The sequence below is a fragment of the Gossypium raimondii genome, chromosome 11, assembly GCF_025698545.1.
Source record: "Gossypium raimondii isolate GPD5lz chromosome 11, ASM2569854v1, whole genome shotgun sequence".
NCBI lineage: Eukaryota > Viridiplantae > Streptophyta > Magnoliopsida > Malvales > Malvaceae > Gossypium > Gossypium raimondii.
In genome coordinates, this window is record NC_068575.1 from 31,944,865 (window position 1) to 32,016,953 (window position 72,089).

The window sequence follows — 72,089 nt, forward strand, 5'->3', positions numbered from 1 at the left end:
CGATTTCGATCCAAGATTTCTTTTATGAAATTGAAGTATTTCAGTTTATTCTCTTTTGCAAGTGATAAGACTCGTTATCCCAATTGAGAGATTTGATATTCCATTCTTAATCGACACAAATCAAGGTTATTCTAATTCTCTTTTCTCTTTCGGTTTATTCATGTTTATTTCAATTGAGTTTCTAATTATGAATATCATCAGTAGTTTCTCTTAGGGAAGATTAATAAGTGGATGGGGATGTGATTAATGAAAGATCAAGGGTTCGTCAATCAAATTAGTTGGTATAAATTATGTGTTCTTAAACCCTAGGCTTGACAATCCTAGGAAGTATTCAAAATTTAAACAAGGTCGGGAGATAAGTTTGCCAAGTAAATTTTAATTTACCCTGGTTGAGAAAGTGAGGTCGAGAGATAAGCGAGTATCAACCAATTAATTAATTAGTTAGAGGTTGAGAGGTAATAATTGGTTAGTTAATAGCTAATCCATCCTAAAACCCAAATCCGAAGTTAATTACAATCCCTGAAATGAGTTAATCTTCCTGATTGGTTTAATTGGTTTAGTCGTTTGTGTTTTAATTGTTGTTATTTATTTTAGTATTTAGTTTTCGATATTAAATCTTTTATGATTCATCGTAATATAGAAGTTAACCACTATTATTTAGACTTATTATTGTAAGTAGACTTTTAATAGATTTAATTCATCCTCGCTTGGGTACGATCCTCGAAACACTTCCATGTGTTCCATTGTAACATACTACTATATTACAATTTGACCTGTATACTTGCGAACACAGCTACTTTAATTTCTTATATTATTGGTGTAGTATTTTTGAGTCAAACATTCACACATTTGGCAGCAGTCAGAAGGTAAGATGACTAAGCGATCTTTTAATGCAAAAGGAACAAGGTCGGTGAAACTCCTAAAACTTGTACACACTAACCTATGTGACCCCATGAGCGTTAGTGCAAGAGGTGGTTACAGGTATTACCTAACTTTAATTGATGACTATTCCAGATATGGGTATGTGTACCTAATGCACTGCAAAAGTGAAACATTTGATAAATTTAAAGAGTTTCGTGCGAAAGTTGAGAAACAACTAGGTTTACACATAAAGACACTTCGTTCTGATCGAAGTGGCCCAAAAAAATGGGCCTGAATATTTTCCAAGACCAACCTAGATAAAAATGCTAAACCCGAGCCCGGCCCGGCTTGGCCCACCTGTAGTAAAAATATTTATATTATTTTTATATAAAACCAAATTTAAAAATATAATATATCAAATACACTAAAAAATTAAAATAAATATTTCCAAACAAATTAGAAATACCTTAAAAAAGTCTTTATACTTAAATAGCACTACGATAGTTGCAAACTAGCAAACAAATGCCTCTAAAATAGTAGCAAAAATAGTAATAAAACAAGATTTATATAATATCCAAACAAGAAAAAAAAATAGTAGCAATATAATAGCAAAATAGCAGCAAAACAACAATAAACAAGACCAGGGAAAAAATTTTAGGCAAATTTAGGTCAAGCCCGAACCAAAAAAATATCTTACCCGTTTTTTTGTCAAAACTCATTTTTCAAGCCTATAGTTTTCCCAAGTCCTACCACTTTTGGGGCAAGCCTTCAGTCCTGGGCAAGTGGCCCGACCCATGATAAGGTCTAATTACAAGGTTCTTAAGTTCTTATATGTTCACACTATAAAAAATTGACATGTGGCATGAAAAGAAGGAAAGCATTTGTGGTGGAGAAAATTACAACATAAACCCCTCCTCACTTTTATATAATTTTTAATGCTGTTTTAAAAATTAATTTATAACAAGCTCTTATTATTTACTTATATTCAATAATTCAACTTACAAATTTTGTTATCTTTTTAATTTTTTTATAATAAGTTCTCCAACATATTTTAAAAATTCTATAATATATTAAATATTTGATAATATGTACTCCTAACATGTTTTGTATATTTAATTTTTTCTCCAAAATGATAAAGCATTTGTGATGGGGAGAAAAGGAGAATGTTTCTATTTCAATGCAGAGGAAGGAGGTGTAAAGCTTGTATATTTATCAACTTGCCAAAGTCAATACATTATTTATTGTAGTTTTAAGTTGTAAAGTTTAAAAGGAATAAGGGACCATGTAGAAAGGATTTGGAGGAAGGAAATTAGTTCTATATTATTAAAATTAATTTAAATAAGTTTAAATTATAATAGAATTTATAATTACACTTTAAAATAATATTATTTATTATTAATAAGGTTAATGTTTTGAAAGATGTGTCGATTTTGCAAAAAAAATTATTTGAAATTGAATTGTAAATGAAAATAATAATTTTATTTTATATTCTAAGTGTTCAATCTTGAATACTAGTCTTTCAAATGACTATTTGAATGTATATTCTAAGTATTTATATCACCATTCTTTTGAAATACATGAATAAGAGAAATTTTGGAGGAAATATATTTTGATCTCTTTTGCAGTTTCAATAATAATCATAGCAAACTTTAATAATGATTCTTTTATAAAAACACAAATAGGTATTTTGGATCATTTTATAATCCTCCGTCAACTACTATTTACCACATATGTTCAAATTATTTCAATTCATATAGATGAACAATTTCCCGAGAATTTCAATATGCTTCTAGCATCCTAAATCCTTCAAGGATTTTAATATAAACTTTACTATATAGTGGTTTTATAACACCCCAAACCCGGTCAGGACGTTATGGTCGAATCTGGCGATGTCACATGATAGTGTGTTTGAAAATCGATGCTCGTGTTGAAAACCATAACTTTGCTTAAAACATTTTCCTTTTAGATCTCGTCGTTATCTTTTCTTAATCCTAAAATAGTGATTTTTATTCAGTTGTTAGTTTGCAAAATCTTATACGTTGCGAAAGCTTTTTAAAATAGTTTGTGCCGTTATGGGTATTTTGCTAAAAAACATGCATTTTTTTAAAAACTCGTGTTTATATTTTTTTAAAATATAAAATAGTATAAAATCCAAATTTTAAACAAAAACTCATAGCGGCCATTATTACAGAAAAATGCCCCAAATAAAGCTTTAAAAAAATAAACCTAATTAAATATGAAACAGTAAAAAGGAGTCATGTGGCCACAGCTGAGTCTTCCGCCGCTCCGATCCACCTAAGTCTGGGGATTTCTTGAACAGATGAATCAGAAGGGTGAGTTTAAGAAAACTAAGTGTGTAATCCCCACATAAACAATCAGACAGTATGCAATCATAGTCTAGGCCTAAGCCCATTTCAGTAACAGTTTCAGCTTCAGTTAGGGCCTTAGCCCATTACAGTACAGAGGCAGTCATGCATTTGGGCCTTGGCGAATTATAGTATCAATACTTAATACAGTAACAGATATGCAATATCAAATCCTACCCAGCCAGCCTCTACACTCCAACTCCTTCCAACCCTACACTCCACGTGGGAATAAAATCAACCCACCCATCCCTACACTCCAAAAAGTACTGAATACGACACTAGACAGTAGTTTCCAGCTGAGCTGCCAGTAATTTAGGCTCGAGGCCTTTCAGTACACTTCTTCCGAATAATATAACCCCACCCCAATGCAATGCAATATAGATACATGACATGCTAAAACATAATATCATGCATAAAATTAGGGCATACAATATAAAACCAGTGGGACATCATCATGCTTAATAACATGCATAATCATATTAACCATACAATCATTTCAGTCAATTAGGGGTCTAAGTAAGCTTACTGACCCTACAGTAGGTCCACAGTCGACTCAAGTGATCCATGCAACCTTAGCAATCAAACAGTGAAAATGGGCCCACGGCCCATGTTGCATGCCTATGTGGGCCCACACGGCCCAAAATGGCCTTGGCCGGGTGGATCTCACGGCCTGGCCCAATATTCCCATACGTCCATGTGCTTTACTCGTGTAGGGCCCATGCGCCCGTGTGGCCCACACGACCCAATTCAGCCCGGCCCATGAATCGTACATGGCCAGCCTCGTCTATCACACGCCCATGTTCGATCACACGACCTACCACATGGGCAGCCGCACGCCTATATGGCGTCGACAATCACATTTTTTTGGCTTTTCGCTGATTTCTATTTTCAAAGTTGTGCTTACACACCTGGCCTGTTTTTTGTCGCCTAACCCCTCGCAACACTCCAAGTACCTAATATTTGATCAAAATATCATTCAATTATTCACTACAGAGTTAATTTAATCTTAAACCAAAACAAGTTATCCAACCTCCAGTGGGACAATCCATTCCGTCAATCCAATGACAGAAAAATAATTCCATCCCCTAATGCGTCTACGAAAGTCCCCAGTCCCTTGGTCGACTCCTAATCAATACAATACACAACCCATTAAAAACTAACTTCAAGTAACTGAGCGGTGAAGAAACGAACACTTACCGAAAGAGTGTTAAAGAACGTGTAGTTGATGATGACAAACTAAACGAAGAAAGAGAAGGCAACCACACTTCCGGTAGCAAGGATGAACCAAACAAAAATCAATGAGAGAAAACAACAATATTTTGGCAGAAAAGTGGTAAATCGACGTTAGAAGGAAACACATAGAGAACCCAAAATTTGGCAAGGAAAAGAGCAAGGGAGGAAAAGAGAAAGTAGACGACAGCAACAGTTTGGGGAAGAGCACTTTTACCGTAAGGAAGAACAATGTCGGAAGAGAGAAGAGAGAAAAAGAAAAAAGAAACTAGTAGGAACCCTCAGCAATATTCGACCCTCCAGAATGGAAAACAGTCGACAGAAACAAAATGAAAAGAGAAACCAATCTCCAGCAGAAATTTAAGGAAGCAAAAGAAATTCAATTCGGCACTAACTCTCTTTCATATCCCTAAAATTTATCCTTAAAATGCTCACTACTAACCCACCATAAACCTCTCAACAATCAAAACTAACCCTCAGTCAACCTCTTTAGTATTTTGGTTGGACCAAAATACCTACATGGCACAAGTAATAAAATAAATCCCCTTGATCGTGCAGAGATTCGAGCACAAGACCTCCAGCATATTTACACCCCATTTAACCACTAGACCAACAACCCATTCTGACATATTTTACCAACATCTATTTATAAGCCTATCGATCAAAGATAGGGTTTTATTCATTTAGAAACAAAAAAAAAAGTTGCCCAAGCTAAGGCTTGAACTTGGGACCTCCCAAACACTCTCAGAGCACATAACCACTAAAGCTGACAGATATTTGTGTTACAAACATACGAAAATAAATATATAAGGGATTTTTGGAGGGGCTACAACTCTATCCCCTAAAGGAAAATTTTAGCTTCGAAATTTTACCTGATCATAACAGATGAGGATATTGCTGACGCATTGCATCCTCAGACTCTCAAGTGGCCTCCTCAGTGCTATGGCTATGCCGAAGAACCTTAACCAGTGGGATGGATTTTTTTCTTAGAACCTTTATATCTCGCTCTAATATCTGAATTGGTTCCTCTTCAAAGGTCAGATCTGACCTAACCTCAAGTTTCTCAATAGGAACAATATGCGTGGGATCAGAGTGATAACGCCTCAACATAGAGACGTGGAACATGTCATGAATCTGATCTAACTCTGGCAGTAACTCCAACTGGTAGGCAAACGGTCCCACATGTTTCAGTATGCGGTAAGGCCCAATAAACCGAGGGCTCAACTTACCGTTTTGACCAAACCTCAATACCTTCTTCCATGGCGAGACCTTGAGAAAAATGAATTCTCCCACAGAATACTCAATCCCTCAACGCTTTAGATCAGCGTAGGACTTTTGCCTATCAGATGCCACTTTCAATCGGTCCTGAATCAGTCTAACTTTATCCTCGGTATCAGAAACTAGTTCAGGGCCCAGAACACGCCGCTTGCCCAACTCAGTCCAACATGAAGGTGTGCGACACCAACGACCATATAATGCCTCGTAGGGTGCCATCTGAATGCTAGAGTGATGGCTGTTGTTATACGCAAATTCTGCTAGCGGTAGGTAATCCTCCCAACTGTCTCGGAAGTCAATCACACAACTTTTCAACATATCCTCCAGTATCTGAATCACCCTCTCTGACTTATTGTCAGTCTGAGGATGGAATGCAGTACTGAAGTCTAATCTTGTACCCAGAGCTTCATGTAGCTTCTTTCAAAACCGAGACGTGAAGCGAGGATCCCTATCAGATATTATTGAAATCGGTACCCCATGTAGTTTTACTATTTTAGACACATACAATTTAGTCAGCTTCTGCAAAGAGTAATCAGTACAAACTAGTATGAAGTGGGCGGATTTGGTCAATCGATCCACGATAACCCACACCGAATCCTTCTTAGTGCGCATGAAGGGTAACCCACTAACGAAATCCATACTTACACTATCCCACTTCGAAAGCGGAATCTTGACTGGCCGCAGCAATTCTAAAGGTAATTGATGTTCAGCCTTAACCTACTGGCATGTCAGACACTTAGCCACAAATTCAGTAACCTCTCGTTTAAGACCTGACCATTAGTATAACTCACGAAGGTCACGGTACATCTTATTTCTGCCCGGATGCATAGCATAAGGGCTACTATGCGCCTCAACTCAGTATCATTCGGTACACAGATTCTCCTAGGAAACAGAGTACCCATTCACTATTCTGTCCAAAATCTACAGTATTCCCACTCTCAATTTGTCGGAAGCGAAGACCCAAAGACTCGTCCTCCAACTGTTTACCCTTAATTTGCTCTATCCATGTCGGTTTAACTTGGAGTTTGGCCAACATACTACCATCATCAAATAAATTGAGACGAGCAAACATCGCCCTCAGATCAATCACAGCCCTACGGCTCAATGCGTTGGCCACCACATTAGCCTTACCAGGGTGGTATTCAATTGTACAGTCGTAATCCTTAAGCAGCTCAATCCATCTACGCTGCTTAAGATTTAGCTCCTCCTGAGTGAGGAGATACTTAATGCTTTTATGATCAGTATAGATGATACACTTCTCACCATACAAATAATGGGTCCAAATTTTCAGTGCGAACACTACTGGGGCCAACTCCAAGTCATGCGTTGGATACTTCACCTCATGAGTCTTAAGCTGACGAGACGCGTAAGCTACCACCTTACCCTCTTGCATCAATACACATACCAAACTGACATCTGATGCACTACTGTACATAGTAAACTCCTTTCCAGACTCTGACTGTATTAGAAAAGGGGCCTCCATTAGTACAATCTTAAGCTTCTCAAAGCTCTCTTGCTGTGCGTCAATCTAGTTAAACGGCACACCCTTATGTAGCAGCTTAGTCAAGGGTGCAGCAATCAGAGAAAACCCTCCACAAATCGTCGATAATACCCTACCAGTCCCAGAAAACTGCGGATCTCAAATACAGTCTTAGATTGCTTCCAATCCAAGACAGCCTCAATCTTTTAAGGATCCACTCTAATCCCCTCAGTAGAAACCATATGTCCCAAAAACATTACTTCACGTAACCAGAACTCACATTTACTAAACTTGGCGTACAATTGTTTCTCTTGCAGAATCTGTAGAACCATTCTGAGGTGTTTATCGTGTTTGTAACACCCCTTACTCGAGACCATTTTCGGAGTCGAGCATGAGGCATTACTTGACTTAACTTAAAAGTTTGGAGCATAAAAATTTACTTTTAAAAGTTATTTCACTGTTCATAATAAGGCTGTCCACCTGCGCAGTAGTCACTAAATCAATTGTAACTCGAGCTACGAAACTCAAAATTTAGATCTGTAAATTTTCCCTGAAACTAAACTCATATATATTTTTACCATAAATTTTTTATAATTTTTGGTCTAGCCAATTAGTATAGTTTATTAGTTAAATTCTCCCCTATTTCACTGATCGATTGTCCTGACCTCTCGTCACTAAAATTCAATTATCTCATTGTACATACTTCATATAGTGTTCTCACTTATTTCTACAGAAAATAGACTCAATAAGGAATCTAGACACATAAATTAAAACTCATAAATATTTTTGTACAATGTTTAATGATTTTCCAAATTTAGAACAGGAGATTCCGAAATCCACTTTCACCTTGTCTAACTAAAATGAAATATCTCAGAATACATGATTTCTTTGTCTACAACGTTATTTTTCTATGCAAATAAACTCAAGAAGCTTTAATTCTATATCTCATCCACCCTCTAATTCATTTTCTACTATCCTTGGTGATTTTTCAAAATCACGTCACTATTGCTGTGTCAAAACAGATTCACTACCAATTTTTACTTTTTCATGATTTCTATGCATAATTTATCACCTGGACATTTTTAACAACAAACACCTTCATACTTAGCCATTTTAATAACTATTCATCATCAAATATTTACATATCATCTTTTGGTCATATCTTAAGAATATACAATCGAAATGACCAAGTCCCTATACATGCCATAGCTCAAAACATTTATGGTCTTAAAATACCGAGTTGTGGTGGTTGATAGTGTGAACGCTCTTCGACGTCTTCAAGATCCCGACTATGCTTGATAATACTATATGAAATAAAAATAAATAAAAGAAGTAAGCGTAAAGCTTAGTAAGTTTACAAGTAAATAAATAATAACATTTATCATAAACAATTATATTTATAAATTTTTATTAAGCATTAAGATCTTTACTTACTCTCTTACTCGTTTACTTACTTACTTGCTTAACTTACTCATTTGTTGCTGAAATTTCTTTTCTCAACTGATAACTGAGATACTCTTAATCTTATTAACTCTCCTGAACTTGTCTATTAGGCTTTTACCTGAACTTTCATGTAACATCGTCTATTTATTAGCCTGTTGAGTCACTTGGAATACTAAGGATACTCGGGTCTCCTGTCTGAATATAACATGCCAAAGCTATGTCCCAGACATAGTCTTACATGAGATGTTTCTTGTACTGCCAATGTCATATCTCAGATATGGTCTTACATGGTAGTTCTTATATAGGTGCCGACGCTATGTCCCAGACATGGTCTTACATGGGACCTCTCATCTCGGTGCCAACACCATGTCTCAGACATGGTCTTACATGGGATCGCTTTACTCAAATGTCATGACATTTGTATCCAATACATTCCTTATGTTTCAACGAGACTTTTTAACACTGATTCTCTATCATCTCATACTTGAGTCAACATTAAATAATTTCATGAAATAAATACATAATTGCTGGAAAATAGCAGCATTAATAATAATTATTGAAATGTTGTATTTATTTACGGTAAACTTACCTCAGTACAAAATGTGATCAAATCTAACACTTTAGTCCTCAATCTTTTTCTTTCCCTAGTCTAGCTCCGGATTTCGTTCTTCGTGATCTATAATTCCAAATTTAGCTTATTTAATACTCACATTCATCAAAACAGTCCTCGACTCTAAATTTGACAAAATTATGATTTTGCCCCTAAACTTTTACATAATTACACTTTTTCCCCAAAGCTGGGAAATTAAACTTCATCTCTTAGTCCTATGTTTTATAACATGCTGAAAATTTTTCCCTTAAAGACAACATCAAATTCTTACTCTAACACTTACTTATGAACATTAGGTATTTTTGCCAATTATGTCACTATACTCGTTTTCACTTAAAATCGACTAGCAAAAGTTGTTTAACATAATTTCTAGCTTCATATTCTACTATAAAACATAAAAATAAACATATTTCACCTATGGTTATTTTTCCAAATATGAACCCTAGGTTAAATTATTGCTAGAATAAGCTAAATTAAGCTACTGAGATTCCAAAAATGTAAAGAACATTAAAAACGGGGCTAAAACAGACTTACAATCGAGCTTGGAAGCTTGAAATACCGTAGCCATGGTTTCCCCTTGTGAAATTCGACCATGGGGTTGAAGATGGACAAAAATTGGCTTTTAATTTTGTTTTTCATTTATTTTAATAACTACATGACCAAAATGCCCTTAATGAAAAACTTTGGAAACATGCCTAACCATGTTCATTTTTGTCTACCAAATTAACCAATGGTGTAATTTCCATATAAGGACCTCCAACTTAAAATTTCATAACAATTGGACACCACTAACATGTAGAACTCAACTTTTGCACTTTTTACAATTTAGTCCTTTTGACTAAATTGAGTGCCCAAACATCGAAATTTTCGATTGAAATTTTCACGAAATCATTTCGTGAAATCTTAGACCATAAAAATATAATAAAATAATTTTTTTTCCTCATCAGATTTGTTGTCCCGAAACCACTGTTCTGACTAGACCCAAATCAGGATGTTATATTTCTCCCCCCTGTAGTGATTTTCGTCCCCGAAAATCTTACCTGTGAAGAGATTTGGGTATTGTTTTCACATAGCCTCTTCGGGCTTCCATGTAGCCTCATCAACCCCATGTCTATTCCATAACACCTTCACAGGTGCAATACTCTTGTTCCTTAGTTGCTTAATCTCTCAATCAATAATCTTTACCGATTCTTCAACATAAGTCATGTCTGGCTGAATCTTAACCTCTGTCGGTCATATCACATGTGATGGATCGGAATGGTAACGACGTAACATAAACACATGTAATACATTATGAATCTTCTCTAACTCAGTTGGCAAAGCTAACCGATATGCTGAGGGCCCGATTTTTTTCAGTCACCTTGAACGGTCCAATGAAACGTGGACTTAGTTTGCCTTTCTTGCCAAATATAAAAATTTTCTTCTACGGGGATACTTTCAAAAACACTTTGTCACCAACTTGATACTCGATCTCTTTTCTTTTTAAATCTACATAAGACTTTTGTCTGTCTGAAGCTACTTTTAAACAATCTCTGATAACTTTTACTTTCTCTTCTGTTTCTTTGACTAAATCAACCCCGTAAATCTGATTTTCCTTAAGCTCTATCCAATACAAAGGTGTACGACATTTACGTCCATACAAAGCTTCATAAGGTGCCATCTTCAAACTCGACTGATAACTATTATTATAAGCAAACTCTACCAACGACAAATATTTCTCCCAACTACCTTGAAATTCTAAAACACAACATCTGAGCATATCTTCAAGTAGCTGAATAACTCTTTCCGACTGACCATCAGTCTAAGGATGGAAAGCCGTGCTAAAACTCAATTTTGTACCCAAATCTTCCTGCAATTTTCTCCAAAATCACGAAGTAAATCTCGGATCTCTGTTTGAGATAATCGATAACGGTACCCCATGTAGTCTAACTATATCTGAAACATACAATTCAGCCAACTTGTCAAGTGAATAATCCATACGAACCGAAATAAAATGAGCTGACTTCGTTAGCTCATCAATTACAACCCGTATTGCATCTTTATTTTTCGGTGTCAACGGTAATCCTGCTACAAAATCCATGGTAACTCAATCTCATTTCCACCCAAAATCAGGATGTTATAGTGTTCATCCTCAATTTTTGAATACATCAGTATATCATCAATAACCACTAGGAACCGATCCAGATAGTGTTGGAACACTCGGTTCATCAGATCCATAAAAACTGTCGGTGTATTCTTCAGTCCAAATGGCATTACTAGGAACTCATAGTGACTATAGCGAGCCCTAAATGTTGTCTTATGCACGTCAGCCTCTTTAACTCTCAACTAGTGATACCCTGACTGTAGATCAATCTTAGTGAAAATTGAAGCCCCTCAGAGCTTGTCAAACAGATCATCTATCCTCGGTAGAGGGCACTTATTCTTGATAGTCAGCTTGTTCAGTTGATGGCAATCAATACACATACGCATGGACCCATCCTTCTTTTTAACGAACAGAACTGGTGCTCCCCATGGAAACACACTAGGGCGGATGAACCCACAATTTAGTAGCTCTTGGATCTGAGCCTTAGGCTCCACAAGCTCTTTTGGTGTCATTCTATAATGAGCGATGGACATAGGAGCTGTACTAGAAAGGAGTTCAATCTTGAACTCTACTTCACGATTCGAAGGTAACCCAGGTAGCTCTTCAGGTTAAACGTTTGAAAACTCCTTCACTGTCCTAATATCCTTAACCGAAGAATCCCTAGAATTTGAAACACTAATATAGGCCAGATACACCTCACATCCCTTACGAACCAACTTCTCAGCCCTCAATGCAAAAATCACATTCGATAAGTAGTTTTGACGTTTCCTAATTACGACGACCTCGCTATCCTCCTCAGTTCTCAGTATAACCCTTTTTGTGGCACAATCTAAGCTCACCTGGTGTTTGACTAACCAGTCAATTCCTAGTATTAGATCAAATTCTCCAAATGGCAGATCCATCAGATCAGCCAAAAAGATAGCTCCTTGAACCTCTAGTGGAACATCTCTAAACAGTTTGTTAACCCTTATTGACTACCCCAACGGACTTAATACAGTGACCTAACTCGTAGTGCTCTCAACCAGTATACCCAAGTTTTCAGATATGGTATAAGCTATATAGGAGTGAATAGATCCTATATCTATCAGTCCAGTATAAGGTACATCATAAATAAAAGCGTACCTGTAATGACATCCGGAGCACCACCATCCTTTTGACGACGTGCAGTATAAACTAGAACCAGCTACCTCGTCGCAATATGTCCAGCACCTCTGCCTGGAGCTTTTTGACCACGGCCCAAACCATTACCACCCCTGGCCTGACCACGGCCTCTCGGTAACTGCTGAACTACTCTTGGTGGTGTAGTACCCATGCTAGATGCTTGCAGCTGATCGGACTTCCATGGGCAATCTCTAATACGGTGCTCTAATGAACCGTACCTTAAACAAGTAGCAACAAAAGAAGCCCCAAATCTAATTGGCCCATCAACTTTGGCCTTTTTCTTAGGCCACTAAACGGAACTCGAGGGCTCTAAATCCCTCTTATTCCTACCTCTCTCTCTGTCACGATTCTGGCGCTCAGTGCACTTCACTTCCTTGGTGATCTTTGCCTTATCAACCAGTGTAGTAAAATCTCGCTCCCTCTGTGAAGCTACCAGAACCCTCAGATTATCCCTGAGGCCATCCTCAAAGCGAACGCATCGCTCGTACTCCGTCGCCACCATACCATGCGCATAGCAGCTCAGTTGTAAAAAATCAGCCTCATACACGACCATTGATCTGTCCCCCTGTGTCAAATTGAAGAATTCTCTCCTACGGTATCCAGATAGCTGGCCCCCACATATTTTCCCTAGAAAGCGGTTTTAAAGAACTTCCAGGTCAGTCGATCAGGCTGAGTGCCATCCTTAACCATGAGCCACCATTGATATGCCTCATCTCGTAGCAGCGATACAACGCCCTTTAATTTTTGCTGGGGTGTGCAGTTTAAGTCGTCCATAATTCTCTTTGTGGCCTCTATCTAGTACTCAGGCACATTAGGGGCAACTCCAATAATACCCCTAAAAAGTTCAGCTCCGTTAGACCGGAGTCGTTCTGTAACCGACCCGCGGCCTCCAGCTCCAGTATTGGGCCTAGTGACCCTCTCTAGAATCCTTAACATGGCTTGGAATAGTACGTTGTCCCCAGTCACTCGATCATGAGACTCAGTCTCAGTCATAGGTGAAGCCGGTGTCTCACTTATATCCAAATTAGGCAAGTTGCCAAAAGATGAAGACATAGCTTGGGCACCTCTACGGCCTTTGACACGGCCTCTTGTACCTTGTCCGAAAGTACCTCTTGTGGTCATTTTCGATTCACGTTAATCTGTATTTACAGTTTTATGCATCAGTTTACAGTTCTAGTGTTTATTAACAGATATTTTATGAAAACAGTATCAAAAGTGTAACATTTATTTTCGTACGACGCAGTGTCTATCAGTGTTTATCGATTTTACTACAGTATCAATATACACTAACCTGAGGGTTTTCAGTACAGTCTATCTATAGTAGTCTCAGTATATACTATCTATAGCATTTTTAGTTTTTAAACAGATATTAGTTTAGAAGACTTATAGGATCAGTGTCGGAGACTCAATGTGCCACACATTTAGTAAAAGCATTTCACGTCATTTAAAAATAAATTCTTAGATAATCGAATCTTAAAAACCCAAATCCACAGTCGAGTTTCGTAACCAGGCTCTGATACCACTAAATGTAATACCCGAAACCCGGCCTGGACGTTATGGCCGAATCTGGCGATGTCACATGATAGTGTGTTTAGAAACCGATGCTCGTGTTGAAAAACTGTAACTTTGCTTAAAATATTTTCCATTTAGATCTCGTCGTTATCTTTTATTAATCCTAAAATAGTTATTTTTATTCAGTGGTTAGTTTGTAAAATATTATACGTTGCGAAAGCTTTTTCAAACAGTTTGTGTCCTTGTAGGTATTTTGCTAAAACACATGCATTTTTTTTAAAAAATTCGTGCTTTATCTACCTCTAGCAGATATAAAACATAAAGCAATATAAAATCCAAATTTTAAGCAAAAACTCATAGCGGCCATTATTATAGAAAAATACCCCAAATAAAGCTTTAAAAAATAAACCTAAATAAATATGAAACAGTAAAAAGGAGTCATGTGGCCACAGCTGACTCATCCGCCGCTCCGATCTGCCTAAGTTTGGGGATTACCTGAACAAATGAATTAGAAGGGTGAGTTTACAAAAACTCAGTGTGTAATGCCCATAAAAACAAGCAGACAATATGCAACCATAGTCTAGGCCTAAGCCCATTTCAGTAACAGTTTCAGTTAGGGCCTTAGCCCATTACAATACAGAAGTAGTCATGCATTTGGGCCTTTTCCAATTACAGTATCAATACTTAGTACAGTAACAGATATACAGTATCAAATCCTTCCCAGCCAACCTCTACACTCCAACTCCATCCAACCCTATACTCTATGTGGGGATATAATCAACCCACCCATCCCTACATCCAAAAAGTACCGAATGCGGCACTAGACAGTAGTTTGCAGCTGAGCTGCCAGTAATTTAGGCTCGAGGACTTTCAGTACGCTTTCTCCGAACAAGATAACCCCACCCCAGTGCAATGCAATATACATATATGACTTGCTAAAACATAATATCATACATAAAATCAGGGCATACAGTATCAAACCAGTGGGACATCATCATGCTTAATAACATGCATAATTGTATCAGTCATACAGTAATTTCAGTCAATTAGGGGTCTAGGTAAGCTTACTGACCCTACGGTAGGTCCACAGTCGACTCGGGCGACACATGCAACCTTAGCACTCAAACAGTGAAAATGGACTGACGGCCCATGTTGCATGCCCATGTTGGCCCATACGCTCGTGTAGCCCACACGGCCCAAAATGGCCTTGGTTGTATGGATCTCACGGTTGCCTGGCCCAATATTCCCACAAGCTCATATGGTTCGCCCGTGTGGGGCCAATGCGCCCGTGTGGCCCACACGACCCAATTCAGCTCGACCCATGAATCGCACATGGCCAGCCTCATCGATTACACGCTCATGTTTTATCACACGGCCTACCACATCGGTGGCCACACACTCATGTGGCATCGATAATAACATTTTTTGGCTTTACATCGATTTCCGTTTTCAGAGTTGTGTTTACACACCTGGCCTGTTTTTGGTCGCCTAACCCCACCCAACACTCCAGGTACCTAATATTTGATCAAAATACCATTCAATTATTCACTACGCGGTCAATTTAATCTTAAACCAAAACAAGTTATCCAACCTCCAGTGGGACAATCCATACCGTCAATCCAATGACAAAAAAATAATTCCACCCCCTAATGCGTCAACGACTGTCCCCAGTCACTTGGTCGACTCCTGATCAAAATAATACACAAACCTTTAAAAACTAACTTTAAGTAACTGAGCGGTGAAGAAATGAACACTTACCGAAAGAGTGTTAAAGAACATGTAGCAGATGAAGACAAACGAAACAAAGAAAGAGAAGACAAATGAACCAAGCGAAAATCAATGAGACAAAACAACAATATTTTGGCAGAAAAGTGGTAAATCAACGATAGAAGGAAAAGCATAGAGAACCCAAAATTCGACAAGGAAAAGAGCAAGGGAGGAAAAGAGAAAGTAGACGGCGGCAACAATTTAGGGAAGAACAAAGTCAAAAGAGAGACGAGAGAAAAAGAAAAAAGAAACTAGTAGGAACCCTCAGCAATATTTGGCCCTCCAGAATGGAAAATAGTCAACAGAAACAAAATGAAAATAAAAACCAATCCCAAGCCGAAATTTGAAAAAGCAAAAGAAATTAAATTCGGCACTAACTTTCTTTTCATATCCCTAAAATTTCTCCTTAAAATCCTCCCTACTAACCCACCATAAACCTCTCAACAAACAAAACCAACCCTCAGTCAACCTCTTCAGTATTTCGGCTAGATCAAGATACCTACACGACACAAGCAATAAAATAAATCCCCTTGATCACGTAGAGATTCGAACACAAGACCTCCAGCATAATCACACCCCACTTAACCACTAGACCAGCAAGCCCATTTTGACATATTTTACCAACATCTATTTATAAGTCTACTGATCAAAGATAGGGTTTTATTCATTTAAAAAACAAAAAAAATTTGCCCAAGCTAAGGCTTGAACTTGGAACCTCCCAAACACTCTCATAGCACATAACCACTAAAGCTGATAGATATTTGTGTCAGAAAATATTAAAATAAATATATAAGGGATTTTTTTGGGGCGTTATAGGTTCATAAAAGGTTGTAACCACAACCATTAGACGCAAGTTAAGTCTTTTATGAATTGTCAAAATAATATATCTAAAGGTTATTACATCCACCATAAAAGAATATTATATCTTTTCATAATTAATGCCAGGCTTGGCGAAAAACTTCATATTTTTATTCTGCTTTTGCAAAACTACTTCATTTGCATCCACACTGGCTTTATAGCTTTAGATATTTGGACTATTGGTTTAAAAAATCCACCAATTTAATTGTACTTGAGTTGCGTCTTTCTATTTTGATCAATTTATTTCATATCTATATTTCTCAATAGATTTATTCAAGATCCTCATTTTTTTTCATTATTTCAATAATACTACTGCATGCAAAAGCATTGTCGACCACTTTTATTATTTGATTCCAAATTTTCTCGAATTGACATAACTTATCGAGATATCTTATTTTCATTATTTTAATCTTCAATTTCAGGTACTTGAATATCTTCTAGAGTTTCACTTATTAGATATGTCTTGGGTCTCTTTTAGAGCACCCACCTCCATTATATGACCATCTAGAAGAAATTTCATATTTGGAACCGATCAATCTATTATTTATTCTAACTGATTGTCTTACTGGGACTTTGATTTAAATTAAAATACTAAATTGGTTATTCACATTAAGTTTGTAAATACATCTAACAGCTAACTTGTAATGAGTTATCCTTGTTATACTTCAGGTTCAAATTACTCTCCCCCTAACTCATTACAAGTTATTATTTCTCTCCCCCTAATGTTAGGAAAACTATCGAATCAAATTATAATCACAATTCATGTCATAATTGAATCCCCAATACATTCAAAATATCTAATAATATAAAGAAACTTGTAATTAATATATATTCCCAACTTTCTTTGAGGATTCATTCATCTTTGTGCGCTGTGGTGGAGCAATTGAAACATATATCCACATACAAAAATTCAAAGATAAGAAATATTTAGCTCTTGCTAAAAAAACCAATTGTAATGAGGAGTATTTATAACTTGGTTTAATGCGTACGACACGTAAATCAATACAATCTAATGTTGAAAGAGGAAGTTTAGTTCTCATAAGTAATGGTTTAGACATTAATCAGAGGTGTTCAATCAATAGTTTCTCTAAATCATTATGCATATAAAGAATAAACTTTTACAAAAAATTTTCAAACTCAATCAATAAAAGACTGAGATATTATAACACCCCTAAATTTCAAAATTTTCATATCTTAGTCCCTATTGCTCAAAATCAACAATTTATTCCGCAATTCAGTCCTTTTTCCATTTCTAACTTAAAAATCTATCTATTTAATCCCTAATATTTAAACTATTCAACAATGTCAACATCTTAAATCTTGAACAATAATAACAATCACATCATGGGTCGGGTAGCCCTAGGTACCGAGATTCCAAAAATGTAAAAGTTACAAGTATATGACTCAATTGCACTAACTAATTTGAGCTTGAACACCAAAATTTCCTAGTCCGTGCTTCTCCTTGCTATTTCTTTCTTTCTTTTTCTTTTTGTTTGTATGTAACAGAGAATGAAACATTCTCTTTCTTTTCTTTTGATTTTATTATAACTATTATTATTGTTATTAACTATCATAACATATATATAAAATAAGTTAACATATATATAAATATATATATGTATAATCTTCATTAATGTCGTCCACTTTAATGAAACAATGACACAATTTCTTCTTTAGTGCATTTCATTTATTTCAATTTATAATTCAACTTTTAACACTTACGCGATTTAGTCCCTATACCTTAATAATTTCTAATTTCACAAAATTCACTATTCAAAAAATTAATTAGCTACTAAGCTAGTCTCGTAAGTATTTAATAAAAATATTTACAGGTATGGAGTTTGGGGAATACATTTTCTGACACCCCAGACTACCGGGTCCTTACAATTCTCCCCCACTAAATAAATTTTGTCCCCGAAATGTACTTGAAAAAAGTTGGGGATATTCAGATCTCGTCCTCTCTTCGGGTTCCCAAGTTGCTTACTCAACACTATGGCTACGCCATAGAAATTTTACTAACGAAACACATTTATTACACAATTCTTTCATCTTGCGAGCTAAAATTTCAATCAGTTCTTCATAAGACAAGTCAGGTTGAATTTCAATTTCTTCCGTTAAAATAACGTTAGACAGATCCAATCAATACCTTCTAAGCATTGACACATGGAAAAGGTCGTGCATTTTTTGTAATTTCACAGGCAAAGCTAACCGATACGCAACTAGTCCTACTCTTTTAATAATCTCATACCGTCCAATAAAACAATGAATCACCTTCCCTTTTCGGCTAAATCGTAGGACTTTTTCCATGGTGAAACCTTTCGAAATACTTTATCTCCAATTGAAAACTCAATATCTCTACATTTCAAGTCTGCGTATGATTTTTATCTATCAATTTTTTTTTCAATCTATCTCGGATCATCTTAACAATATATTTCGTTTCTTGAATAAATTTCGGCCCAACAACTTTTCTTTCTCACAATTCTATCCAATAAACAGGTGTTCGACACCTAAGACCATATAATGCTTCGCACGGGGCCATTTGAATACTCAATTGGAAAATATAATTGTATATGACTTCGGCTAAAGGTAAATAACATTACATACTTGATTTAAAATCTATTACACAAGTGCGAAACATATCTTCCAAAACCTGAATAACACGTTCAAATTGTCCGTCTTTCTGCGGGTGAAAGCTTGTGCTGAAATTGAGTCTCGTACCAAGAGATTCATGCAACTGTTTCCAAATTCTCGAAGTGAAACATGTATCTCGATCAGAGATAATCGACATTGGAACACCGTGCAATTTCACAATTTCCTAAATGTAAACTTCAACAAATTTTTGAATTGACCAATCAGTCCTGACTGCAATAAAATGAGCCGATTTCATAAGTCGATTAACAATCACTTATACAACATTCTTCTTGCTTAAAGATAATGGTAATCTCGTTACAAAATTCATCATGATGTGTTCCTATTTCCACTCAGGAGTAGAAATGGGCTGAAGTAATCTTGTGGGAACATAATCTTCTGCTTTAACTCGTTGACAAGTTAAGCATTTAGTTACGAACTCAACTACATCTCTTTTCATTTTCAGCCACCAGTACACTTCTCGCAGGTCGCGATACATTTTTGTTCCTCTAAGATGCAAAGAAAAAAGACTATCATGAGCTTCGCGAAGTATCAAATCTTTTAATTCTGCAACATTTGGAACACAAATTCTATTTTGAAATCTCAAACAATCATAATCATCAATACTGAAACTTTCTATTGCACCATTTTGAACCATTTCTCTTTTCTTCGCTAACTTGACATCATATAACCGTGCTACTTTAATCTGATCAAACAACACTGACTTGACCTTCGACTCAACCAACAAGCTTCCATCATCATTGATACTAAGTAGAGCAAACATCGTTCGCAACTCAATGGTTGTCTTCTTACTCAACGCGTCAGCTACGACGTTAGCTTTACCAAGATGATAATCAATAACACAGTCGTAATCTTTTAGAAGCTCGACCCAATGTACTTGTCTCAAATTCTACTCCTTTTTGTTAGGAGGTATTTAAGACTCTTGTGATCCGTATAAATGTGACACTTTTCACCATAAAGATAGTGTATCCAAATCTTTAGAGCAAAGACCACATTAGCTAACTCTAAGTCATGCGTTGGATAGTTACATTCATGCATTTTTAATTGATGAGACACATACATGATCACTTTTCTGTCTTGCATCAAGACACAACCAAGACTACTCAATGAGGCATCACTGTAGACCACAAAATATTTTCCTGATTCAGGTAAAGTTAAAATCGACGCTTCAATCAACATATGTTTCAATTTTTCAAAACTCTCTTGGTATTCATTGCTCCAAACGAACTGAACATTTTTATGCAACAACTTTGTCATCGGTAAAGCTATTTTCAAAAATTCATTTATGAATCTTTTGTAGTAACTAGCTAAACCAAGAAAACTACGAATCTCTGACACATTCCTCAGTGCTTTCCGCTAAACAATGGCCTCGATATTTTTCGAATCAACTCTAACTCCATCTGTCAAGATAAGATGTCCTAAAAAGACAACATTTTATAACCAAAATTCATATTTTCTAAGCTTTCCATATAACATTTTCTCTTGTAGCACTTGTAAAATAATTTTGAGGTGTTGCTCATGCTCAGATTCAGATTTTGAATAGATCAAGATGTCGTCAATGAAAACTACCACAAATTGATCCAAGTACGGTTCGAAAATATGATTCATGAGATCCATGAATGCTTTCAGAGCATTAATCAGCCCAAAAGGCATTACCAAATATTTATAGTGGCCATAACGCGTATGAAACGCCGCCTTAGGTACGTCACTATCCTTCACTTTTAGCTTATATTAGCCCAATCTCAAATCGATCTTAGAGAAGAAAAAAGCTCCTTTTAGTTGATAAAACAAGTCATCGATATGAGGTAGGGGGTATCGATTCTTAATCGTCAACTTATTTAACTATCCATAGTTTATACAAAGTCCCATCGAGCCATCTTCTTTTTAACAAATAACACTAGAGCTCCCCAAGGCGATATACTAGGGCGTACAAAGCTGCGATCTAGTAAATCTTGCAATTGCACCTTCAATTCTTTCAACTTTTTAGGTGTCATATGATAAGGGGACATTGACACCGGAGTCGTACCAAGAAACACTTCAATTGCAAATTTAACCTCTCGATCTGGTGGTAGTCCCGGTAATTCCTTGGGAAACACATCAGAGAATTAACAAACGATACAGATCTTACTGCTCTGACTATCACCAGAATTCGAGTTGATAACGTAGGCTAGAAAAGCTTCACAGCCTTGATTGAGAAGTTTATTAGCTCGAATTGTTGAAATGATACGAGTTGACCCACTCGTTTGAACACCATTCATCTCAATCATGCTACTATCCATACTCTGAACCATGAACTTCTTTTGACGACAATCCAAAATTACTATATGTCTAGTAAGCCAATCCATTCCCAATATCAAATCAAAGTTGCCGAATGGCATTATCAACAAATCAATAGGGAAGGTTATATTCTGTATCTCTAACGGACATCGCCTACACCCCTGATCCACTATCACAGATTGTCCCAAAGGAGTTGACACAACAATCGATACTCTAGACGTCTCAGCTTTTAAACCTCTTGATTTAACTAACACAGCATTAACATATGAGTGTGAAGATCCCGGATCTATCAAAGCATAAACAGGTTCTAAATGTAATAAAAAATAACTGCCACAATGTCGGTAGCATCACCGTCCTTACGTGTCCATATAACATAAGCTCATGCTGGCGCTCTAGCCTCTACTTGGTGAGTAACAGTATCATTTCCCTTCCTAACACCACCTCTAGCAAAAGAACCACTGTGACTTGTTCCGCGGCCTCTAAATGCAGGCACAGACCTCTGAGAAGAAATAGGAGTAGCATTCTCATTCTTTAGACACTCTCGAGCAAAATGCCTCATATATCCATAGCGAAAACAAGCTCGAGTTAGCTTCCAACATTCACCACGGTGCTTTTTCCCACAACGTTCATAATTCAGAATATCGGTATCCCTGGACGGACCTTGCACACTACCCATGGACACAGTCAGTTGTCGATCACGATTTCTATCAGATCTATCAGACTTAAAAGTTAATTTCCAACCACCGTAAATTTATTTGGTTCGTTTTGGTTGTGGATGCAAGCTAGTAGCTCCAAATCGTTTCTCGAAAGTGCGAGTAACCTCGACCGTATTATCAAGTCCCAAGGCTTGTTCTACCATCTTTGCTCGTTCAACTAGATCAGTAAATTCTGTAATCTGACGTGATACCAGCGGTACTCGCAGTTCATCACGTAACCCATATAGAAATCGCTTACAACTTTTGATTTCAGATGGCACAAATTCAGTAGCGTACTTACTAAGTCGTACGAACTCCTGTTCATAATCAACCACTGACATCCCACTCTGATTTAGCAACAAAAACTCTTGCCTTCTATTTTCTATATACAATTCTCCGACGTATTTCTTTTGGAACTCCTTTTGGAAGAATTCCCAATTGGCCTGTTCAATAGGTACGTGGTGTGTCACTGACTGCCACCAGGTTTACGCTTCTCCTTGTAGTAGAGAAACATCACAAATCACGCTTTCGAACGAGTTGCATTCAAGTTGCTGTAAAATGAATTTAGTGGATTCAATCCAAACTTCTACTGTTGAGGGATCGACCCTTTTCAACCCCAAAAACTCAGTCGCACCATATATCCGTAGTTATTTTATAGGAGCTTGTTGAACGATAGGTGCAAGCACTATAGCAGATGTAGTTCCTACAACACGCTGAAGTGCATCAGCGATAGCTCTAAGTAAATGTGAATCACCTGCTCCATTATTATCATCTCATTCAACATTAAGTAATTGAGCACTGGTTGGGCTAACATTCCGACTCCGTTTCCTTACAATCATCACTATGCTTATCACTAAAGTAGAAGTCTTGTTCCACTTTATTATTAGATTCACTTGCCATCTTTTAACTATAAAACAAAAATAATTATAATCAGTATCCAAATTTCAACTCAATTTGACTCAACTATGGCATGTACCACTAGACTCAATTCTAAGCTCGATTTAGTTCGAGAATTGGCTAAACCTATAGCTCTTATACCACTAAATGTAACACCCTTAAATTTTAAATTTTTTACAATTTAGTCCATATTGCTCAAAATCAACAATTTATTCCACAATTTAGTCATTTTCCATTTATAACTTAAAAATCTATCTAATTAATCCCTAATATTTAAACTATTCAACAATGTCAACATCTAAAATCTTGAACAATATTAAAACTTACAACATGGGTCGGGTATCCCTAGGTACCGGGATTCCAAAAATGTAAAAAATACAAGTAAAGGACTAAATTGCACTAACCAATTTGAGCTTGAACCCCAAAATTTCCTAGCCTGTGTGTCTCCTTGCTATTTCTTTCTTTTTTTTTCTTTTTCTTTTTGTTTGCATGTAATCGAGAATGAAACATTTTTTTCTTTTCTTTTGATTTTATTATAATTATTATTAAATATCATAACATATATAAAATAAGTTAAGATATATAAATTTATATGTATAATTATCATTAATGCCATCCACTTCAATGAAACAATGGCATAATTTTTTCTTTAGTCCCTTTAATTTATTTCAATTTATAATTCAACTTTTAACTCTTATGTGAATTAGTCCTTGTACCTTAATAACTCCCAATTTCACAAAATTTACTAATCCAAAAATTAATTAGCTACTAAGCTAGCCTCGTAAGTATTTAATAAAAATATTTACGGGTCCGGTTTACGGGTACGGAGTCTTAGGAATACATTTTTTGACACCCCTGACTATCGGGTTGTTACAGATAAACTCATCAGTATTAGCAATATGAATTTTCTTAATTGCATGATCTAAAATTAATTATTTAAACAGACAATCTTACAAACGACAGGTTGCAAGTTGATAACACAAACGTGATTTATTTTGTAGATGCATTCACCAAAACCATATAATATCAAAACCATCCACATGGGAGATGAATGTGCCCATATTAATTTTAAAAATGTAAGACATTAAATCTTAACTTTAGCTAGTGAGTTTCTAACAATCAATTTTCTTTGAAAACAAGTAACAAATGAGAATTTTTTAAATTAAAGAATCTTCTGGTTCTTTATTGAATGTCCATATGAATTCTAAATTAATTTTTGCATCATTTATGATTCATGATTGTCTAACTAGTTACGCCAAGTAGTAAATGCGTTTGTATCAAGTAAACTTCGGTTTACTTTAACATGCATTTCAATTGTACTAAATTGTAACAAATTTATAATATTACTATCATTCCTTTTACTTTGTATCCACATATAAGTACTATTGTGACATTTACTACTAGAAATGTCTAAATCAATGTAAAGTCTATAATGTCCCTAAGTCAATAAATATAATTTTTCAAATAATTATATGCAATATTCGCTTTAGGGAATATGCTAAAATCTTCAACTGCAGGGCATGTAGTCTAATGGTATGATTCTCTCTTCGGATGCGAGAAGTCTCGAGTTCGATTTAAAATACTTTTAAAACCCTTTTAACAAGAGTTTTGCATAATCAATTAACTACCAAGAATAACTGTCTAGGTCATGTATAGAAACAAGTCTATACTAAATATATCAATAAACATCACATCTCAAACATAAAAATATGACATAATGAAAACTAGCATTTTTTTTTTCATAACCGTCATCATAAACATGCATGAAATTTAATTCAAAATCCAACCATTCAAGCTCATAGAACTTTTCATTTAATTGCTCATGTTATTTCTCTAAATAATTAACAAATGGAATAATATAAAACGTATGAACTACTTCCTTTAACAATTCTTTGAACTAAATCAAATCGAATAACCACAAAATTCATTTGTTTGTTAACATAAATTTACATACTAGATATGTTACGATCAAATATATTATTTAATTATAAAACACGCTATAGTGATATAAAGAAATCAGTTAATATTCATTTTCATGAACAAATGAGATGCTTAAAACAATATGTAACACATGTAATCAAAACTTAAAAGGAAGACCATCTCAACATATATAAATCATATATCAAGTTGATTTAATATTTAAAGACATAAATTTTTTTCTACATTGAGTCTTGACGATAAAAAGTAAGCAAATTAAAATTCAATGGTAGACTTTGAATCCAATAAAAATCTATTAATAGCAAACTTTAAAAGTGAATTTTATTTTATAAATGTACAATAGGTACATAACCTATGACTGTTCATAAATAAATTGTCTCTCTTGTTAAAAAGTTAATGGAAATTCTTGTTGTTTTCTTACTCTCTTCATTTTCCACTTCCGGTGGTGAGAAAATTTATTACGACCATCCTCTATGACTATTATTATAGTCCAATTTACTACGCCCACGTTAAAGATTAAGTTTTTTAAATTTATTACATATTGTTACATTCTCTTCAGGGAATGGTTAGGTTTTGTGGATAAAAACTTTTGTTCAATCATAAGTAAATTTTTTTTCATGATTGCTACCATAGGAGCACTTTTGAATCATGAAAAGTTGAATAAGTTTTCTCTTGTAAGGTTCTCATCGGTAATATTTTTCAACATAATTCTAATTAAGAACTTATTCTAAATATTGTAGAGTTATACTTACAGTTTTAAAAAACTTGCAACTTCAAGTGCATCCAACCATAACGAGCTTTAGATAGATTTACCATATTCTATTACTCATAGGTAGATCTTCCACAATCAAATATTTCTCTTTCAACCCCTTAACGGGGATGCTGACAAAAGAAGATCACAAAGATAGTCACGATCAATTCAATTTATAACAAGGGTAATAAATATAAATCAATAACCCAATCCTCTTTTGTTTCATATGAAATATAATTTTTTCTCCATTCACAATCCCAATATGATCTCCATTATAATGAATATTTTTTAGAACTAATGCTTTAACCATCACAATTTTTTGCTTTTTATATCTCGATATCTTAGCTCTTCCGGAGCTTTCACCTAATCTTATACTATCAAATATTAAAATAATATTTGTTTGTTTTAGTACCAAATAAGATAAATATTTTCTATCGTAATGATAGAATTTATTACTACATTCTCATATCCTTCCTCAAAGAATATTAACAAAAACAAAATATTTGGACATACGCCACATAAGTGCCAATAATCTTTCATATTACATTGATAGCATAGGTTATCTTTACCCTTTGAAGAGTTATCTTGAGAACTATTATTGTTCTCTCATTTATTACTATGTTCCCACTTTTAGTGGTCCATAATTTTATCTTTTATTTTCTTTATGTTTGCATTCACTTCAGGGAATGCAACAAATCTGGTAGGACAGACTTTTAAACACCTCTATTGATTTTTTATTTCATAATCACCATCACAAAACGTGCGTGGATTTCAAATTAAAATCTATCTATTCATGTTGTCATGATTAATCCCCAATTATAATAAACATGATTAATAAATAAATCATAGTAAAATATACTTGAAGATTTGAGCGGTTAAAGGCTCTAATGATTACCCATAGTGCTTAGGCCTCAATTGAAGACTGAAGTTGCAATAGCTCTAGAAGGCAATCAACAACAACTTGAGTAGCAAATTTGGAGTGACCGTATTATAAAATAAAAGAGAATCGTGCTAATAATGTGTTATAAAATAAATAGATAGAGAGTAAAGAATAAAGACAATGGGAGAGCAAAAGAAAGAGTAGTTTTATTAATCAATCGAATATTTGCAAAGCTTCTTCAAAGTTTCTATTTATAGGCATAAGAAGTATAAACGAAGTAGAGATCTACTTCTAATGACTATAAAATTTAAAGTACATCAAAACTTATATTGATATTAATGGATATCCACTTAATAAGATATTCATATGAGATATAACTTTTAAAACTAATTTTTTTCGCGTAATTTGTTTTGTGTATATAATAACTCGATTATATATAATAAGTCCTCCAATATGTTTTGTATGTTTAATTTGTATATTATCATAGCAATTCAAGTAATAAACTTAATATTAACGATTCTTTTATAATTAACATTAAACTTAGTTCTAAAGATAAATTATTTTTATTAAAAATACCTTGAAAATTTCAATTTTGGTTAATTCCTTTTCTATTTAATACATATGCACAATGTTTATATCTTACATACAAGAATAATTATAACTTAGTTTTCCAAATAATGAATAATTTTTTAATAAAAGAACACAGTACATACATATATATATCACCTTCTTTTTGACAAAAACTATTACACGTTAATATACTCTAATTTGTTTATCTTTTAATTTCATTTAACATTATATAAATTTCATTTTTATTGTAATATTAAATACATCGATAACATTTAATTATAATTTATTTATTTGAAATCAATAATGTAATTTATGTTGCTACTATTTTGCTAAATAATTTCATACCGAGTTGACAAAAAATTAACAAACATTTAAGTAAAACATACCATTTTGAGAAGAAAATTGTAGCTTTAAACTTTTACGCTAAATTAATATCATTAATTCATAAATTATTTTATCATTATTTTTAAAAATATACGTTATTTTTAACCAATATTACAAATTATGTACATATAATGATATAATATATAATATTTTTAAAATATGTTTAAATTTTAAAATTAAATTAAAAGTTATTTGCATAATATTTTGTTGGAGTTGTGTGACCCAAATTCTTGTTAAAAAAATACTGTGGTAAAATAATGGGATCCGTATAGGGCTTAATTCTCTAGAGGTTTTACTAAGCCAGTAACCACCAATACCAAGACTCATTTCTTGTTGATCTATTTCAGCTCAACTTACTTATTTTTTATTAGCTTATACATTTACTTAAATTTTTTATCAACTTATTTAACTTTACAGCGTTTTTACACATTCCTGTTTCAGTTTATATACAATAATTAATACTCATAGTCGTTTCTCATTATTAATATTTTTAAATTTATTTTACCTCTTTTTCAATTTCGGTCCTAATTTAATTAAAACACACTATTTTTAAATTAAACCTCATAGTCAAGTTTTGTTTTAAATTAATTAATATAATAATACATTATTATATTATTTTAATACTTTAATTAAATTTTTTACCTTAATTTCGATATACATTTCAACCCCACGATTTAATAATCCAATTCTTCTAACCTCTATATTTTGGGCGTTATAACTAACTTATCATTTTCATCACATATGAACACAAACATTATTATCTCTCATATATATATACTTCTTTTAAAATTTATGAGTTTTGATGTGTTTTAAAATTTGTTATTATGTAAATAATAATATATTATTTACAATTATTGATAAAATAATATTTGAAATACATAAAAAATTAAAAATATATCAAGTTTCAGTTAAAAATGTTTTGTTTTAAAATTTAGATATTTTTAACATCCTTTAAAGCTATATTTAGTGTATATAAAATAATTATAATCTAAATTTAGATGATTAGTAACAATATTATCAAATATATATATTAATAAAATAATAATCAAATAAAGAATTGAATAGGAATAATTCAAATGTATATTAGAAATTACATCTTGGAATTATTTGTCAAATTTGTTAACTATTATTCTAGATAATTATAATGAAAAACAACATAAATATAATTTATTAACCAAATATGTTTCCAAAATATAGCTAAATATTTCTGTTTATTTTTGTCAACAATATATTCTAAAGGAATCAAATTCATTTAGTAACAAAATCATAAGAATAGGTTAACCTGCAATTTGCTACTGAAGTTGAAAATTGAATCTGTTTAGTATATTTTACATTAATCAATATTTCTCATTATACTTTTGAGCTGGGGCGGATTTAGGGGACTTGGCAGGCCCCGGCCCCTCCTAAAATGGAAAATCTTCTATTTAGGCCCTTTATAATTTATAAAATTTTAATTTACAAAAGGTAAAATTTCATTTTGGCCCCCTAAAATAATAAAAATTGATTTAATACTCTAAAAATTATAAAGATGTAGACCATTAAATTGTTGATGTTACATTTTACTATTATAAAAATATATAATTTAATTTCACCTTAAAAATTTCTGACTTTGCCTCTACCAATAAATCATATTTCTGGATCTTTGAACTAAAGGTAAATTTACCGTTCCACTTTGACTCTATATTAAATTTTACATTTTTCTTTTATTTGATTGAATTTTGGTACCAAAAATTTGAATTTTTTTAAAATTTGCTACTCAATTTAAATTTAAAATAATTTTTAAGACAAAATTAAATTAAAATTATTTAAATATTTTGTTTTAACTGCTAAAAACAATAAATTAAGTGAAATCATATAAAAATTACAATAATTTTGTAAACAAAACTTATTTTAATACAATTTTAGTTATTTTTTCAAATTATTAAATGGAATATAGTAGCGGTAAATTTTATTATTATTAAAAAGCTATGTGAGAAGCAACATGTGGAAGAGAGTTAATAATAAGAATAAATATTATTACAATATAATTAAATATCTATATCCACTTTCACTGATATAAATTTAATAAAATAAAAAAGTATTAAAAGGTTTAGAAATTAAATAGAAAAAATAAATGAACCCTTGTCAGTTAATTATATATATAATAAATATGTGATATATGATAAGATATGTATGTATATAGACTTTTGCTTTTCCCATAGAAAAAATTGTTGGATGAACAATTGAGTATTGTGATCTCATGTATCATTTTTATTACTATTGTAAACCAAATTCCTCCCACTAAAAATTGAAATTGTAGTCTCATACATGGCTTCCGTGACTTGCAAGCTAGAAGTTCAAGTGATATATAAAATTAGTCGAAACAAATGAACAACGTAAACAGAAATGTATAGGCTTTTATTCATCGTTATTTCACACGCATAATTTAGCCCTAAATTTCACTAGCAAACCTAGACAAAGCCTTAACTATATAAATACAAAATACATGACAATTTAAATAATTTCTTATGATGAAGAAATAGCAGATGGATTTTCTAATATCTGACTTGAATACTTAGGAGGGACCGCCATATAAGATTTGATAAGAGGTTTAACCTTATCAATGGTATTAATAATTCCCCAAAACAAAAGACGGCATATATCCACCATGCCAAACAAGATTCCAACACCAACCCATCTAGAGTATCCCATTTCAACATGCCAAAAGCTTCTCAAAACTTCATCACCAGTACTGGTGGGAGATACCCCAGCTTGATTGTTGGGGAAACTTAATCCTTCAAATTCATTCTTGTAGAATCCTTGATTTGCATACTTGTGAAATACAATGTAGTACATGACATACCTCCAGAAAGGTTTAGGAAGATCATTTGGCAACCGGAAGAAGCCACCGTTTAACATTATCACCCCTTGAATATCAGCTCCCGTAATGATTCCCATGAGAAAATCGGGCACAATGCTTGCAACGGTCATCATCAAGCTCTCAACCAGTATCATGGTGGTGAAGAGCAATATGACAAAGTAGGCGAAGTGACCAAGACTCTTTTGAAGTCCAACAAGGTAATAAGCTATTGCTCTTGGGATTAAAGAGATCATAAACAAGTAGGGGATGGATGAAATGGTGTTTCCAACGACAAATGCTCTGACCCCATAATGTCCATTTAATCTTTCCCAGCCAAATACCTGGTTTTGATAATAAGGAGCAAAAACTAATGAATTTTATGTACTTATAATGTCCAAATGGTGAAGACATTGAAAAAAATAATAGTACCTTCATGTCTTCAACAAAAGAAGGGAATACTCCTATTGCCATGAATGTCAAGAATGCTGCAACAAACATGAGCCTGGATCCTCTAGCCTGAAAATCCCAATTTTTTTTAGAATTGGCTTATATTATCTTTACTAAAGCATGGAATAGTTTATAGCATGACATCAAGTTACCTGAATTGAGCCAAAGGTGAAGCCAATATCATGGAAAATAGTCCCAACACATAAACATAATGTAATGTAGATTGCAAGGTGAAGCCAGTAGTAGCCTAAATCACGATACATATTAACAAAAGATCTCTTAGTAAGAACTATGCTTTGGGTAATGAAGCTTGCTAGGCTTCCCTTCTTCTCTAGAGGTGTTGAAGTTTGGTCAGCATGTAACAACATGAGCAGTCAAGAAGCAGGCCATGAACATCGAGCCATACAAGAGCTGCTGAAACAAGTGCAGCTATTGATTTTTTGTTTATTTTGTAAGCTTAGGTTGATGTAATGTATTTTAGTTCATTTTGAACTATGTTAGGTTGATGAATGATGCAACTTGATAGTGAATGAGCTATTAACTTAGCTTTGTTTGTGTGTACAAGCTTGGTTTTCCAAGTTTTAATGTATTAGTGGTAGTAGGTATTGATTAGGTGACCACATACTCATATTGACAAGCTTTGTACTTGGTTTATGTATTGGTATTATGTCATTGTTCATTTTTGAATGAATTCAATTTGTTTTCTTCCATATACTCTCCATTTTTCCTTTGTTTTCTTCTTTCTTTTGTCTCAAATTCGGTTGTTTCTTCAACAAGCATCGAGCCTTGTTTATCAAGCCATAAGCTGAATTTACTTGCACATGTTCCTAGTTCCAACAATTGGTATCAGAACTATTGTCTTAGTGGACCTGTCATACTTTAACTTCAAGTTGATGGCTTTATCAAGCTTCTCACTAGTTGCACCATCAGTCTTCAATGGAGAGGGCTTTCACATATGGGTGGTCAAAATGAAGACCTACCTGCAGGCATTTGATCTATGGGAGGTGGTCAACTCAGATGTCGAGCTAGAGCCACTTAAAGCCAATCCAACAGTGGCTCAGATTAGGCAGCATGCTGATGAAAGGACCAAGAGGTACAAGGCCATGTCTTGCATCCAAAACTCAGTGTCAGATGTGATCTTTACAAGAATCATGGCCTGAGAGACACCAAAACAGGCTTGGGATAAATTAAAAGGGGAGTTTCAAGGGACAAATTAAAAGAGAAGACAAGGCAACAACAGTTGTTAAACTTGAGAAGGGATTTCGAGAATTTGAAAATGAAGGAAGAAGAAACTGTCAATCAGTACTCAGACATAATTATGGTTGTGGTAAATAGCATAAGGCTCCTTGGTGAGCAGTTTAGTGAAGCAAGGATAGTGGAGAAGGTGATCTCAACCTTGCTTGAGAGGTATGAGGAAAAAATTTCATCCCTCAAAGACTCAAGGGACTTGAACAGCATCACATTGACAGAGCTGATCAATGCTCTTTATGCACAAGAGTAAAGAAGAGCTAGCAGACTGGAGGAGCACTAAGAAGGTGCCTTTCGAGCAAAAACTAAACCTACCTCGAGCACTTCTGCCTATAAAGGCAAAAAGACTTGGAGAGCCAAGTCTAAGTCAGATACTCCAAGAAGAAGGGATCAACCCTGCAGACATTGCAAAAGACCTGGTCATCCTGAAGCCAACTACTGGTTTAAAACAAATGTGTAGTGCAAACACTGCAAAAAAATGGGCCATGTTGAAAAAGTTTGTAGAAGTAAAAGCAAACCAAGGCAGTACCAACCACAACAGCCAAAGGCTGAAGCTCGAGTAGCAGAAGAGGGCAGTGATCAAGAAGAACAAGTTTTTACTGTTTCATACACATCCAGTAAAGAAAAAGCAGCAAAAGGTTGGCTCATAGATAGTGGCTGCATCAACCATATGTCACCTGATGCTACCATCTTCAAAACAATTGATAGAAGCTTCAACACTAAGGTAAAAATAGGTAATGGTCATTTCATTAAAGCAGAAGGCAGAGGGGATGTGCTGATAAGCACTCCTACAGGCAACAAACTTATTTCAAATGTGTTGTTAGCTATTGGAGAAAGGCTATTCTGTTGTGTTCAAAGGCAAGGAATGCCAAATTGATGAACTAAAAGGATCCAAGCTCATGTCAGTCACCATGGCTCATAAAAGCTTTGTTGTTGACTGGACAAATGGCTCAGACACTGCCTATACACCCACATCAGATGAATCCATGCTTTGGCACCAAAGGCTTGATCTTGTTAACTACAAATCGATGGACCAGCTAACCAGAGAAAATTTGGCTGAAAATTTCATTGGTTCAGTTGAAAAGTAAGAAGTTTGTGAAGAATGCCAGTTAGGAAAGCAGCCAGGCTCCCATTTCCCTCAAGTCAGGCCTGGAGAGCCTCAAAAAGGTTACAGCTCGTACACACAGATGTGTATGGCCCCATGAATACTGAGTCTCTAAATGGAAGTAGGTACTTCATTCTGTTTATTGATGATTACTCAAGGTTTTGTTGGATTTATTTTTTGAAGCATAAATCAAAAGTGGCCTCAGTGTTTTCCAAGTTTAAAATTACTGCAGAGATTGAAACAAGCTGCAAACTCAAGACCCTAAGGTCTGATAATGGACCTGAGTATACCTTAGCTTAGTTTCAAGCTTTTTGTGTTGAAACAGGTATTAAACATCAGCTTACTAACACTTATACACCTCAACAGAATGGTGTAAGTGAAAGAAAGAACAGGAGCTTGATGGATATGGCCAGGTGCCTATTGTTTGAGAAGAATCTGCCCAAATCATGTGGGCTGACGCAGTTAACACTGCTGCGTACATCCAAAACAGGCTTTTAACCAAGGCTTTGGCTCATAAAACTCCACTTGAGGCCTGGTTCGGGTTCAAGCCTTCATTGGCTCACCTAAGGGTCTTTGGCAGCATATGCTATGCTCATGTTCCAGAAGTAAAGAGGGGCAAGTTGGTTAAGAAGGCTCAACCTGGTATTCTAGTAGGCTACAACACAGTCAAGAAAGGCTATAGGATCTTGGATCCTTCAACAAACAAAGTTTTTGTGAGTAGAGATATAGTGTTCGATGAGAAAATATGTTGGAATTGGGAAAAGAATGAGCCACAGGAAGTTTCTGAAGACCTTGTAGCAAATCAGACTGAATTTGATCAGAATGGTCCTAAAATGGACATTGATGATGAACCAGTCAAGGGCACTAGACCATTGGCTGAGATTTATGAAAGAGCTCATACAACTATAGTAGAACCAAACTGTTTTGAAGAGGCTGAAGCACACCTAGGATGGAAGCAAGTAATGGCTGATGAAATCAACATGATTGAGAGGAATCAGACTTGGGAACTGGTTGAAAGACCAGCAAATAGGAAGATAATTAGGGTGAAATGGGTCTATCGAACCAAGCATAATGCTGATGCGAGCTTGAACAAGCTGAAAGCAAGGTTAGTTGTCAAGGGGTTTAGTCAAAAGTATGGTCTGGATTACCTGAAGACCTTTGCTCCAGTGGCCAGGCTTGACACCATCAGGCTGCTAGTTGCCTTAGCAGCACAAATGCAGTGGAAAATCTATCAGCTTGTTGTGAAATCAGCTTTCCTAAATGGATTCCTTGAAGAAGAGATATATGTTGAGCAACCTCAAGGTTTAAAAGTGCCTGACAAAGAAAAAATGGTTTACAAATTAAAAAATGTCTTGTATGGCTTGAAACAGGCTCCAAGGGCCTAGTATAGTAGGATCGATAGCTTCCTGGTCAGTCTGAGATTTGAAAGAAGTAAGAGCGAGCCAATGTTGTACGTTAAGAAGAAATGGGCACAGACTCAGCTCATTTTATCCCTGTATGTCGATGACTTGTTATTGACAGGAGGAGACCAAGCAGTGTTGAATGATTTCAAATCCAAAATGCAACAAGTGTTTGAGATGTCTGATCTAGGATTAATGACATATTTTCTTAGCATGGAGGTGACACAAATGCAGAATGGAATACTGCTGAGTTAGAGAGCCTTTGCCTCCAAATTACTGGCTAAACTTTCAATGCAAAGCAGTAAGGCAACAAAGACACCTATTGCCATAGGAGAAAAACTATCGAGCCAAGGGGATTTTGAGTAGATTGATGGAAGTGTTTATAGAAGTCTAGTTGGTTGTTTGCTATATTTAACTGCCACTGGGCCAAATATCATGTTTATAGTAAGTTTGCTCTCAATGAGAAGCATTTTCAAGCTGCAAAAAGGGTGCTCAGGTATATCAAGGGTACATTGAGCCATGGAATGTTGTATAGCAAAGCTAAAAACCTAAAGTTGGTTGGCTATACTGATAGTGAGTGGGCTGGTTCGATGGATGACATGAAAAGCACCTCAGGGTATGCTTTTAATCTTGGTTCAGCTATGTTTTGTTGGAGCTCGAAAAAGCAAACAGTAGTTGCTCAATCTGAAGCCGAATATGTTGTAGCTGCAAATGCTGTCAACCAAGCCATCTGGCTAAGAAAAATAATGGCTAATTTGAATGTGCACCAAAGGGAAGCAACAGAGATCTTTTGGACAATCAGTCTGCTGTTGCAATTGTAAAGAATCCAGTGTTCCATGGTAGAACAAAGCATTTCAACATTAAACTCTATGTTGTCAAAGAAATGGAGCAAGCACGAGAAGTGAAACTAGTTCATTGCAATTCAGAGGATCAACTTGCTAATATTTTGACCAAGCCCTTTAGTGTGACAAAGTTTGAAGATTTGAAAAAGAGACTAAGAGTTTACAACATGCTAACCAAGGAGGAGTGTTGAAGTTTGGTCAGCATGTAACAACATGAGCAGTCAAGAAGGAGGCCATGAACATCGAGCCATGTAGGAGCTACTGACGCAAGTGCAGCTGTTGATTTTTTGTTTATTTTATAAGCTTAGGTTGATGTAATGTATTTTAGTTCATTTTGAACTATGTTAGGTTGATGATTGATGCAACTTGATAGTGAATGATTTGTTAACTCAGCTTTGTTTGTGTGTACAAGCTTGGTTTTCCAAGTTTCAATGTATTAGTGGTAGTAGGTATTGACTAAGTGACCACATACTGATTTTGATAAGCTTTGTGCTTGGTTTATGTATTGGCATTATATCATTGTTCATTTTTAAATGAATTCAATTTGTTTTCTTCCATATACTCTCCATTTTTCCTTTGTTTTCTTCTTTCTTTTGTCTCAAATTCGGTTGTTTCTTCAGCAAGCATCGAGCCTTGTTGCTCAAGCCATAAGCTGAATTTGCTTGTACCTGTTCCTAGTTCCAAAAAGAGGCCCTCCTTTCTGTAAATGAAGAACACTTACAAGTCAGAATATTGGTTTTTCTTGGTTAAGGTTTCCTAGATATTCAAACAAGCATACCTCTTGAGATATCTTCAGTATGTTCTGCTGATCTTGCTTGCATATCTCTGATGACTTGTAGGACCTGACAAGTGTGTCGATGATATTTTCTGTGTTATTCCGACCTATTCCTTGATCTATGTCCTAATGAACATCGATAAGCAGATCCATAAATTACTAATTAACTTATCAACTACGTAGTGCATGCTTCGAGTGAAGAAGACCAGATACTTACTTCAACAAAGTCTTTGTTGATAGTTCTAAGATAGTGATCTGATGGGTTCCTTAAAGCTGGACACGGGAAGCCATTTTTATCGAAAAGTAAGAAACAAGTTTGGTTTGCATAAGAAAGAATCATAGCCGCTCATAATTATTTACCAATTTACACAAACATTAGAACAGTATATGTAACTATGCCATTAAAACAGGACCAAAATATACTGTTTTGCCAGAAGAGAGAAGGAAAAGATTATGGAAGAGCTCAAAAACTTCACTACTAAGTTGATGAATGGATGCAATTACAGTCTTTCCATGTTGGTGAGCTAGCTTCACGATCCAGTTCATAACATGGTAGGATGCTGCACTGTCTAGTCCACTAGTAGGCTCGTCAAGGAAGAGAAGCTTGGGCCATGTTATGATCTCAATACAAATGCTAAGCCTCCGTTTTTGTCCACCACTGAGTCCTTTGGTGCTCCACCCTCCGATTCCGATGTCCATGGAATCTTACAACCCTATTTCTCTGATTGTCATCTTAGCTCTTTCTTTCTTTTCAGATACTGACATGGAATCAGACAACTGAAGCTGTGCTGAATAGAAAACAGCTTACCTTACTGTAAGTGTTGTCATTAGAGTATCATCTTGAGTCACATAAATCTAATGAAAAACATTCATTTAAAAAATATGGTATTTAAGTTCCAAGGAAATTGAGAGATTTAGGTTATTTAATTCTCTTCTTTATTTAATTTCTTTACGAAAGTTCCAAAAGCAAGTGTTTCCTTGCGGCCATTAACTAGGATCTCCCCAGTTTGTTGCATACGTGAACTTAGTACTCTTCCTGCCAAATCAAATATTTTTTTCATAAATAAAATTATGTAGCATGATATAATTTGTAACCGAAGGGGATATATCATTAATTGGTAGAATAGTGTAAAACATGAAGAGGTAATTAGTGTGAAAAGTAATAGTATCACATCAACGGATCTATCTTTTGGTACATACTGGTACTATTGTCTTTGGTTTTAAATAAAATATTGTTGTAATATTGCGTTTTGGTATAGATCAGTTCAAGATAATATTGATTAGGACATGTACAATTTGAACAACCAAGATGAGTATTGCCTACTAAGCCATTTCGTGGATGATAAGGAGTTAAATTTGAGCAAATAGCGGTTCTGAAACGTAGCCTTCTATATATTTATTTTTAAAATCAAATAACTCACCATGACATTTGGCTGGCTAGGCCAAATAGCTTTTCTGAAACGTAAACTTCTATATTTACTTTTAATTTATACTTGTATTCTCATGTGTGATGAGCATTTCGATCGGAGAAAACCCATTTGAAGAATAATGAATAAAAAAAAGCAAATACGTAAAGATATATGACCTGCCAATGTATCGAGAAGGGTGGACTTGTGTTAGAGTTGTGTGACCCAAATTCTAAGAGATTGCTTGCAAGTCAAGTTAAACAAAAAAATATTTTTTTTCTAGAAGATTTAGTATTTATTAGTATAATATATTTAGCATTTATTAGTATAGTTTATTTGACTTACTAATTTAGCCTATAAATAGGCTCTTTTACAATTTTAGAAATAATACCCATTAGATTAGAACTCATAACACATTCAGAGAATTTTGTGTTTACGTTTTGAGGTTTCTTTGTTTTTCGGGTTTTTGGGGTTTAGTTTTATCTCCATCTTTTGTACTCTTCATTCTTTTGCCATTATAGTAAAATTATCTTTGCCCGTGGTTTGTTATCCTCTTTGGAGGGGTTTTTCCACGTTAAATTTGTGTGTTCATCTTCTCAATTTCTTCTGCTATTTTTACTTGTTTGTTGCTTAATCGGGACGATCCTAACAAGTGGTATCAGAGCTAGTTCAAGTTTCATAGATCAGCTCGTTCAGAGATGGCAGCAACAAGGTTTGAAATTGAGAAGTTCGATGTTGAGACAAATTTTAATTTGTGGCAAGTTCAGATGATGGCAATTCTAGTTCAAAACGGCTTGAAAAAGGTTGTTACAGGGAAAAAGCCTAAAAATCTAAATCAAACAGAATGGGAAGAGCTTGATGAAAAGGCCTTGTCTGCAATTCAGTTGTGCCTCGCGAATATAGTATTGCAGGAGGTATTGATGGAGAAGACCTCATTCACCTTGTGGAAAAGGTTAGAAACTCTTTATGCGACTAGGTCTCTGGCTAACCGTTTAGTGTTGAAACAACGTCTATTTACGTTTCGCATGAACGAATGTGAGCTTCTTAGAGATCACATCAGTCAATTCATTACTCTTTTAAATGATTTAAAGAACGTTGAGGTTCATATTGACGATGAAGATCAAGCTATGCTATTATTGTGCTCTTTACCCTCTTCATACAAGTCTTTCAGGGAGACCCTGATTTATGGCAGAGACAAACTCTCGTTCGAATATGTGAAGGGTTATTTTTTGAGTAGAGACAAACTCGAGAATGAGTTTGGTTTGAATAGCAAAACAGATAGGCAAGCTTTCGTTTTGGTAGCTTCAAAGAAACGAGACAAAATGTGTCGCTATTGTAAAAAGTTAGGTCACGTCAAAGCAGATTATTTTAAAACTGCGAAATAAAAGAGCTGCTGAGAGTAACAAGGAAGATGTAGTTGGTGCTAATTTGGTCGATGAAGGTGGTGATGATTTCTTGTTAGTGTCAACGAGTGACAACTCCAAGCTTAAGTCTGAGTGAATCCTAGATTCAGGATGTTCTTTCCACATGTGTCCCAATAGAGAATGGTTCTCCACATACAATTCAGTTGAAGGTGGAGTTGTGCACATGAGAAACAATTCATCTAGTAAGATAATCGGTATTGGTACTGTTAAAATTAGGATACACGATGGGACGATTATGGCACTCTCAGATGTAAGGTATGTACCTGATTTACGAAAGAATCTCATCTCCTTGAGTATTTTAGACTTGAAAGGATGCAGAATCAACATCGAGTCGAGCGACATTAAAGTATCTCGTGGAGCTCTCGTTCTGTTAAAAGGTAAAAGAACTGGCAGTCTTTATATTCTAGAAGGTTCTACAGTGACCGGTGAAATCGGACGTCCCTCATTCGTTACGGAGTCAAAGTCAACTCGTTTGGAGCAGAAACAACTTGTTCATAGGAGGGAAAAAGGTATGACCATTTCGTTGAAGAGAGGTTCTCTTTTGGATGCAGGTTTTAAAAAGTTAGGGCACTGTGTTTGTGAAAATCAGACCCGGGTTAGTTTTGATTTGGCAGTGCACAAGTCGAAGGTTAGAAGTCTTCCAGCTTCTAAGCATAGATTCGACTCAGTTAATTCCCTGCATAGTTCAAGATAGGCCCGTGGCGAGTTTTGGCAAAGATGGCATTGAAAGAATTCGTGTCAATGTGGAGATTGTTAGAGTTGTGTGACCCAAATTCTAAGAGATTGCTTGCAAGTCAAGTTAAACAAAAAAATATTTTTTTTCTAGAAGATTTAGTATTTATTAGTATAATATATTTAGCATTTATTAGTATAGTTTATTTGACTTACTAATTTAGCCTATAAATAGGCTCTTTTACAATCTTAGAAATAATACCCATTAGATTAGAACTCATAACACATTCAGAGAATTTTGTGTTTACGTTTTGAGGGTTCTTTGTTTTTTGGGTTTTTGAGGTTTAGTTTTATCTCCATCTTTTGTACTCTTCATTCTTTTGCCATTATAGTAAAATTATCTTTGCCCATGGTTTTTTATCCTCTTTGGAGGGGTTTTTCCACGTTAAATTTGTGTGTTTATCTTCTCAATTTCTTCTGCTATTTTTACTTGTTTGTTGCTTAATCAGAACGATCCTAACAACTTGCCACAACCTGAAGGCCCCATGATGGCTAGTACCTTCCCAGGCTCAGCATAACCATTGAGATCTTGTAAGATTGCCTTGGTTCCTTTTTTTCCACCATCAATAGTCACCCAAAGATTAGTCCATGTCAAGAAAAGGCCATCAGCTATTGGTGTAGGATCAGGTCTGCAATCTGAAGCAGCAGTTGTTTCCATCTCAATCCTGAAAGAGGGTAATTCATGGATACCTGAATAAGAAGGTGGATCGTTGCTCCTTGTGACGCCAATGCTAAATGGGAAATTCGTTTCCCTACTGTTGGACAACTTGTAGGAATTGTCTTGTTGAAAAACTATGCTTTGAATCTTCAAATCATCATTAGCTGGTTGAGGCTAATGTACTTGAGATGATATGCTAGGCCTTGGCCTTGGCATCCATCTTGGGACGATGATCGAGGAATCCATTATGAATACTGGATTATGTTATTGGATGAGACGATATTTTATTTTTGGAATTGTGGGTTCTAATTAGTGAGCTTTTATGTTATGGCGGTGCATGTATCCTTCAACGTGACGTGTCAGCCCTAGAAAACTTTAATTAGAATTTATTGAAGTGCGCACTTGACAGTTGTCAAATATCTATTTTATTTTCTTTTTTGAAATCTTATAACCACAAGCTGCACTGTTGCTAATAGAAGAAAAATTATTATTAAATAATTTTAATCAGTGATTAGGCAAGAAAGTCATAGCAAGTTAAAGTTACTATGAGTAAGTATATTTTTAGGTAGCTTTTTTTTGTCTCTACTCCAGTTTTCAATTTTTTAGGTTAATCGGTCTCCTCTGCTCCATCATGATATTCTCCTTGTCTTCCCCCTTATTGCATTGTATATCCATAATTAGCATAGTAAGCGTAGACAAAAAAATGTCTTAGAATCAATATTATGCTACCAACAACTCCATTAACAAAAACAATGCTACTAATCCCCCAACTCCTCTACTCCAATGAATGAAAATGTCCACTATGGAAGCCTTGACCCAGCTCTTGAATGCCCTCAGTACTCCCTCGGCCAACTCAGCCATTGTCGTCCCTCCTTCAATTCCCAACATCCCATAATTCCCTGTTACCCTGCAATATCCTAGAGATGACCTTATAGAACAAATCCTCTCTAGTTTGGTTCCCTGACCTCAGCCAACCCTATGTGTAATATATTCATTTTTTATACTTGTATTTTTTTTGAATAAATTGATTTAATAATAATATCCATTAATTAAATTAATACGTTGTGTATATTGTCCTCAATTTTTTTGCTCGCAATGCAAAATGGAAACAAATGTTGGCTCACTTGTTATCTAATGTTTAATTAATACTAAACGGTATTACATGGTCGAATAATAATACGAAAAGATAACTTGTATTAGTAGATGAACCTAAACATGTCCTTAGTCTAATAGGAAATGAGTAAACCGATTGAAAGACTAATATGACGTCTATCAAGTCCAATTGAGGAGATGCATTGTCTTGAGTATCGGAGTGGATGACTCTTAGAAGATAGAGACATAGATGTGACTGACTAGACTATAGTACATCAGACAGGACCCAAGTAGAATAGGTCCTAGATTCGTTTATGGATTTATTCACTTGTGACATTCATAGCATGACATACCTTAATCTTGAGTGGATGATGGATTGTGTATGCATAACTCATATACTTTTATGTAAGTAAAAACTTGAGTTCAAATAGATAAGAAACCAAAAGTTGGTGTGTTGATATACGACTTCTACAATATGTATCCTCATTCACAATAGCGGAATTCATAGCCCAATTAATGGGTAATTAATATCCTCTAATTAACATTACATGATAGATGAAAAGTAAAAATTACCACAGTCGTTTGTCTTTGTGATAAACGATTTGATTACTAGTTGATAGTAATTGATTTTTCATGAATAAAGATTTAATGGTTATCATGAGATAAAATAGAATCATATTAGGAAAACAAATTTATCCTAAAGAGATTAAGGAATCCTATGAGGGTAGCACACTTATGATAAGGTTATTAAATGCCCACTGATTGAGTAGCTTTTGTAATGAGATGTAATTAGGGAGAGCTCAGTCACAATACTATAGTAGAATGACTTTGTGATTAAATAAGTTTATAATTAATATATGAAAAACTAGAACTTAATTATAAATTATTTGAGCCCTAATTACATATGTCCAATCAGTCCCTTCTCTAGCTTGTTGAAATTAGAAATGAATTGCATGTAGAACCAAATAAACATAAATGGATTGAAATGATAAGGTTAGAGAAATGGGTCACATTCACAAATGAATGTGTTTTCTCACTGATTATAGAAATGACTTGAGAATTAATTTAAGGTTTTGAATTATTAATTAATTAATTAATTTAAGTTCGAAAATGAAATGAAATGAATTAGTTATTGTAAATCCGTCGAATATGAAAATTAAATATATTTCCTTATAGATTCTTTTATGGTAAAATTTTCATGACTTTAACGGAATTAGAATTGGGTTGAAAAATTATTTAATTGAGAAACTAATTTATCTAATTAAATAAATAATATTTATTTTGGGAAATAGAAAACATATATTAGATTTGATTAAGTTAAAAAGTGTTGGGTTAAAAGTTTAGGAAGCACATATGATTGGACCAATACAGAGAGGCTCATATCCCCTCATCATAAGGGAGAAAGGCCGCAAACTTAGTATTATTTACTAAGGTGCCCACCCTATTCTACTTAGAGTAAAATATTGTTTTCTATTAAATAAATATTATCTGTTTTTTACTTATTCAACCAGGTTCTCCAATATTTCCTTATAAATAGATGACACTGGTAAAACTATTTACAATAGAAGTTTCATATATTGTCATTTTGCCAGAATGTAGTAAAAATTTATTTTCTAAGAATAACTTTTATTTTCTGGAAATTACAATTTTACTAATTTATATTGAAAGAGAATTACTTCCCTACTAAAAGTAATTATTTTTAGTTCTATATTTGGTTCATGATTATTTGAGGCCACACTCGAACCAATTCATGGTACGAGAAAAGCAAAGACGATCCGTCTTGCTCAAGGCACACGTACTTTTTGGGGAAATTTTATTACTATAAATCACAAACCGGATCAATTTTCAAAATTTTAATTTCTCACTGTAACTGAAATCTGTTTCTAAAGCAGATTTTTCCAACACAGCCCACTGTTTCAACCTTTCCTCCAAATAATGATTCCCAACAACAACTACTTGGCCCTCAACACCATGTTACTGAGATGCAGGGAAAAAATGCGTCTCATGGGAGAACAACTCCTGGATTTACAGTGTCAGTTTTAAGAACAAAAAGAGCATCAACGCTTTCTGGAATAGCAAAATGCCCACAATGAATAGTTGATTGCAAAGTTGTCTGTAGGCAAAGACACTGGCAAAGGTGGTGATTTTCCCCTTTCACTAGAACCGGAAGCTATGTTATAGTCTACCGTCCGTAAAGTTAAGAAGGATCACGATGATAATGAAATGGAGCAAGATCTTTAACCTATGAATTGCCTAAAGCAGAAACCTCAAAATAAAGTTATTTTGTTGAAAAAACAAATTGTAGCCTTCAGATTAGAGCTCTTGAAAGAGGCTAGGGGTTCTAAGTCTGATGAAGATTCTTGGAGTTACGCTAACAAATACTTAGCCACTTTCTGTGTTGACTCACAACCTTTTCGCTTCTTTCAATTTCCCTAAGTTGTCCTATACTAGTGACCAACCACATGAATATTCTTTAGGCTTGAAATACAAAGCTTTCTCCATAAACCTTTCTAGCACTACTTGACAATGGTACTTGTCACTTCCCTCGAGATCCATCAAAAACTTTGATCAATTAGTCAGGTTATTTATGAGCACATTCTTAGCCAACAAAACCCCACAATAGTCTCATGCTTTGTTAGAGTATTCCCAAAGACTAATAATGAGATGATTGTAATCACATACTCGTTTTACCCTATTTGTTAATATAAAACATTTCCATTGTTATTTCAGTTTCTTTTTTTTTTTTTTGTGTAAACAATATGATTAATAATAAAGTCCTAAGAATAATATGATTATTCTTAAAATGTCACTATTCAAGAATTATTGTGGGCTTGGACAATAATAATGCATTGAGACTAATGTGTAGTTGATTGATGACAAAGTGTTGTCAATGACATAGGGATGTCAAAATCAATACATGAGTATGTGTTAGAGAACAACATACTAGACTGACCCGCTATAAGTATGTTTCTTGGATTATTATGTAATAGTCACAACATTACTCATAGTGATAATTTTGTATACGATTCTCAGACTTGAGATCATCATTGTCCTAACATCATGAGTCGTATACTTTGATACAGTCAAGCGTCTACCGTAACAAGTTGTACCATAAAGACTGATGTTGGGTATGTCACACTCTATATAGTGGGATATGATTGATAAATATAGTGTTTGTCCCTTTTACATAATGGGAGCAATATCTTAGGCCACTTGATGGAGTGAGACTAGAAATGCATGATCATGCTCAAATAAGTTAATATGAGATATCACACTTATTTTTTATTGTAGTTTACTTAGAATATCAAGAAAAATGAGATTGAACTATACAAGGGTGAGTATTCCATGACTTGTGTCCAATTTAGATATAAAGGATAAAAGAATATAATAAACAAAAAATTATCATAGAAAGGTCATGTCAAATCACAACTTCTTGTAACTTGGATAGCAATGATGCATTGTTAGATGTCACTCATTTCTTGTAACATTAGATATGTTCTAGTACTACTAGTAATGTTACAAAAACCTATAGGGTTACACCCTATGGTTGAAGTGAACAAAATCCAAACATAGTTGGTATTGTGTTTAGCTATCACATGAATTAAATTAATTATTGAATTAATTTAATTTGACGATTAAATATTGAACGCATTATATGTACAAACGTATTGTACACAAATAGAGAACATAATAAAATTAATATATGAATTTGATTCATATAAAATATTAATTGAATATAGTTTACCAAAATTATTAAAATAAATATTTGTAATAATAATTTTCAGTCAAAGATAAAAAAATATATGGAAGTCAATATTCTATTGGAAAGAATATAATATTTTAATACTTTCTATATGTTTCTCTAAATAAAAAATAAAATGAATATTTCCATTTTTTTATTATTATGTGATATAAAATAAAAATGAATAGAATCCCTTATTGTGTGCATGTTACCAAGTAAAAGAAAAGGAGGGTCTACCAGCCAATTTTAATTATTCTCTCTGAAAAGTTCAAGGAGAGGTTTTCTTGTTTGTTCTTTGATTGGGTGGACTACGTAAAGGTTGAGACAATTTTGTTGCGGCTTGGGATCAACATTGCGCAAGGGAATCAGATTGAAAAAGTATATATTCAATCCTGTTTCAACTCAATTCATTCATTGTACTTCGATCCATGGTTGTTGATCATCAAAATAATTTTTCGTTGCGCCATAGGACGTACCGGTGTTCCAAAAGTGCTATCAGAGTTACTTGTATGATACAAATTCAAGATTAAATTGATTGGTTGATGCGATTGTATGAGATACATGTTGTATGATTTTATTTACTCGATCTATTTTATGTATATATGATACACATAATCTTCTTAATAAACAATATATGATTAATTTTTTTTAAAAATGTGGCAATATGTTCCTCTCAATCACTGATGTCTATTAGGTCTTATATATTATTTGTTAACTGTTAACTAATCCGTCTTGGGGCAGTACAGTTTTTGTTATTCGAATTTAATAGTTAACTTGCTAGTAACATTCGAAAAAAGGAATAAAAGTTGTTCCAGTAAGAAGATTGGTAGATCGAAATGTTGAAAATATTCTATTTTTGATAAAAAAAATTTATAAAATAGTGATGTTTGTTCCACACAGATCTGAGTGCAATTTTTTACATTTCGTTCGGGTCTGCCAGTCAGCGGCCAGCAACACCATTGCCCACTATCCAAGCAGTAGGACCCCCACAGGGGGGCTCCACCCTTAACCCTTGTAAAGGGCTCCACCCCTTTACCCCTATGCGTAGGTGACATTAATTGTAAGGAAAATTTTGTTATTCACATTAACAAGCAATTGTATAAAACATATCATATATTGTTTGCTATGGTTAATTTGCATAGTGGTTGTAAATGCATAGTTATAGCCCATTTGATTTATAATTTACAAATTTTGTAATCTTATAAAAGCGTCTTGCATGTCATGCCTTTCTATTTTTCTCTTGTATTTCTCTTCTCATCCTACTCTTTCGTATATAAAACTAGTTTCTATAATTGTAAATTGTATGAGCTGCTACGAACTAGAGGAGATGAAAGTTGAGCTACCTAAAGTGGAACAGAATCTTGAGAAACGACTTGCACCCTTAGGATACATTTCGATTCTCCCATTGGCTTGGGAGGAACCACCTTAGTTTTATGCGCTATACTAATTGCATTTATTTACTATTTTATATTTGTAACAAATAGATTTTCAGTAGTGTTAGAAACAGTGGTTTCGGGACCACAATCTGACGAGTAAGTTCGTAAATATTATTATTTAATATTTACGAGTCAAATATGGTATTAAAATAAATATTGGATTAGCAATTTATGTTATTTGAATGAATAATTAGGTTTAAGTGGTATGACCCTAAAGTCAAGTGGTTTTAGAAAATGAGGTATCGGGACCTTGTTTCTATAACCTAAGCCATAAATATTTTATTAAATATTTACGAGTGTTATTAAGGTTGTATTAAAGTTTCGTTAAGAAATTTTAACGTTTAATTTGTTAATTAATTAAAAAGACTAAATTGTAAAGGTGCAAAAGTTAATTTTTATTGGTTAAAAGGTGTTAAATGGCTAGTAAATCAAGGTACAAGGGCTTAAGTAGCAATTATTCCATATTTAAAAGGTATACAGGGCTAGTGACTCTTCTTTAGTTAATTATATGTTATAACTTCAAATTATAACTAAAAGAAAAAGTAAGTTAAAAGAAATAAACAAATAGATTACCTTTAGTTTTTTATGTTGATCCTTTTCAAACCAATAAAACACCATTGGAGAAGCCATGGAGTTTTGTCAAACATTCTTCCTTGCATGGTTGTGCTATTGAGGTTCGTTCTTAATAATTTTTATGTTTTTCAGATCATTATAACTAGGTCCAGCTAACCCGGGGGTTAATTTGTAAAACTGCTAAATGTTGGAAATTATGCTATGGATGGATTTGATATATTTTGAAGTTGTATGATAGATTGTTAAGTTTAATTGTTAAATAGACATGTTTTATTAAGTAAATTTTGATGATTTTAAGGTACAAGGACTTATTTATGAAAATTGTAAAATTAAAGGAAAAATATTGCAAATGGATGATAAATATGGGTTGTTATGAAAATAGATAAAATTGGTTTGCATGAATTTTATTTAGAAATGATAAAATTACAAGTTTGGGTTTAGGGACTAAATTGTAAAACGGTAAAATTTGGGGCAATTTTGTAAAATGTCAAAAGAACTTAACTACATAAAATGAGTTTATTTTTCTGTTAGAAATAGTTAATTTAATGGAATTATTATTTTAGATCAAGAACGAGTAGAAAATCGAGAAGAAGAGAAAATTACCAAATAGCCATTGTACTTAGTCATTGTTGCAATTTAGTCAGGTAAGCTCGTATGAGCTATAATCATTATAATTTTATTTAAATTAAATGTTTACTATGTTGTTTTTAATGTAAATGAATCAATATATATATAAATGTATCCATATTATGATGAATTGACGGATATCGAGTCTCGATTGAACCTTAGGAATTCTTAGAATACAAATGACATATCATTAGGGATTCCATGTTTCGGGTGCTGGTCTCGAATGTTCTATTGATGGCTGAGGTCCTGCATTTGTTGCGGATTCTCCACAGTTTGTGTAAGCAGCATCGTGTAGCTTACATTCCAACCCACAGCTTGTGTGAGCAAACCCATTTCACAGCTTATGTGAGCAATGATGTAAAGATAGCGGTTATATGTAAAGGCATACTTCGTGTGAGCTTTCCCAAGTAACCAACACAATTCTTTATGGTTCAACGGGTAAGAAAAGGAATGGAATGGTAAGTGACTCAATAGAAAGGTTCATGACTTTATGAAAGGATTTGACGCGTATGTAATTTATCTTATAAAATCTATTTATGTTACAAATTAGTTTATATGATTTGTCAATGAAGCTACTAACATGTGAGCTTGATGATGCTTGAATAGGCTTATATTAAACTCATGGTATTAGAAACGGTAAGTAAGCAAATGGAATGAAATATGATCGTATGTTAACGATGATGAATTAAGTGTTATGTTTATATATATGGTTGATTTCATATGTATCATGAACAAGTATGCTAACTTGTGCGTTTGATGGTGTTATATAAGTTTTCATTAAGCTTATGGTATTGGTAAAGGTTTATACTTATTCTATAAATTTCATTATTGAAATGGTAAGTTATGTTTTAAGTTTATACGAGCTTACTAAGCATTCATTTCTTATGTAGTTGTCTTCCTTTGTTTTATACATTATCGAAAGTTCAATCAGTTGGAAGTTTGTTGGAGACCTATCACACTATCCAGTGGGTAATTTGGTAGTTTTTGAGTAATTTGGTTAAGGTTTATAATGACATGTATAGGGTGCTTTGTGATGATATTATGGTGAATATGTTAATAGTGTTTCGGCATGTATAAGCTTTGGAAAGCTGGGTTGGTTTGGTACATTTTGATTCTTTACCAAGTTATGTGATTTTGGTGACTTTGATGTGCTTGTTTTTAAGGTTATCTTGGCATCTTGTTAATGACTTGAAATTGATTACTTAAGATATTGTTAAGTTTATTTATGAGCTAGGTTATCATGTATGGAAATGGCAATATTATCATGTATAGGCCTTTTGTATTGATGGCTCATGGATGTACTAAATGGTTGAATTATTATGCTTATGTATTGAAGTTATGTTTATATGATGGACTTGTATGACTTGATAAATAAGGTCATCTTGACCACTTGTAGTGATTGAAAATCATGATCTTATAGTATGTTTTGAATGGTTGATGACGGTTAAATGTGGTATGTTTTAGTACCTATATGTACTAAGTTGATAAGTATGAAATGTAGCTTATAAATATGTTAAGTAAATGATGTGCATGGTCATATGGTATGATAATGATGGTTTGGAAATGGTCTTTTGTTATGTGATCTAGTTACATAATGAGGTTAGGTATTCATGCTTGAAATAAAGCAATATTGACATGTTAGATAGACGATGTTTGGATGCATATGTGGTGTCTTTAAATGACTCATTGGTTAGTTAACTTAGGACGTTGAAATGGCATTTTGGTGTATGTGTTGGTAATGTTTAGGTTCCCTTTAAGTATGCTTAAATAGGTTGAAAGGTCATGTATGATATGGACTGGAAATGGTTTGATTTTAGGTAGAATTGGGTCCATATAACCTAATACATAGGCATGTGACTCAGCTGTGTGAGACACACGGCCTAGGGACACGACTGTGTGTTATCTGATCATTTCTTTAGGGTGCAAGTCAGTAAGTTACACGGCCTGACACACAGGCGTGTGACACGACTGTGTGACCCTACTCAAAGAGTTACATGGGTGAGGACACGAGCTGGGACATGACCGTGTGGCCCTAGTATGAGGGTTACATGACTTGAGACACGGGCGTGTTTCTCAGCTATGTGAGGCACACGGCCTGGCAACAAGATCGTGTAACCTCTGTTTTGCAAATTTTACATCTTTTACATAGACTTTCTGAATTGTTTCAAATTGGTCTCGATTTGTTTCTAAGCTATTTTTAGGGCCTCGAGAGCTCGATTTAGGGACAATATGCATGCGTATGAATTGATTATGGTACATTTAAATTATTGAATGATGTGAGGTTTAAATGTTTTTGATTGTTTGATAATGCTCCGTAACCCTAATCCGGCGACGAAGACGGGTTAGGAGTGTTACATTTAGTGGTATTAGAGCTACTATTTAGTTGGTTCTCAGATTGAACGTAGCATGTATGGAGTGTAGAAATACATGTTATTATATAACCTATGATAGTGTGATGCCTCATGGCTCTAATAGGATTTGTTTCACTTATAAACATAGATGTTTTCCAACCGAGCTAATTCTGATAATGCTAAAAGCGATACTTAAGTATATAATTAAAAAGTTGCTAATGATGAGCAAAAACTCATAGAGGTTAGAGTAGAGGTTTATAATGTTATATTGATAATGAACGTTATGTGTGATATATATATGGCAATCAAATGTAATGGCTTTACGACCTACACCCCCTCATTCATAAAGTCTTATACAACGGAATATATACAAGATTTATGATGATTAAGTCTGCAAAAGAGGAGCTGAAGATTTCAGCGGTTGAGTGAGTTATAATGTGGACAGAGTCAAAAGTTGGTTGGTAAATACAAAGAGTTCTAGATGAAAAAATAGATCTTTCTAAAGACTATCTAAGATGTGCAACATCAATGTTTAAAAAAGAAGTTATTCACTGGTAATCGACTTTATCAAGTATGGTATCTAAAGAACGGGTTAATCAGGATTTCTTCTGAATTGATTACTTTAGTGGAACAGAATAATGTGAGATCACCGATGATTTTAGTAGACAGTGGAGTAATGTTCGAAATGTATATAGATCTAAATGTAGTCATTATGGTCGAGTGTCTTACAATCATCTCATCTGGATATTCTATGTATTCTTTTATCTTTAATGGCATATGTGATTGTTTTATCTCCAAATGTGGTTCTTATTGTGTGGGGATGTTGGATAGTCATGATGGTAAGCAAAGGTATTGTTGGTCTGATTTATTAATGATCAGCATTGCTCTATTTTTGGCATTCTATTCGATCATATTTTAGTACAAGATTCGATGGAAAAACTAATGTGTTGTTATTTTTTACTTTCTACTGGTTGTTGCTATGTTCCATGTATGTGAAGTTATGTTGATTATGTCACGGTTGGTTTCAGTGTGCCTCAGTGATATTCTTCTTCTAGATTTTCTTTAAGTTATCATCAATTTCTTTAGAAATCATTATGTTCTTATTATGCCGCATGGCCTTCAAAAGAAATAGTTTGAATGTGGACAAGTATGTCCAGAATGTAACACCCCTAACCCGTACCCGTCGCTAAAATAGGGTTACGGAGCATTATCAAAAAATCGTAATGTTTTTGAACCCTCGAAGCCTTAAAAACATTTCATTTCTCATATCATAGTCCATTCAAAGACATGCATACCGTCCCTTATTTGAGCCCTCGAGGCCTTAGAAACACTTTAAAAATGATTCAAGACTAAATCTGAAACATTTAGAACTTTATGGAAAAAGATAGAAAATTTCACACTACAAGGGTCACACAACCATATGGCTAGGCAGTGTGAATCACACGGCTGAGACACATGCCCGTGTCTCAAGCCTTGTAACATTCAAAATAAGGACACACAATCGTGTCCCGGCCCATGTCCGTGTCCGTGTAACTCACTGACTTGGGTGACATGGCTAAGCCACAAGCCCATGTGCCAGGCCGCGTGTTAGGCCATGTAACTTTTGATATGCATTATTTAAAACCTAGTGTTACATGGCTGTGTGTCACACACAGCTGAGACATACGCCCGTGTCTCAAGCCGTGCCAAAAAGAAAATGGTCAAAATCAAGCCATTTCTTTCACCATTTCAAACATGAACCTACAAGTAACTTGCACATAGCAATAATACCTTAAAACATGCCCCAATCATGCATAAAATGACCAAATATCTATGCCAAATGTCCATATAACCAATATACCAGAAGATATCTCAGACATAATTCATCATACATATCTAAACATGTGCATTTTTAACCAATCATCAACCATTCACACTTAACCTATTTCCATACTAAACGTACCATATTTGACCACATTTATATCATTACAAATAGCTCATATCTACCTCAAAGTATAACTCAACTTGGCCACATTATCATCATACCAACACATACCAAATTTTGTTATTCCAAACCTGATCAATCTAGCCATAAAAACATCAACCATCAAGACATCCAAATATCATAAGTTCCACAAGCTCAAAGCAACGTTACATCCCATAAACATTACTAAACATTAGGCATAATTCCCCCTATATTTGTCATTATAACCATGACCAATACATCAAAAATTTACAAATATAACGGTTGAATAGTGTGATAGATCTTCGACGAGCTTCCAACCCGATTGAGCTTTTGATAATCTGTAAGGTAAGAGAAAGATGACTACGTAAGTAATGAATGCTTAGTAAACTCGTATAAACATTAAACATAATATTCCATTTCAAATGTGAACTTTATAAGTCATAAATAAACTTATACCAAAGCCTTGAGATTTATCAAACTATATAACTATCAACTCACAAATGAATAGGTTCATTAACATCCCGAATACTTTCCATTTATAACACAATAAGGTCTTATAAGTTGAATTGCATAATCATCAACCTTTTTTAAATGATGAATCATTTCATTTACTTACTTCCCATTCCATTTACTTAGCTTAAGCTTAATTACGTTATCAATTCACAAATGAGTGTATTTATTCATGATATAAGTAAATTCACATATATCATAGGTAAACTTCTTCCTTACAAGTAAGTCTTTTAACTCAACAATCCTTTTATTTCATCATATTACATCTCAACTATGAACTTATCATTTCATTACCTATTCTCACCCGTTTCATTTGCATAACACACAAGACATAAACATAACCATCAGCCATAGCCATAAGCTAGTGTATTTAAAAATAACTCTTTTGGAATCAACTATATGATAAACCATTTCATAAGAAATTATATACTTTAATTCTTACCATCCCTTTTATGAACATAAGCATCTTTCCATTTGGAAAATTACCATTTCAATGCATAACTTTAAAGCTAACATAACATAATCCAATCAATAGCTTGACACAAGTCTAAGCATCATCAATAACACATGTTAGTGCATCAATTCATAATTCACTTGAATAACATAAGATAAGTCACTAAACATGAATAACCTTACTTGAGATCATCAATTCCATGAACATAGACATACTTTAATTTAAAACTTCCTTTTCATTTATTTTCATAGTTTTCATGATATAAGTCATTTGAATACTTATTGTTCCTTCCTTTTCATGCCCGTTGAATCAAATGAAATAACACTAAATATTAGGCAAATACTCAAGTAACCATTAAATTCTCTAAACACACTACAACATCACGATTTAATGTATTTATAGACATAATAAGAATATATAATTACACCAAGGCATTAATATTCATTATCAGACTATACTAGTCAAACATTCAACTCGTATTCATACTTACGATACATACCTCACTTGAAATGTGTTACCTGAATATCAAATGATCGGAGTGTGCCATGATGTCTTTCAACCATGGTCTTATTTATTCTTATCTTTATGCCATTGTGTCTTTCAACCATGGTCTTATTCATTTTCCGTTGTGATGTCATAGCATCTTTCAGCTAGAGTCTTACTCGATAGAATTGTGATGCAATAATGTCTTTCAATCATGGTCTTACTCGTTAGAATCATGATGCCATAATGTCTTTCAATCATGGTCTTACTCAATAGAATCATGATGCCATAACTTCTTTCAGTCATGGTCTTACTCAATAGAATCATGATGGCATAACGTCTTTCAGTCATGGTCTTACTCGTTTCTGGTATGATGCTATAGTGTCTTTCAACTATGGTCTTAATCATTTTCCTTCAAGCCAATAAACTTAATTCATATATAAAAAATTTGATATTAAACAATCAAAATCATAATTAATTGATTTAATCAAGTTACGAGCTTACCTGGCTAAATTGCATAAATGTCAAAGTACAGGGGCTTTTTGGTAATTTTTCATTCTCTTTAATTTCTCACTCGATCTTGATCTAAATTAATAATTTTATTCAATTTATTAATTTATATATTAAAAATATTTATTTTATGCAATTTAGTCATTTTGACATTTTACAAAATTACCCTAACATTTTACTTTTATTCGGTTTAGTCCACGAGCCTAAAACATGAAATTTAACCATTTTATTGAAAATTCATATCATCAAAATGTTTATAGTTTTCATTTCAGCCTATTTTGCAACAATTTCACACCAAGTCCTTGTATTTTTACTATTTCAACAATTTAATCCCTAATCATTAAATTCATCAAAATCACTTAACAAAATACTTATAAATGACAAATAATAACCAATTTCATCACTTAACATCTAAAATTACAAATATTCATCAATGGAAACATTCAAAATCTTTAGCAATTTCAAAAATAAAAGTACGAGCTAGCTGGTCCTAGTTACAACGATCTCAAAAACATAAAAATTACTAAAAACGGGTTTAAATTTCCTAGCATGCAAGAAGGCCGAATGTTTAAAGCATTTGAAGCTTCCAAGATTTCCTTCTATGGTGGCTAATTCAGTGGGAGAGAAGAATGAAAAAGAACAGAATTTTTCTTTTCTTATTTTTATGTTTTATTTATTAATTTAATGTTATTTTAATTATAAACTTTAATTTAAAAAACTAAAACAACTTCTTCACCGTCACTCATAATTGAATATGGTAATATTTCCATTTAAATCCCTTTAATAATTCTATTTAACTAATTTTGCTAATAAAATTCAACTTTTGCACTTTTACAATTTATTCCTTTTCAATAAACTAACTATCTAAACATTAAAATTTCTTAACGAAACTTTAATACAACCTTAATAACGCTCTATAAATATTTATAAAAATATTTACGGCTCAGTTTATAGAAATGAGGTTCCGATACCTTATTTTCTAAAACCACTTGACTTTAGGGTCTTACCACTTGAACCTAATTGTTCTTCCATTTAGCACAAATCATTAAATCAAATTTTTATCGATACACCATATAATATTCGTAAATATTAAATAATGATATTTACAGACTCACACGTTAGATTTTTGGCCCCAAAACTACTATTCTGACAATATTTTTGGCCCTAAAACTACTATTCCGACACTTTAGAGAAATGGGCTGTTACTTAGAAGGTTCATAATATGTATAATCTGATAGTAAAGAAAGGGGTTATATTCTAAAAAATTCAGTAGAAGTTTATATCTTGTACTTTTTTATCTCGGCTTTTTAATGTTCTTATTGTCTATTCTATCAAATATGGTTCATATGTAAAGGATATATATTGGCTTGAGATAATTATATCTGTTATAGTTATAATTCTTGGTTAGATCATGGGAGCATGTAGATAAAGATCTCAGCTTTATATGAAGGGCAAGCACTTTAAGAGAGGTACGATACCTCTAAAGCTCTGTCTCGATGCAAAAATGGTGGAGAGAACTCTTGTGGGAACTCGTGTTCTCAAAATGATTTGAAATCCTTGAAAAACTTGGATTCCCTTTAAGTGAGGAATTAGCCATCGATGTTTTCCTGCAATCTTTTTCGAATAGTTTTAGGCAATTTGTCCTTAATTTCAACATGAATGAAATTGATAAAAATTTTCCACAGTTACTCAACATGCTGAGAATTGCTGAAAGTAACATGAAAAATATTAGACCTAAGCCCATTCTGGTGGTCCGCAAGGACAAGTGCAAAAGAAACTCTAAGGCTAAGGCAAAGCCTAAGGACAATGGCAAGGACAAACCCAAGAAAGGAAATACTACATTGAAACCTAAAAGAGGAATTGCTAAGAAAGGAAAATATTTTCATTGCGGTGAGGCTAGACATTGGAAGAAGAACTACCTTATCTACCTAAAAGAGTTTAAGAAGGTAAAGGAAAGCGGAGCATCCTATCGCATGTGAATATAGTATGTGAAATGTGCAAGTATACACATCGAATCAAGTAATATAATGATAAGTAATATCGTCTCCACAGGGATCAGTTAGGATTAATTTGGTTACGTTACTGCTATAAAGTCTATGAATTATGTTGTGGCAAAACATCGATAGAAATGTAATGATAATTAAAATGATGTTGATGTATGCCAAATGTAAACAAACAAATATATAACAAAAAATATTATTGCAAAGATATCAGGGAAAGAATGAGAGGATCAAATATGTTGAATGGGAGGGTTGTGATTACTAGGAATTTACCTTTATAAACCAAAAATGCCTCAGCAAACTCTTAACCATTTTACCGCTCAATATGATCTAATATAATCTGCTTCTTTCAAGAGCAGGACCTCAGGTTACCCCACCTAAAGCGATATATGTCTATAGGCCTCAAATGTGATTCCCAGCACTGATTTCTCTTCTTTCTGTACAAACACTACTCCATGCCTAGAAATTGATATGGGTATTTTATCGAACAACCACTTGTATTATTCAATTCCAGTCCAACTAACCTAACCTTTTCAAAATTAGATTATGTTTATAAGCATACTAAACATTCATTTAAGTCTAGAGTTTGCATGCATGCAATTCAAGAAGAACAAATTGAATGAAATAGTAAAATAGATCAGATCAAAGCTTCAACATTAATGGAAAATTAGAGTATCATCCAATAAATCTGACCTAATGAGATTTAGCTCATGAATTGATTAATCAAAACCAAATTCGAAATACCATTCAACATATTAAACATTTAATCGCACAACAAAGCAATGTAAAAGAAAATAAGGAAGAACTTCAAGAAACACATTTTTGTTAATCAAACCTTCAATTGCGGTGCTGCAATGTTTCGTAAAGGCCTAGTTGACTGCCTTCATCCACTTCCTCGCGTTCTGCTCTGCTTTTCAACAACTACTGCTACCCTCTATTTTTACCTCAAGATCTTTCCTCTGAGAAATGCTTATTTTCTCTCTCCTCTCCTCTCCTCTCTTCTAGATCTTCCTCACTTTTTATAGGGTAGATCCCCCTCTCAGCAGACAATTTTTCCTCTCTCTTTTTCAGGTAGATCTTTCTGGTACAAGTATAGTTAGCTAAGATTGACACGAATTGAGTGTTGATTCGGCGTCTTCCTAGAATTGCCATGGCATTGATGTTGACAATTCGTCCAACCTTCTACCATTACAAAACTTCACTCCTTCATTTATTTTCCTCATTTTACACCTGCCATTCAAAAACAAACAAATCCATTCCACCCACAAGTAAAAGTAATATAATAACATTTAAGCACAATCCAAGCTTCATGATGCAATGTTCTATAAATACTAATAAAATATCCTAAGCATGTACGAACCTAAGATCGCTTATGTTTATGTAAGTGCTTAAATGTGTTGTTTGTGACTTGTTGTATCATCGCATGATTACGTGCAAGTGTACATGGTCATACAAGTAATAAGTAGTAAGTAAAAGAGTTATCGTCTCCATAGAGGCTGTGTGGTAATTTTTTGTAAAGTTAATTTTTATCAATTTGGTTAAACAAAATAAGAAGAATAATTTTGATAGAATTTTTCAATTTAAATTAAAGATGAAATCAGTGTTCAAATACCCACAAAACAAAACAACATACATTGTAGAAATGATCACAATAGAAAATAAATACAAGGCATGATATAACATAACATGAATAGACTAAAATAAAATATTTAACTTCAACAAGGATTTATTAGAAATCATAAAAAGAATATTGCAAGAGATTCGTGGAAATATGAAAATTCATTAAACTTATTTTAATTAAAACATAGGCATTTACACGGTTTATGCATACAACAATTATCTTCCGAAATCGACATGATATGCACCATTTAGATTTTATGTCTATTTACTATTACCTCTACCTAGATTAAAAGTTAATTCAATAACTTACAAATGTTGGACATACATTCACAAGTACAAACATGATTTAAACCTAAATGAATGAAATAATCATTTGCACGAAATATTTATTAAACAAAAATCTAATGAACTCAAATCAAGATTCATATCTATTTTGAATAAACAAAATTAAGCCATGTCATATTAAACTGAAAATATAAAGATGAGATGCAATCTTGTCTCCAGACATAGAAAACAATAATTTCACAGAAGGAGATGGATAAGAAAGAGTAGCCAAAGGGGGCTATCCATGGCCATTTCACAATGCAAAGAGTAAATAGTTGAATGTAGAGGGCTATATGCGGCTGCTCCTTACGGCTTCCATGGTGACTTTCCACCTCATATTTAGGTTAAAAATCACCTAAGCACATTCAATTTGATCTCCTATATGCTCTCATTTCAGCAAGTGATTGCCTTATTTTGTGGACTAAGTGTCTAGCAAGCTATGAGAAAGGCAAGAAAAATTAAGAAAGATGAAAGTGAATTTGTGTATCTCAAGTTGTGTTGTTGTTGTGTGCTCTAGATGAATGGATGAATGCCCTATTTATAGCAGTCAAACCCATGCCAAAAATAGCAAATGCATCTCCCTTAATCTCTCATGCTTGTTTTGTCCCTTCTATGGTGGAAGACTAAGTCTTCCTTGCTAAATTTAGCAAGGAAGGTTACTTAAATTCCTCTCCTAATGGTTGTCGTCCCTTGTGTTGAGGAAGAATGAGTCTTCCTTGTTATTTTTAGCAAGGAAGTTACCTTTATTCTCTCTATGCATGGTCGGCCACATGTGGTCCAAGTATGGTGGTCTTTGACTACTAGTTTTAGTAGTGAATGAACGGTTGAAGGCGTGTTTCAAGGAAGATGTTGTGTTGATTTATTTTGTGCAATTTTGGGTTATATCTCCTATATTTAGGAATCTGAAAAGTTGGTTAAGGAATGTTATTTCAGTAGTGGATATTTTCCAACTTTATTTTCTTAGAAAAAATGGTTAAGTAATGAATGGTTTTAGGCCTCCTAATTAGGTAATATTGGGCCTCCTTAGAATTCTTACTGGAGCATTACCACTTTGAAATCCATATGACTGAACTATTAATCTTTCAATCTATAGTCTAAGACCCAAATACAGCCAAAATCCTACCAACCTTTCCCTTATCCCTATTAATCCCAAAAAAATAACAAAATAACATGCATTTAACATAAAATTTATGATCTTAACACATTCCATAGAAATAATAAAATATAATGAACTCTAGTATAAAACCATAGAAAGTTTTGTATTTGTTCTTGGAATTAGCATAATTTATAGAAAAAGAGTTCTTAAATATATATTTTTGGAGTTTACACACCCCAAACTTAAATCATTTCTCGTCCGGGTAATGCTAAAAAGAAGTTAACCTATAAAATTTTTATTCATCAAAGTAGTCACAGAAAAACATAAATTTTATTCTCAAATCAATCTTGTAAGTAAGTAGCTCATAAACAACATATCATCTAATATTTATTCAAGTAACTAATATGCTAATAAATCATGATTTGAACAAATAATTTTAAGTGTAAAGTAAGTTCAACCATAAAAGATTAAATTCCTAAGTTAACTAAGCATCATTCTTGAATTTAACACATGTCTTCATATGTTGACTTAATATTTCTCTCTCCACTAATGTAGTTAACTTAGTGGTTTCAAATCAATAGGTCTTAGTAAAGGTTGTAATGGGGCTAGAGTTAAGGTATGAAAATAGATATTTTTAGGTTCAAATAACTTTAAACCTAGGTTACCTTGGCCTTCAAATAGGTTCAAATACCTATTTTTAGGTTCATATGTTGACTTAATATTTCTCTTTCTTCCTTTTTTTATGAACTTAAAAAGTACCTTTCGGATCATATCGCTGTCTATGTAACTCATCTTTGAGTGTTTTACACCTAATGATCTTCTTGGACTCCCCAAACTTGACCTTCAAAATATTTCCAAAGTAAGCAAGGCCAAAATTTCAAGGTTCAAGAGGTCACAGAAACAATTATTAAGATAAGTTACATATTTCATAGGTTATTTCCAAAAATATAGGCCATATAGCTTAAGATTGGTTTTCAAAGGATTAATTAATCAGGTAGGCTTGAAAGGCTCAATTGATACAAAGAAAATGTGTCTAAATCATTTTTAAACCCGTATTTTTATCTAGGATTTCACCTCAAGAAAAATACAAAACCAATTCTAGAGACTAAATCCTCATACATGTTTAATTCTTAAGAAATATAAACAATTATAGTGCATCTACATACTCATAAAATCAAAATTTACCTCATAATTTATTTAACATAAACAATTCTTGAAATAAATAAAAGATCATACCTAAATTTGCACTAACATAATACTCGATTACTGTCGAGCGTTTTTTTCCACTTTTTTCCTTCCTACACGAATTCATTTTTTACAAAACTAGGCAAAAATTGAAAAAATTGAGGCACGGTCCCCCTAACTTAAGCGTAACAATATCCTCATTATTCAAAACATCCATTAGATAATAAAGAAAACACTTGAAAATAATTACAGCCCTTATTACTGCAATTCAAAACAAGGTTGAAACTCTTCATCTTGAGTCTCCAAATTCTTCCTTCTTCTATTTTTCTTAAAAAATAATCAAGACAGAAACCACTTAGTAGAAAAAATTAAAATCCTAAAATACCTTAAGATGGGTTAGGTCTTTCTAAACATTGAGGGTTCAGCCAAAATCACCAAGGGGATTACTCAAAAAATCTACCATTGCCATCGACTATTGGTACACACGGCTCGACAGGGCCGGATTGCTTCTGATGGTGTCTGATCGCTATTGACGGTGATCGACAGGGCTCATTGGGTTTCACCTGACAGATGTAGATTGTGGCCGATAACTGCCACAAGTGTTTGATGGTGGCCGATCGCTGCCAATGGTAATCGACAGTGCTTGATGGTACTCGATTGCACCCGACAGAGGTCGGTGATGGCCCAATAGACAGAAGTCAAGAGTGCGTGAGGTCTGCCGCAACTGGCCGATGGTGGCTACTGGTGGGTGATAAAGCATGAAGGGACTTACTTTTGGGTGATGTATTGATGCTGTTCGGATCGCACCAAGCTGGTCCTAGCGGTGGGGATAAGGTGGGCAGCGACTGAAAGGAAAAAGAAACAAAAGAAGAAAAGAAAAATAATGGAGAAAAAATAATAATAAACTAACCCAAATTTCACTGAAGTTAAAAGATTAATTCAATTTTAATTTGGAGTTCTATTTACATTATTATTTCTATTTACCCATTTATTTATTTGCAAAATTTATTTATTTTAATTATAACTTAAAATAAAATGTAATTAAAATTACAATTAAAAATAAAAGGATAAAATAAAAATAAAAATAAAAATTATTTATTTACAAAAGTAATAGTTTTTCAACAGAAAATTTTCATGGATCGATTAAAATTAGTGAGGTGTTTCCTTGCTCGATTTTACCGGTCCAATAATGTTTTAGTCGTTGACCATTGACTTTGAACGTACCTGCTTTATTGTTTTGGAGTTCAACAACTTCGTAACAGAAAAACTTGATTAATCTTAAAGGGTCTTGACCATCGGGATTTAAGTTTACTTGGGAAAAACTTCAATCTCGAATTGAAGAGAAGGACTTGTCCCGCTTCGAACATACGAGGATGGGTATGCTTATCATGCCAATGGGTGTGCTTATCATGCCATCTTTTTTTATTGTTCTTTGAAATTTTGTGCATTCTCGTAAGAGAATAATCTTATCTCTTCCAACTCATTGAGTTGTAACTCGGTTTGTCTCCGGAGGATTGTAGGTCTAAATTGAGCTGTCTAATAGCCCAATAGGCTTTGAGCTCAAGTTCAAATGGCAAATAACATGCCTTAGCATAAACTAACCTGTAAGGAGACATCCTTAAAGGAGTCTTAAATGTCATTCGGTAAACCCATAATGCTTCGTCAAGTCTCCCAGACCAATCTCTTCTAGTTGGGTGCACTACTTTTTCAAGTATGCCATTTATTTCTTTATTCTCAAACTCAGCTTGACCATTCATCTAAGGATGGTAAGTTGTAGCAACTTTGTGTTTTACATTGCATTTGTCCAATAACCACTTTAGTCATTTATTCATGAAATGGGAACCTCCATCTTTGATTATAGCTCCGGGAGTCCCAAATCTTATAAATTTGTGTTTTTGAAGGAACCACATCTCCACCTTAGCATCTTTAGTCGGGTATGCCTCGGCTTCCACCTACTTGGACACAATCAATGGCTACCAAGATGTACCTGTTACCATAAGAAAAAGGAAAAGGACCAAGAAAGTTAATACCCCAACCATCAAATAATTCTACCTCAAGTATGTTGGTTAGTGGCATATCATTCCTCCTAGTCAAAATTTTTACTTTTTTGGCATTGATCACATCCTTTCACGTAGGCATATGCATATTTAAGCAGGGATGGCCAAAAGAAACTAGCTTACAATACTTTGGCTGTAGTTTTTGATCCTCCACAATGTCCCCAACTCGGGAATGAATGACAATGGCATAAAATGTCAACTACTTCACTTTCGGCTACACACCTTTTAATCATTTGATCTGCACATTACTTAAAAAAAATGGTTCCTCCCAAAACTAATATCTAACATCATGAAGGAATTTGAGCACTAAAATGTAACACCTCTTACCCATATTCATCACCGAAACAAGGTAAGAAGTATTATCAAACGATCTGAATTTTTATTCTTTTACAAAAATTTTGACATAATTCCTTTTCATAAACATTCAATCCCTCCAGAAAATTTTCGAAATACAATTTCAAACAACTTCAATATTTCAACCAAATACAGTTATATGTTCAGACACAATTTATCCATCCACAACATTCTAAATACTTTGTTAGTAGTTTTAATAAAACAATTTATCAATTAATATACACCAAAATTTTAAACCAAACAATATTTTATATATATATATTTATACCACATTACATTAAGTCATCTATACATGCCATATTTCAAAAGTATTGGTTGCAAAATACCCAAAAGATGATGATGATAGTGTGGATGATGTTCTGACTTCGTCCAATTTCCGAGCTGATTGATGTCACTATAAAACAAGGGAAAATAAAGAGAAGTAAGCATATAGCTTAGTAAGTATGTATGTAATTTATAAATAAATTTCTAGCATGATACCATAGATAATATAATTTTTATCACACATAAATCTATTATTTATTCAATTTCCAGCAAATTATTTTTTTCTGCATCACAGTCACTAAATTATTTCTATCTGGAGATACGGAACTCTAAATTAAGATCCGTAAATTTTCCCTGAAACTAGACTCATATCCCTTATTATCATAAAATTTTCAGAATTTTTGGTTCAGCCAATTAGTATAGTTTATTCTCTAAAAGTTCCCCTGTTTCACTGCTTGACATTTCTGACCTCTCTTCACTAAAAGTTAGTTATCTCTTAGTACAGAATTCAAATGATGTTCCCACTTATTTTTTTTTTTTGAAAATAGACTCAATAAGAAATTTAAGAATGTAAATTACAAAACATAATTATTCTTTTACAATTTTTAGTGATTTTCCAAAGTCCGAATAGAATATTTCGAAATCATTCATACCTTGTCTCACTAAAATACCAATATCCCAGAATATATAACTCTTTTGGGCATTCTTTCTCTTTTATGTAAAATTAGACTCATTAAGATTTAATTCCATGTCTTATTCAACCACTAACTCAATTCGTATAATTTTTGGTGATTTTTCAAACTAACATCACTGTCACTGTCCAAATCTATTCTATTCCAACATCTCTCATTCACATAGCACTATAACCATTTATTTTATAACACAATACAAGACTTCATCACTTCAGTCACTCTTTCGCAACTTATCACATTTCAATCGCATACCCATATCTTGTTGAACATGTCGGTATAACAACAAATATTTGGGGGTTGTCACATAGTAGCACCCAGGTTACTATTATCATTCGATACACGTAGTAGCCTTCACATAGTACTACACACGTGATCAAGTTTTACGGTCCACGTAGTAACCTTCACATAGTGCTACACATGTGACCAAAGCTTTTCGGTACACATGGTAGCCTTCACTTAGTACTACACATGTGACCATTATTTGTCGATACACGTAGTAGCCTTCACATAGTACTACACACGTGTTCATCAATACTTTATTCAAATCTTTACCATTCCGATAGTTCCACAAAGATTCTTACTTCCCAATAATTTACAATTTCTCCATAACACATCATAACATCAATCTTTCTACTCAAATCCATAACCAATTTAATAATTCGATTTGAATCACTTCAACCATTACTGGCAGTTGGTATATCCATAAACCAAGCTGATTTTAAACAAATCAACTATCAATTTCAAATTTCTAACTTTTATATAACTATTTCATATTCAAACCTTTCACATATATTGTCACGAAATATAACAAAAATAATTATAACAATGTATTAATTACATACAACTTACCTCGATACAAAATGTAGAGATTTTGCAATTTAATCCCCAATCTTCTCTTTTCCTCGATTAAGGTTGACTTCTTGTCTTTCTTGATCTATAACAGCAAATTGAGCTTGTTTAACATTCACATTTATTAAAACAATCTTCGACTCAACTTTTGACAAAATTACAATTTTGTCCCTAAACTTTTGCATAATTACATTTTTACCCCAAAGTTCAGAAATTAAATTTTATTCTTTATTCTTATGTTTTGTCACATGATGAACACTTTTCCTTCTTATAGCAACATCCAATTCTCACTCTAACTATTACTTATGAGCTTTAGGTATTTTTACCGATTATGTTATTTTAATCGGTTTCACTTAAAATCGACTAGCAAAAATTGTTTAACATAATTTATAACTTCATATTCTTTCATAAAACATCAAAAAACACAAATTTCACACATGGGTAATTTTTCAAATTTCAACCCTAGCTCGAATTAACAGTAAAAATAGATAAACTGAGCTTTAGGAATCTCAAAAATGCAAAGAACATTAAAAACGGGGCTAGGATGCACTTACTATGAGCTTGAAAAAGCAAAGAAACCCTAGCTATGGTGTCTTCTAAAATTTAGCAGCAACTATGGAGAAGATGGGCATATTTTGCCATCTTTTTCCCATTTAATTCTATTTATTTACCAAATGACTAAAATGCCCTTTCTTTAAAAAAATCCTATTTCACTTATTTCATGCCCATTTTTGTCCATCATTAACTAATGGTCTAATTACCACATAAGAACCCCTAATTTATGATTCCATAACAATTAAATACCTTTAACATATAAAACTCAACTTTTGCACTTTTTACAATTTAGTTCTTTTGACTAAATTGAGTGCTCAAACGTCAAAATTTTCGAACGAAATTTTTACGAAAACTTTCCATGAAATCATAGACCATAAAAATATAATAATAATAATATTTTTCCTATTCAGATTTGTGGTCCCGAAACCACTATTCTGACTAAGCCCTAAATCGAGATGTTACAACTCTCCCCCTTTAGAGATTTTTGTCCTCGAAAATCTTACCAGAAAAGAGATTTGGGTACTGTTTCCTCATGGCTTCTTCTGGTTCCCAAGTGGCCTCTTCAACTCCGTGTTTTTTCCATAACACTTTCACTAATGGTATAGTTTTATTTCTCAACTGTTTAACTTCTCGAGCCAAGATTTTTATAGGTTCCTCATTATAAGTCATATCCGATCGAATTTCAACTTCTGTTGGAGAAATTACATGTGTAGGATCAAAATGATAGCGTCGTAACATCGACACATGAAATACATTATGTATCTTCTCCAACTCTATTGGTAAGGGTAACCGATAGGCTACAGGTCCAATCCTTTCAGTGACTTCATAAGGCCCAATAAAGAGCGGACTCAATTTACCCTTTCGACCAAATCTTAAAATCTTCTTCCACGGAGATACTTTCAAAAATACTTTTTCGCCCACTTGAAACTCGATTTATTTTCTCTTTAAATCCATATATGACTTTTTTCGGTCTGAAGCAGCTTTCAAACAATCACGGATTACTTTTACTTTTTCTTCAGTTTCTTTCACCAAGTCAACCTCGTGAATCTGTTTCACACTGAGCTCAGTCCAATACAAAGGTGTTCTACACTTACGTCCATATAATGTTTCATACGGTGCCATTCATATACTCGACTGATAACTATTGTTGTAAGCAAATTCAACCAATGGTAGATATTTATCCCAACTGCCTTCAAATTCTAAGACACAACATCGAAGCATGTCTTCAAGAACTTGAATTACTCTTTTAGATTGTCCGTCAGTTTGTGGATGAAATGCAGTACTTAAGTTTAATTTTGTACCCAAGGCTTCTTGTAACTTTTTCCAAAACCTCGAAGTGAACCTTGGATCTCTATCCGAAATAATGGACTTAGGCACCCCATGCAACCTCACAATTTCAGCAACATATAACTCTGCCAACTTGTCAAGTGAGTAATCAATACGTACTAGTATAAAATGGTTCCTCCCAAAACTAATATCTAACATCATGAAGGAATTTCCTCCTTTATTGATATGTCAAATCGGGCGGCATTAAACCACTAGCTAAAAAGTTAGCATAATCTGTAAGCCAAGAAGCTTTATGGAAATGACTTACCTCGAAGATGTGTTTTTTCGGAAAATACTTTTTAATAGGAACTGAGGAGTGAGTTTTCTCTTTTTTCTCCAATCTAAACAGGTGATCTGCCACTTGGTTCTCTATTCCTTTCCTATCCTGTATCACCAAATCAAACTCTTGGAGTAGCAAAATCTAACGAATTATTCGTGGCTTTGCATCTCTCTTTGAAATTAGATATTTAATGGACGCGTGATCAATATAAACTGTCACATTTGTACCTAAAACATATGAACAAAATTTGTCAAAAGAAAAAACAACATTAAGTAGCTCTTTTTTTGTTACCATATAATTTAATTGTGCTCTCGTCAAGGTTCGACTAGCATAGTATATGGGATGGAAAATCTTATTCCTTCATTGTCCCAAAATAGCTCCTACTGCATAATCACTCGCACTGCACATTAGTTCAAATGGTGAACTCCAATCTGGGGTAATGATGATTGGTGCTAAAACTAATCTTTTCTTCAACTCCTCAAAATTTTTTAAACAATCATCATAAAAAATAAGTACTGAATCTTTCTCTAATAGTTTACAAACTGGTTTGGAGATTTTGGAGAAATTCTTAATAAATTTCTTGTAAAATCCAACATGTCCTAAAAAACTCCTAATGCCCTTCACAGACACTGGAGGTGGGAGTTTCTCAATAACATCTATCTTTGCCTTGTCAACTTCTATTCTTTTTTTGGTAACTCTATGTCCCAAAACAATGCCTTCCCTTACCATGAAATGACATTTCTCACAATTGGGAACGAGGTTCGTCTCTTTGCATCATTTAAGCACTTTGGCCAAATTATCTAAACAGTTATCATAAGAGTCTCCAAACACAAAAAATTCATCCATAAATACTTCCAAAAAATTTTCAATCATGTTAGTGAATATAACAATCATACACTTAAACCAAAATGCATACGCCTGAAAGCAAACGTACCATATGGACATATGAAGGTTGTCTTATGCTAATCTTCTAGGGCTATAAGGATCTGATTGTATCCTAAATATTCATCAAGGAAACAATAGTTATCATACCCTGCAAGTTTGTCTAGAACTTGATCTAAAAATGGTAATGGTAAATGATCTTTCTGATTTGCCTTATTCAACTTACGATAATCAATACAAATTCTCCAGCTTGTAATAGTTCTGGTTGGAATCAACTCATTATTTCATTTTTTACAACTATGATGCCACCCTTCTTCGGCACACATTGGATTGGACTCACCTAAAAGCTATAAGAGATAAGGTAAATGATTCTCGCATCTAACCATTTGATGATCTCCTTCTTGACTACCTGTTTCATAATGGGGTTTAATTTTCTTTGTCCATCAATAGTGCCTTTTTCATCATCTTCCAAAATGATTTTGTACATGCAAAAAGATGGGTTAATACCTCTAATATCAGCTATTGTCTAATCTACTACCTTCTTGAATTTCTTCAAGACATTAATCAGTTTCTCTTCTTGATTCTCAGTTAATTTAACTGAAATAATCACAGGTAAAGTAGAAGAGTTACCCAGAAAAATATATTTAAGGTGAGAGAGTAGTAACTTTAACTCTAACTTGGGCGGTTCTTTAGTTGAAGCTTTCAACTAGTATACTCACGGGATTTCAACTCGAAAGATTCGAAATGGGGTTGAGAAGTAAATCTCTTCAATTTGGCTTCCAGTTCAGCTTGATCTCCATCTTCGTCATCGTCACTTAGCATCATTGGTGCTAAAAGTTGTTCCAACGGATCAGCCATTGGAAATAACGATTCTGTCTCATCCATAGTAGAACATTCTTCTCCTGCATCAGGATATCTCATAGCTTTGTAAACATTAAAAGTTACCTTATCATCTTGGACTCGCATGGTAAGTTATCCATTTTGAACATCAATTAATGTTCTTCTGGTTGCTAGGAAAGGTCTTCCCAAAATAATAGGGACTTCTTTATCTGCTTCAAAATCTAAAATAAAAAAGTCAGCAGGAAAATAAATTTATAAACACATCCCAAAATATCTTCAAATTTTCCTTCAAGACATGCTATTGATCGGTTTGCTAGTTGTAATGTCACTCTTGTTGGCCTAACTTCACCAATTCTCAATTATCTAAACACAGACATGGGCATCAGGTTTATGCTCACTCCCCAATCACATAGAGCCATACCACAATAGGAATTACATATGTTACACGATCTGGTAAAGCTTATAGGATCTTTCATCTTTGATGGAAACTTATTTTACAAGAATGCACTGCACTCCTTAATCAGAGCCACTTTCTCAAACTCTCCCAATCGTCTCTTTTTAGAAGGAATATATTTCATGAATTTAACATAATCTGGCATCTGGTCCAAAGCCTCTATCAACGAAATGTTGATATGTAATTGTTTAAGTACATCTAAAAAATTCTTAAAGTGTACCTCTTGTTGTTGCTTTTGGAATCTCTGCGAGTAAGGAGGTGGTAGAGTTTTTGCCTTAATCGAATAGCTTTTTAGAGGAAGTGTTGATTCCTCAGGACTATTGTGCTTCTTTAGGGATCAGATGAATAGGATTCTGCACTATGGGAGATTCAACTTTTGGTTGAACTTCCTTTGGATCTTTGGATTCAACAATTGTTGGTTCCAAGAAAACACCCTTCCGGGCATTTACATAGTTTATGCATACAGAAATTATCTTTTGAAATCGACATGATATGCACCATTTAGATTTTATGTAGATTTTATGTCTATTAACTATTACCTCTTTCCAGATTAAACAGTTAATTCAATAACTTACAAATGTTGGTCATACATTCGCAAGTATAAACATGCTTTAAACCTAAATCAATGAAATATAATCAATTGCACAGAATATTCAATAAACAAATATATAATTAACTCAAATCAGGATTCATATATATTTTGAATAAACAAAATTAAGCCATGTCATATTAAACTAAAAATATAAAGATGAGATGCAATCTTCTCTCCAAACATAGAAAATAATAATTTAACAAAAAGAGAAGGATAAGAAAGAGTAGCCGGGGAGGCTATCCACGACTATTTCACAATGCGAAGAGTAAACAATTGAATGCAAATGGCTATATGCGGCTACTCCTTGCGGCTTCCCATGGTGACTTTCCTCATCATCTTTAGGTTAAAAATAACTTAAACACTTTTAATTTTATCTCCTATATGCTCTAATTTCGGCAAGTGATTGCCTTATTTTCTAGACTAAGTGTCTAACAAGCCATGAAAAAGGCATGAAACACTTAAGAAAGATGAAAGTGAATTTGTGTATCCCAAATTGTGTTGTTGTTGTGTGCTCTAGATGAATGGATGAATGCCTTATTTATAGCAGTCAAACCCATGCCAAAAATAGCAAATGTATCTCCCTTAATTTCCCATGCTTGTGTTGCCCCTTCTATGGTGGAAGACTAAGTCTTCCTTGCTAAGTTTAGCAAGGAAGGTTGTTTGAATTCCTCTCCTAGTGTTTTTGTCCCTGTGTGGAGAAAGAATGAGTCTTGTTATTTTTAGCAAGGAAGTTACATTTATTTTCTCTATGCATGGTCTGCCACATGTGGTCCAAGTGTGGTGGTCTTTGACTGTTAGTTTTAGAAGTGAATGGACGGTTGAAGGCTTGTTTTAAGAAAGATGTTGTGATGATTTATTTTATGCAATTTTGGGTCATATCTACTATATTTAGGAATTTGAAAAGTTGGTTAAGGAATGCTATTTTAGTAGTGGATATTTTCCAACTTTATTTTCTTGGAAAAAATGGCTAAGGAATGGCTTTAAGCCTTCTATTTAGGTAACACTCGGCCTCCTTAGAATTCTTACTGGATTATTACCACTTTGAAATCCATATGACTGAACTATTAATCTTTCAACCTGTACCTATCTAAGACCCAAATACAACAAAAAATCTACCAACATTTCCTTTAGCCCAATTAATCCAAAAAAAAACAAACAAAATAAAATGCATTTAACATAAAATTCACAATCTTAACACATTCCATAGATATAGTAAATATAATGAAATCCAATATAAAACCATAGAAAGTGTTGTATTTGTTCTCAGAATTAACATAATTTATAAATAAAAGAGTCCTTAAATATATATTGGAGTTTTCACTTGTGTATATTTGTTGTGAAGACAATAGAACCATCTTCAAGCAAACGCAAAGGAAAAATGAAGCTTATCTAAGTTTTTAAGCAAATTGGTGAGTGTACAGGGATCGTCACTTGTATGTGTGAACCGTAATGTTAATCAGGAGCTTAGGGTTTTGAAATAATTTCTAATATTAAGTATTTTCTATTACTTTGTTATGTGAAAGTGGAAACACAAAAATTTATGTGTTTTTACATGCCCTTTTTAACTTAAAATCATGCTATTTCGGTTAAATTCTTGTCGAAAAATAATTAAATATTATAAAATAATTAAATTATGTTAAAAATATGAATTTTATAGTTAATTTTGATTAATTTTGAATATTTTCGACAGATTCGCACAAAGGGCGAAAATTGGCTCGGGAGACAATGCTCGAAGAATAAAACCGAGAAACAATTTGAAGCATCGAGGCAAATTTATTTCCAGCCTAAGATGGTCCAAAAATGTGTGTTAATTTATAATATAATTAATTTTAATTTATTCCCAATTTAATTTGGGCTAAATAAATTATTATTAATTAATTATGGGAAAAAAAGGGTCTAGTTGAACCGCATTGATCGAACCGAATCTAGTGAACCGAACCAGCCACCAATTGGGCTGCCCAGAACCGTCCATATGCTGACCAAATTCATAATTTTATCTGACTAAATAAGCTTGCAAAGAAGCCATTGAAGAACTTTCAACCTTGGATTCAAACCCCTCCAAAAAATGTGGCTTTATGAATTTGCCCCAGGCTATTTTTAGCGAAGTTGAATCTCTCAACTTTGCCATGTGTGTGGCCAGCCAAGGGGGCTCTCTTTGGCTGATGTAATTTTCTATTTTTAGCAGCCACAATCAGCTATAAAAGCCACCCCTTTCTGATCATTCAACTCATCCTTTACACTCTCATTCTCTCTTCTCCTCTCTCACTCTCTCTCAACTTTTCCTTCCTATTTTCCCCTTTGTTCAAGTGCCTATTTCTTCTCTTGGGAAAGAGGTCCTCATCGGCCATTTTTTAGCAGCAACTAAAGTGTTCATAAGCCACCTTGATAGCCGAGGACAACAGAGAACAAAGAACGGAGAAATCAGTCAAGCCA

The 72,089-nt window shown here is 33.8% G+C and overlaps 3 protein-coding genes and 1 long non-coding RNA gene across 4 annotated transcripts; 1 reads left to right on the plus strand and 3 right to left on the minus strand.

Annotated features, from left to right (window-relative positions):
- Positions 1-5,765: 5,765 nt before the first annotated feature.
- LOC128034785 (uncharacterized) lies at positions 5,766-10,374 on the minus strand. Its single transcript, XM_052623627.1, has 5 exons — positions 10,306-10,374; positions 7,036-7,260; positions 6,631-6,939; positions 6,207-6,449; positions 5,766-6,092 (listed from the first exon to the last, which is right to left on the minus strand). Exons 1-5 carry the CDS (start codon positions 10,372-10,374, stop codon positions 5,766-5,768), a joined length of 1,173 nt encoding a protein of 390 aa, XP_052479587.1.
- A 19,818-nt stretch (positions 10,375-30,192) lies between these two features.
- LOC105801108 (ABC transporter G family member 1) lies at positions 30,193-31,236 on the minus strand. Its single transcript, XM_012632437.1, has 3 exons — positions 31,126-31,236; positions 30,956-31,042; positions 30,193-30,867 (listed from the first exon to the last, which is right to left on the minus strand). The coding sequence occupies exons 1-3, from the start codon at positions 31,234-31,236 to the stop codon at positions 30,193-30,195; spliced, it is 873 nt and encodes a 290-aa protein (XP_012487891.1).
- A 630-nt stretch (positions 31,237-31,866) lies between these two features.
- Positions 31,867-33,309, plus strand: LOC105801109 (uncharacterized). The gene is made up of 5 exons (XM_012632438.1): positions 31,867-32,066; positions 32,168-32,357; positions 32,470-32,640; positions 32,682-32,945; positions 33,046-33,309. Exons 1-5 carry the CDS (start codon positions 31,867-31,869, stop codon positions 33,307-33,309), a joined length of 1,089 nt encoding a protein of 362 aa, XP_012487892.1.
- An 18,999-nt stretch (positions 33,310-52,308) lies between these two features.
- On the minus strand, positions 52,309-58,276 carry LOC105804162 (uncharacterized). The gene is made up of 2 exons (XR_001136763.2): positions 57,122-58,276; positions 52,309-52,667 (listed from the first exon to the last, which is right to left on the minus strand). It is a non-coding gene; the product is annotated as an uncharacterized LOC105804162 (long non-coding RNA).
- Positions 58,277-72,089: the final 13,813 nt, after the last annotated feature.

Excerpts from the sequence above, each read along its gene's own strand:
- LOC105801109 (XM_012632438.1), top strand. The coding sequence starts at position 31,867 with ATGGCTTTATCAAGCTTCTCACTAGTTGCACCATCAGTCTTCAATGGA. Across the intron at positions 32,067-32,167 it reads GCTGATGAAAGGACCAAGAG|GGGAGTTTCAAGGGACAAAT; the intron begins GTACAAGGCCAT and ends ATAAATTAAAAG. Across the intron at positions 32,946-33,045 it reads ATAGAAGCTTCAACACTAAG|CTATTGGAGAAAGGCTATTC; the intron begins GTAAAAATAGGT and ends ATGTGTTGTTAG.
- LOC128034785 (XM_052623627.1), bottom strand. The coding sequence starts at position 10,374 with ATGGGGTTGATGAGGCTACATGGAAGCCCGAAGAGGCTATGTGAAAAC. Across the intron at positions 6,940-7,035 it reads ATGACTTGGAGTTGGCCCCA|GAGGAGCTAAATCTTAAGCA; the intron begins GTAGTGTTCGCA and ends CTCCTCACTCAG. Across the intron at positions 6,093-6,206 it reads AAATAGTAAAACTACATGGG|ACTGACAATAAGTCAGAGAG; the intron begins GTACCGATTTCA and ends TTCCATCCTCAG.
- LOC105801108 (XM_012632437.1), bottom strand. The coding sequence starts at position 31,236 with ATGTATCGTGATTTAGGCTACTACTGGCTTCACCTTGCAATCTACATT. Across the intron at positions 31,043-31,125 it reads TCACCTTTGGCTCAATTCAG|GCTAGAGGATCCAGGCTCAT; the intron begins GTAACTTGATGT and ends TGGGATTTTCAG. Across the intron at positions 30,868-30,955 it reads CTTTTGTTGAAGACATGAAG|GTATTTGGCTGGGAAAGATT; the intron begins GTACTATTATTT and ends TATCAAAACCAG.